Here is a 72,089-nt window from a genome sequence, read left to right on the forward strand (position 1 = left end):
GCCTTTCATCCTTTCGGGGTCGATTAAATAAGTACCAGTTATGCACTGGGGTCAATGTAATTGACTTAATCCCTTTCTCTATCCTTGTTTGTCCCTTCTATGCTTAGCTCCTTGTGGGCAATAAAGAAATAATTATAGCAACAAAATTGATGATGAGCAGTATGGAAAAGTGCTCCCTTCATTTCGTGTAGTCAGAGCAAGTTACAATGATGAAGGCTTCAATATATATCAGCTATTGTAGCCATATGTATGTGTATATGCATTTATGAGCTTACATGTATATGCTGTTTGCATAGCTTGTGTGTTTATGTGGATATATATATGTGTGTGTGTGTTTTTGGGTATATATAATTCTATATACATATATAAGTTTATGTGTATATATGTATATTAATATACTTGTATATAAATATATAAACATGAGCACATATTAATTATTTTTATCATAGCCACCAATTTAAAAGATCAATTGTAGCTAAGTTCTTTGTTTATGTTATTTCATTTCATCTTAATTCATTTAGTCAATTTACTTCATTGTATTTATTCATTAAGTTTTTGATGTCTTCTACACAATTTTCTACCTGTTTATCAATTTATTACCACACACACACACACACACACACACACACACACACACACAAGGCATAAATAATCGGATTTTCTTACATATATTTGTTCATTGTAGACTTACAGCTGTTTCTGATATGCATTTTAGGTACGTTCAAAGTTTCATTTACACAACTGGTTCATTGATTGAATAAAAATTTTGAACAGCCTTAAAATATTATCATCTTCAGGGTCTGTATACCAAGCGATAGAGTACCTGGAGGTATCAGGATTCTTTGCAGTTCCATACCAATCAGAAAACCTTTTGTTAGCCTGGTGTATTAGTATTAGCAGAGCACTTAAGAAGTATTTTGTCCAGATTATTAATCCTTTATTGATAATGCTATCTATCTATCTATCTATCTATCTATCTATCTATCTATCTATCTATTTGTCTGTCTGTCTGTCTGTCTGTCTGTCTGTCTGTCTGTCTGTCTGTCTGTCTGTCTTTCTCTCTCTCTCTCTCTCTCTCTCTCTCTATATATATATATATATATATATATATATATATCTAACAACACCATTTACACACACTTATTCTCATACATACATATGCATAAACACACATAACACACACACACACACACACACACACACTTGATGCACAAACACACTCGCACACATAAACACACAGATACTATTTGTACAAAGTACATGCTATCTGTACATGCACACATCAGCTACTACACACATTTCCACACACACACACACCTAATAGCCGCACACATATATATGTTACACAGCCTCACACATTCCCACACATACACATGCACACATAAATACATGGAGCACAGTACACGTACTTGTTTACTTATACACGTACACACACACATGCTCCCATACATGCACACACTCTCACATAGTTTCATGCTGACCCACACATACACACATACACACATACACTTCCACATACATATGCACTCACATATACCGTCCTCATGTACACATGTACTCACACACACATTCTCCAGTTTAACCAGGGCACTGTTATACCCCTGCCCATTGAGCCAATTCCTTCCAGCCACTTCAACATGTAGAACCCTTAATCCAGACATTTTTCCCCCCTTTCCCATTTTCTTTCCTCATTTCTTTCTGTCAAAGAACATAGGCTTGTGTGTATGTGTGTGTGTGTGTGTGTGTGGACAGGTCAACCAGTTTCAAATAATGTTGCCATTGTTCTTCAACTCTTTCTTTCTCTATCTATAAGTCAACCATTGTAGCAGCAGCGTTCCTCTCGTTATCTTCTTCCAAATTCCTTCTCATATCTAAGTATTCTACAGGTTATTGGTCCCCGCTTCCAGTTCCTACTCCAACCATAAACCCTTCAGATGATTTGGAAATTTGGAAGTAATCAATATTGTCAATGTCATCATCTAAATGAAAATGCGTATATGAGTGTGAATGCTCATATAAGTATGTATGTATGTATGTATGTATGTATGTATGTATGTCTATGTATGTATGTATGTATGTATGTATGTATATATATATCTATGTATGTATGTATGCATGTATGTCTGTCTGTATGTATGTATGTATGAATGTATATATGTATGTATGTATATATATATGTCTATGTATGTATGTATGTATGAATGTATATATATATATATATATATATATATATATATATATATATATATATATATATATATATGTATGTATATATGTATGTATGTATATATATATGTCTATGTATGTATGTGTGTATGTATATATATATATATGTGTGTGTGTGTGTGTCTATGTATGTATGTATGTATGTATGTATGTATATATACATATATATATTTATATATATATATATATATATATATATATATATATATATATATATATATATGCGAGTAAAAATAAATACAAAAAAGGTGGCGGTTTTTTGTATGATTGTGTATAGAGGAATATATTATTTTGCTTAAAAGAGTTCCAACACTGTCTGTTTTTTATGTTTTATTTATATTCCTGCAGAACTAATGTGGGGTATAGAATATGGAATATACAATATATAATATGATATACAATATACAATATAAAATAAAATAACATAAAAACGGATGGCACCCTGAAAGAAAGTATTGAATGTAGATGAAATATTGAGTGTTCAATATAAAGGATCAAATATATAAATATATAAATATAAATATATATATATAAAGGCGACTCGAGTTTCAGGGCTATTTCCCTTCGTCATGGCCGGTATGACAGATTTTAACAGACTGTGTATATATATATATATCAGTATTATTTGTGCATCTTTAGAGTTGTGCACCACAGAAACTGCCAAACCAATGCTCAACACTTTACCCTGACCAATATACCTGCTACTTTTGTCTTTTTCTTTCTCTACTCCCACCCCCACCCCCAACTAATTCCGTTGTCTTCACATCTCCTATTATTCTCCTTGCGTGCATTTGCAAATCATGTAATTCGTCATTTCTACCAGACTTTCACAACTCCATGGCACAATTTTTCTCTCTCTGACAAATGACTTGGCCCAAGATGCTAGACTTTTCTTCTTTCGAATGACATACACACTTGAAAAAACTCTTTGTCAATGCACATCAATTCTCCCTTCCTTGGATTCTGTTGGGTTTCTTTGTGTGTGTTTTTTTTAATTTTGTTATATACTTTACAGGAGAAGTAAAATGATTGAGTGAGCTGTAAAGTCAATGGGCTGAGATTAGGTATCAGTGCAAAATTTTAATTAGGTCCCCCAACAATTCTCTACATCTCAATCCTCCTATTTAAAATAAATGGGTTCCAGATTTTCTTGGAATGCTTTTTTTTTACCTTTCTTTAACCTAAAATTCTATTGGTAGCAATGAAAATATTTCTTATTCGTTGAACACTACAGAAGACAAAATTAAGTATCTCCTCAATGGATGTTCATGATTTATGAAAAGGTATATATCTTAATTATGGCTTTCTACTTTAATCGGGAAATTTTAATAAAATGTCTCTCTAAATACAGATTCTTTATAATTAAAACAATTTTCAAAAGGAAATTAAATAAAAATTTCTAATTCATAAAATAATTGTTTACTTCAATAAAATATTATTGACAAGACCATCTTATTCAATTTCTACAAGCTGACTTTATGTTTCTGCAAGAAAAGATAATATTATAATTTATTTAGTTTCTTTCTCTTAACAAATAGACTATAGAAAACATTAAATCCTGTCCAAAACCAAGCAATAAATTATTTTATCAAATTAGAAATTTTACTTTTAATTTTAGAGAATTTTTTTCAGTCTCACTGATTTTCAACAGACAATATTAATTTTTTTCTAATTGCTTTTTTTCTTATATAATAATAAAACATCAGATATATTAAAATAAAACATAAATTCCATTTCTTTCAGAAAATTCATATAATTTCAAAGCCAGCTTATGATAGATTCTTAGAGATTTGACATAGTTTTCAAAGCTTATTAACCCAGAATAATTTCTGTTCCAAGAAACATTGCATTAAGGAATTTATGCTTGTTGTCAACAGTGCTATCTGTGGAATTTGACAACAAAAATTTATATCTAATTTACCAAATTAACCACAGGAACAACAGAACAATAAGTCAATGTTAGTTGAATTAAATTTATTTTCTTATTAAGACTAAGGGTTATTTTTATTTCACCTTCATTAATGGATGAATTATTTTTGCAAAAAAAAACAAACAAAAAAAAAACAATAAAAATGTCTTAATTATTTATCAGTTCTGGGATTTGATGAACCAAGTTTTGATAATGATGTTTCCTCTGAAATAAAATTATTTTGCATTATGAATGTTGAAGAAATGGTAAATGCATGGCAGTCTCCAATAAAAAATGAATAAAGAAATAGTGTTAGTATTACTTTTAACTGAATCAGGGAGCATAAAGGAATAATTACTTAAGGGAGTAATTAATAGACTTGAACTAATTATTATAGAAACAAATATCTAATAAACAAGAGTCTAATTTTTTAAACTAAAAATTCAAGTACAATGGAGGGCATGGGTCAAAATCCAGTTGATTTCAATTTGAATTTTACCATGTAATCGTTCATGTTGATGTTTGATAGGTTAAGAAACATAAGTGCATTGACCAGCACTGAAAGAGAACATTTCAATACATGTGTCATGTATATGGACTGTACATTTTGAAGCCAGCTCATAATCTGCTTTAAGTCATAACAATTGATTGTTATTATCATAGCAGAAAGAGAAATGTAGCTGCATAAATATGATCAATTGAAGATATGGACTTCCATTATAATTTAACAGAAGAGACATAGTGACACAGAGATAAATGATTTTCCGGCCAATAGAGTTCTAGATTGTTGCCAACAATGTCATTGCTACAATAATGACTGTGGACGACTTTGATGAAGATTATGATACTCTAGAAGTACATTGCAGTTATTTATTTAGAATATATTCAATGGTTGGCCTTGAATATAGTATAGCATATAATTCTTGGTCAAACAATACATACAGTCAGTTAACTTGTGGCATTAGAAAGCTATTGTTTACATGGCATAAGACAGGTCCATTTTCAGAGATATCACTACTCTCTATCCTTTGTACCTAAAACTGCATGTTAACATAGGCAAGGCCTCTGCCCACATTGAACCTGGGAATCTCATTGCTATATTACAAATCTATATGATCAGTTTCTCATCTCATAGATTGGGTGCTTCCTATAAAACCGATTCATTGCAATGATATATTTTCCATCAACCAATATTTTTTATCATCTTGGTGTACCTCAAAGTTTAATTATGTTTTCTCACACTCAATCTTTGATACAGTAATTATCTATTTGCTGTTAGCTCTAATCCTGAACCCTATCATGCCTTGTTCCTGGTGCAGCAGGAACAGCCTAAACATAATCTCTACTGGATTCCCATTAAAGAAGTAATGAACCAACACACACAGACAAAAAGAAGATGAAATACAGAAAATAGACAACCAATCATGTTGCAGCTTTGTAGTCACGTATGTTTATGACTCATCCCACATAGATGTTGCTTACTTTTGTTTTTAATTGAAAAAAATGGAATTTGTGATGAAATGAGTATGTGATGAACTCAACACCTCGTCTGGTAAATGAGCAAAGCCTAAACTCTTTGCAGTTGAGGAAATTATTGATGATATTCTTTGGATGAAGAGTTTACCCTTATGCAGGCAATGAGGGTGATTGAGACAATCAAACTAGTGAAAGTGATGAGGGAAATAGTGACTTGGGGGAACAAAAACAGGGGTTGAGAGACAGGGCCATTATTGTTGTTCTCCTGAATGTTTTTGTGATTCTGTCCATTAGTTTTTCCTGCAATTATTACTCTTGAGTTGTATATGCAACTCTTTATTTTCTGCTCAGGAGCCCAGGGGAAGGGTAAAGTTAGACACATGGGCCCAGGTTGAAGAGGGCTCACATTAAAAACAATGCCACCCCACCCCACCTTTCTGAATATAGGTATCATCCATAAGCAACATGACAGCACATGCCAAATTTGGACAGCATCCCAATGGGAAATACTAATAACATGTTTTCATTCAATGGTGCTGCTATCATACAAATATTACACATTCCTAAGGAACAGTATTGTCATATACTCACGCTATGCATGACCAAACACAACCAAGCCCCAACAGAGTTACAATAAATCTGGGCCCCCTAGATTTATGTTGCTACATACTGCTCTGTTTCAATTGATTTTGAAAATACTGAAGAATTTCATAAAATAATCCTCTCACTATGAAGATGGTGTTTGGAACATTAATTAATATGGAATTTTGATGGAAAGTTTTTAATTCGGTCACTTTAAACTATTTGTTACCACATTTTTGGTGAAATCTGCTGCTCTGCCTTAATTCAATTAATTTTGAAAGTAAGGAAGAATTTAATAAAAATAATTTTGTTATCAATTTTGATGAAAAATTTTAATTCAGATCATTTCAAAACAGGTTTGTGTCATAAAACCAAAGGTTTTCTCAGACTTGCAAGTATCAAAAGGGTTAATGGAATGGTGAGAATATAAGATTCTTATCATTGACTTTATAAGTAACTAACTTAAGAATATCACCAGACACCATATGAAAATAAAAGAGAATAATAAAGGATTAAATACACAAAAAAACATTCAGACATTAAGCCAACATAACAATTTTAACTGGCAGAAAGAACTATTCTCATCATTCTGCTCATAGAAAGAACTATTATTTTCGACATCATACACCACAGATCAAAGTCTATGTGGATAAAACAACTAAAGATAACATTATCTTTTTTTCAATTTTTCAAACTTATATTTTGAGGCAATTTCTCAGCTTTATGTCAATGCATCAATTTTTTTGTAACCATTCTCTGTATCCATCTTTTTCTAACCATTCTCTGTATCCATCTTCTGTATAAATAACCTTTTTTTAACAACATAACGCAAGATGGTAAAGCCACAACAACAAAAGCACAAAGATTAATAAACATTTTGTTCTCAGGAAGACTACTATAACTTTCGGTCCCCCTCTCAAAGCATTAAAAAAAAATAAAGTTTAGAAGTAAAAATTCCTTCATCAAATTGAGTCTGATGCTATGTACATCCAGGAATATGAAGACCTCTGATGATGACTGGAACCAAGCCATTCAATAACTTTTTTTCCATGACTCTTTGTATTGGGTGGCATTAAACCAAGAATTGCAAAAATATTGAATTATTTTTCATGAAGTTAATATTCCAATATATATATATATATATATATATATATATATATATATATATATATGTATGTATGTATGTATACATACATACATATATACATACATATATATACACACATATATATTTATATATTTATATATATAGATATATATACACATACATATATATACACATATATACATATACACATATATATGTTTATATATAAATATATGTATACATATATATATGTGTGTGTGTGTGTGTGTGTGTGTGTGTGTGTGTGTGTGTGTGTGTGTGTGTATACACACCCACATATATTCAGACATATATAGTTTTCATATAATATGGTGTTGGTTCATACGTTATGCTTCTATGTGGTCATACAACCTGCTAGAAAAAGCAACCAAACTCCTCTCGAATCATAATTGCCATCTTGAAAAAAGGGAGTGCACATTGGATAATGTATTCCTAGATACACAGTGGTCCCTCTACAGATGAAACTGAAACATCTAAATCTGATGACTCCATGCACATGCCAGGATACACAAATTTGGTGTTTATCAGTTTCATTCCACAAAGTAAGCATACAGCTAAGTCACAGGCAAGACGTTAATGACATATTAAATTAGTATTTATATAAAATTCTGCAGTATTGTCACCATATTGAAAAACCATTCATTGCACACACATGCACGTATGCAAACACACACACATACACACACACACATGCATTCACAAACATACACATAAACATATATTCAAATTAATTTTCTCTCTAAGCAAAGATCCTGTATTGAAGTTTTTCTAAGAGGAAAAAGAGCCGTATCATGCTCAGAACTTCTGAAAATGAGTGTTGTGTCACGGCCAGAACGTTTGAAAAACGTGAGCTGTATCTGACCAGGACCTTTGAAGCTAATGGAAGAAAGAGAGAAAGATATCAATAGTCTGTGTCCTCCACCTCTCTTTCATCATCATCATCATCATCATCATCATCATCATCACCACCACCATCATCATCATCATCATCATCATCATCACCATCATCATTATCATCACCACCACCACCACCACCACCATCATCATCATCATCATCATCATCATCATCATCATCACCACCATAACCACCACCACCACCACCACCACCACCATCATCATGATCATCATCATCATCATCATCATCATCATCATCTTCATCAACCATTTACCATTATTATTCTAAAGAAGTCAAAACCTGAATTCCATGAATAATCTTAAGTATCAAAATTTCAGAACTAAATTTATGTTAACATGAAATTCATTTTGTCTTAATAGAACTACACAGAGAGAGAGAGAGAGAGAGAGAGAGAGAGAGAGAGAGAGAGAGAGAGAGAGAGAGAGAGAGAGAAAACATGGTAAAATATTTGTGACTACATTTGAAAAATAGAAAATGTCAATAAGTTAAATTTTATTGCTGATAATTGTATATGCTAAACTAGGTAATTTAACCACAAGAATTCATGTGTTGTGGGTTAATATCTTTAGAATCATTACTGTTTTTAGTTATATTTTGAAAGTCTTTAATTAGTTTTAAATTGTGTTTGTATTTTGCAATAATTTTAATCATCTTCATAATATTTCCCTATTTTGGCATCCTAATATTGTGTTTGGAAATTTACCATATAATCTCAGTAAATAGAATTAAATCATGTAATATAGAATTTCAATATACGAATTTCAATTAAATAAATTAAATTATATTGAATCCAGCTATATGAGACACATTTTATCTCATAAGCTAGGTGTTATGGACTCTGCTGCTTACACTTGTGATATCTAAATTCTTCCTTCTCCACTATTTATCATCAGCTGTTGCTATAGTTACACAACACACTGGCTGAAATAAGTAGAAAACCTCTTGAAGTAAATTGTAAATCATTGATTTAATGGATATAAAAGCTAATAAGAAAATGAAATCCGTAATTATATGGAAAAATAGTTTCTGGAAGCACAGAGCCAAGTGCCATTGTCTGGCAGAATAATTTTTATGAGTTATAATCTCCTTATAAATGCTGTGTAAGCAAAAAAATGGAAAGGAAATGGTACGGGATTAAATATTCATAGGTTTTGGAATCACCTCCAAGGGAGACTCCTACTTTTTTATTCTTTTATTTGTTTCATTTATTTGACTGCGACCTTGCTGGAGCATCGCCTTTGGTCGAGCAAATCAATCCCAGGACTTATTCTTCGTAAGCCTAGCACTTATTCTATCAGTCTCTTTTTGCCGAACCGCTAAGTTACGGGGATGTAAACACACCAACATCGGTTGTCAAGCAATGTTGGTGGGGACAAACACAGACACACAAGCACACACACGCACACATATGTAACGGGATTCTTTCAGTTTCTGTCTATCAAATCCACTCACAAGGCTTTGGTTGGCCCAAGGCTATAGTAGAAGACATTTGTCCAAGTTGTTATGCAGTGGGACTGAACCTGGAGCCATGTGGTTGGGAAGCAAGCTACTTACCACACAGCCACTCCTGCACCTGTATACCTTTGACCAATGGTCTATAATAATAATAATAATGATAATAATAATAATAATAATAATAATAATAATAATAATAATAATAATAATAATCAAATGCTGTGTGGTAACTGGCATGAATAGACCCATCGTTTCCTCTGTGTGTCCTAAAAAGGGACTAAAAGAGGTTGAGTAGGATTTGAACTCTGACCTCATAAGACCCTCACCAGGAACAACTACCCAAGCAGACTGAGGGGCTGGAGGGTTGTTGCCTGAGTGATGCAAAGGTGTCATCCACCAGGATTTGTAGGGAATCACCAACAAATGCTGGATATACAGCAACCTGCTGCTACAATGCATGGTCCTTACTATTACTACAACTCCAACAAACACAACAAAAACTGGAGTGGTGCAATGGTATTTGCTTGTATATAACCAACACTAATATACATTGGTTGCAATGACAGCTGTTCCAGTTGATCGAATCAAAGGAACAGCCTGGTTGTGAAATTAATATGCAAGTGGCTGAGCACACCACAGACACGTGAATCCTTAACATAGTTCTCAGAGATATTCAGTGTGACACAGAATGCAACAAGGCTGGGCCTTTGAAATACAGGTACAAAGCACTATGCCAGCTAAGGAAACTGGAGGAATGAGAAATAAAGTGTCTTGCTCAAGGACACAATGGGCCACCAAGAATCGAACTCAGAACCTTTTGACTGTGAACCAAATACTCTAACCACAAAGCCATGTGCCTTCATGTATATGTATATAGATGTATATGTATATCACCATTGCAGCCTAAGGTTAATCCCTTTTCTCAATGATGGCACTCAATGTATGTTATTTATAATAAGGAGAAGAAAGTGAGAGAACACGTTTCATGCAGCTGAGTCTCATGTAGCACATGTGGTGATTCTGTCTTGGAGTTCAATATTCGAGCTTCTTATAATCCTCAAGCAAAGTTTCTAGAACCTTCTGAAATTCACCCTGGTAGGCACTTCACACAACTGTCTTTCGAGTCTGTCACCTTGCTGCCAAAATGGATTTTATAATGATACAATTAAGTTCTTAGAGCTGGTCCTGGCTTTCATGGAAATATAATTTGGCAGTGGTTCTAAACTGGGAATCTGAGCAAGATGGTTCAAGTTAAGACAGAAACCTCACCAGACCTTTTCCACACAGCATTGTCTGTTACCTCTTTTACTTGATTTAGTAAGTAGACTGAGGCCATACTGGAGCACCACCTTGAAGAATTTTTAGTTGAATGAATGGACCCCAGTACTTTTTTTTCTTAACCTGGTACTTATTCTATTGATCTCTTTGCCAAACTGCTAGGCTAAAGGATGTAAACACACCAACACCAGTTGTCAAGCAGTTGGTGGGGAGATAAACACAGACATAAAGGCACACACACACACATGCGATGGGCTTCTAATAGTTTCCATCCACCAAATCCACTCACAAGGCTTTGGTCAGCCTGAGGCTATAGTAGAAGACACTTGCCCAAGGGGCTACACAGTGGGACTGAACCTGGAACTGTGCGGTTCGGAAGCAAGCTTTTCACCACACAACCGTGCCTGTTAACCTTATTTTTATTTTTTAAATAATTTTATCGCATTAAGAATGAAAAGAACACAAGTAACAAAGAATTTCTCCAGGTCCCTACATGTATCTATGTGGTGTTGATGCATTAGGCATAGTCTACCTAATGTTTAGAAACAAACTAAAAGTCTCACACCCTGAATATGCAACACTTCAGTTTAGGGGTGTTTACATAATTTATAAATTTTCTTCATGTTCATTTTTTTTCAAATCGAACAACACCAATGTGTTTAAAATTCTGAAAAATTCATAGAATTACTAAGTCAACTTTCAAATGGAATAACACCAAAGTATTAAAAGTTCTGAAAAATTCATAGAATTTGTAAATCAACTACTTTATAGTCATGCATTTAACTAACCATGTGATACATAATTTAACCTGGCACAACGCATAAATATTTATGTTGTAGTAATCGTATATCTAATAATCTCATCTGATATGTATGCTTGCATTTAATATGTTGTCGTAGATATATACATATATATGTATATGTATGTGATTTATTTCATTGGAATATCAAATCTGAATGATATTTTCACTTAAAGCAAAAATGTATAATGTAAATAATGTATTGTGAGAAATATCAGAACTGACCATTCCATTATAAAGATAGATAAATTGTCAGCATCTTTGTCTTGTCTGAAGAATTTCGAAGTCAAACCTAACATTTTACATACAACTTTTAAAATGTGCTAAGATTGTTGATTAAAATTGAAGTTTGGAAATAATGATTTCTCACATTGGCACAAAGCCATAAATTTATATTGAAGAATTTAGAGTTGATTGAATTGATTACGGTACATGGTGGATTGATGTTTACTAAACCAGCTGAGTGAATAAAAGACAAACACACTATACCAGGAACTGAACTATACAGAATCAGCGGCAAATAAAGAAAGACAAAAAATAAAATGGAAAATATGAAAATGCAAGTGAAACCACAGACTAAGATTATGTAAAATTTTAATTGTGGCAGCATCTTGTCTTTATTTGCCCTGCTTTTTAAATACAAAGAAAAATAGAAGTTGTGATGTTCATGCAATCTTAAGGATATTAATGACAAAACTGAAAATAAATCAGAATTGAAATATAGGTGCATGGATGGGCTTAGGTTCTTACGATATGTACGACTTTGGGTAACTGTCTTCTACTATAATCTCAGGCTGACTTGCTGAGTGGATTTGGATAGTGGAAACAGAAAGAAACCCATCATCTGCTCATATATTTGTATGCATCTGTGTGTGTGTGTATGAGAGAGAGAAGGAGAGAGAGAGAGTGTGTGTGCTGGAGGGGGGTAGTCAGCAAAGAAGGCTCTGAGGTATGGCTGTGTGGTTAAGAGGCTTGCTTTGCAACTGCATGATTTCAGGTTCAGTCCCACTGGGCTGCACTGAGGGCAAGTGTTTTTTTCTATGGCTCTGGGTTGAACAATACTCTGCGAGTGAATTTGCTGGAAGAAAACTGTTTGGAAGCCCGTCACACACACACACACACACACACACACGGATGCATGTATATTTGGCTAAAAATTGCACAGAAAGATGACAAAGGAACACAGAAAACATGGAAGTGTTCATTCCCTCATCAGTTATCAGCCAAAAATCATCACAATTTTGTGCCTTTATAATGAAGATTTTTTTTAATGTTTGTGGCGTCAACGGTAAGTGCTGCTGGGATAAGTGAATTGGTGTAACGGATGGTGACAAAAACAGAAATGATAAACAATGACAGAATAAGAACAAGACTTAACAGAAAATTTACACATAATTGGTATATAGATAAATATATGAATACATATAAGGGTCTTTCAGCTTTGAGACAACATAGGACAAAATATACACCAAAGTGATGCTAATGGAAAATGTCATATATGTGTGAGTGTGTGTGTGTGTGTGTGTGTGTGTGCGTGTATATATCATCATCATCATCATCATCGTTTAATGTCCGCTTTCCATGCTAGCATAGGTTGGACGATTTGACTGAGGACTGGTGAAACCGGATGGCAACACCAGGCTCCAATCTAATTTGGCAGAGTTTCTACAGCTAGATGCCCTTCCTAACGCCAAATGCATGTATGTATTGTCTTCTTTTATCTTTTACTTCTTTCAACCATTTTGACTATGGCCATGCTGAAGCACTGCTTTGAAATTTTAGTCATATGAATCAGCCCCAGGACTTATTTTTTTAAAGCCTGGTACTCACTCTATTGGTCTCTTGTGCCAAACCGCTGAGATCCGGGGACATAAACACACCAACACTGGTTGTCAAGCAGTGGTGGGGGACAAACACAGATACAAAGTAACACACACATATATATATACATATATATATATTTTTATATATATATATATATATATATATATATGTGTGTGTGTGTGTGTGTGTGTGTTGTATATATATATATATATATATATATATATATATATATATATGTTGTATATATATATATATATATATATATATATATATATGTTGTATATATATATATATATATATATATATATATATATACAACAGGCCTCTTTCAGTTTCCATCTACTAAATCCAGTCATAAGGTTTTGGTTGGCCTGAGGCTATAGTAGAAGACAGTAGCCCAAGGTGCCATGCAGTGGGACTGAACCCAGAACCATATGGTTGGGAAGCAAGTTTTTTACCACATGGCCACTACCATATAAACATATATATATATATATATACCATCATTATCATTTAATGTCTGCCTTCCATACTGGCATAGGTGGGACGGTCTGTCAGGAAATGTGTCAAGTCCAACAGGAAACAGTGTTTCCTAGGGCTAAATAACAGTAGCATTCGTCCCTTTTATGGGACTGTCACATTTAGTTGACAACATGCTGTCACTTTATATCTTTATTTATTTGTTATTAATTCGTCCGCCTTTGTCACTGAGGACCAAGGCCATCACAGAGGAGAAGTAAATGGGACAGAGTGTATCTTGCTGTGGCCAATCAGTCTGATGTGTGTTTAGAAGGCTCTACCACAGGTCAGACACTGGTGACCTGTTGGGACCAAAGGCAAGGAGTTGGCTCTAGACTTGTGCAGTCTGCATTCACTTTGAATTTTGAGGTAATTAGAGGTAGGCTTCAAGTTTTCTACCCCTAAATTCAAATATATCATGAGTACACTCAATTCCAAGGAAACTTTCATTCCTCGACACAAAGAAGCACAACAGTTCTCATCAATATTTTTGGCACTTTCCTTATTGATGTATTAACCATTCAATGTTATCACTATAGCACCAGTATTTCTCTCTTCTTCTTCATTATTTTTAAATCCCATAGTTCTATCTTAGCCATGCAGCAACTGTCATACTGTTAAAACTCCAATCTAAATCATATTATGCAAAATATCAAGAAAAGAGAAAAGGTGGGTTAGGAAGAAAATGTAAAATTCGAATTTCAGAAAAATATAGAAAACTGTCAATTACCAGTTTTGTGGTAATATATGCATACATACACAATTATATATAAGTGTGTATATATATACACACACATAAACATACATGTATATAGATATATTACATATGTATATATGTATGTATTTGTGTGTGTATATGTATGTATATAAGTATATATATGAATGTGTGTGTGTGTGTCTTAGTTGCCTAACTATATATGTTTAATAATTCAAATATTTGACGGATTTTTATTTTAGAAATTCTTCTTCGATATAATATAAATAAAATTGAGAACAAACTCAAAACAATTAAAAAAGAACCAAATAGCAAGCTTATCGAAGCATTATTGAAGTTCTTGGGTAATTTCTTCACTAATTAAGTTTTGGAAATATTGGAAGGCAAAAGCATAAAGATGTAGTTATGCAAATTATGAAGAGAAAAAAATAATTCAGAAATATTGAATATATTTCTTGGTTCTCATCTGTTGTGTAAGATAGAAAGGAGTAAATTTTATTTTCATCAAAGGAAGCACACACATGTTACATATATACATACTTACATACATGCACACACACACACACAAACACACACACAAACACACACACAAATATACATATGTACACATAAATGTATATATGTATATTTGTGTGTATATTATATATACATAATTATTATATTTCTCTGTGTGTGTGTGTATATATATATATATATATATATATATATATATATATGTATGTGTATATATATATATATATATATATATATATATATATATATATATATATATATATATATATATATGTATGTGTATATATATATATATATATATATATATATATATATATATATGTTTGAAGTTATATACTCATATATATTTTATATATATGCATATATGTATATATATATATATATACATATATATATATATATATATATATATATATATATATATATATATATATATATATATACATATTAGATATATATATATATTAGATATGTTTATGTGTGTGTGCGTTTGTATACATATATATCATATATATGTCTGTGTGTGTGTTTATGTGTGTGTATATATATATATGCACACACATATAATATGTAATATTTATAATATATTTTTATATGGGGAAAAGGAAATATATCATTCATTATCAAAATAAAGAAAAACCTTTTTGGTTAAAGAGATTTCAAAATGTTGCTATGTTCTTTTCATCATGAAAAGAATTTCAAGAAAATTTGAAAGGCGGGTCTATGAATCATAGCCTGGGAGAAGTTGTGTGGTAGATTAAAAGTTAGGGAATATCCTTTTAATGGGAATGTCGTGAAGGGGTAGGAAGAGGGACTGAGAAAGAGAGAGAGAGAGAGAGACAGAGAGGTATGTGGAAGTAAGTAAAACTTGAAATGTGAGACAGAGAAATATCAGATTGTAAAGAAGAGAGAAAGATATATGAAAAGATAGATACAGAGTGAAATAAACATAACAGATTGTTCATTTGAAATGATCGTATCGATATAATCTTGTTTTGCTTACTGTCGAGGGTTTTAGGTTTCTAGTCAGTATCCATGTAAAAATTCATTTATTAGGCCTTCTGAGATGGCTCAGGGCTATTGCAAAGGACACTTGTTGAAAGCACTATGTAGGAAAACTGAACCAGATAAAAATGGTTGTGAAGTGAACCCTTTTTTTTCACACAGGTATGGCTATGTGGTAAGAAGTTTGCTTCCCAACCACATGGTTCCAGGTTCAGTCCCACTGTGTGGAACCTTGGGCAAGTGTTTTCTATTGTAGCTTCAGTTTGACCAAAGCCTTGTGAGTGGATTTAATGGAGAGAAACTAAAAGAATGTACATTTTTATGTTTGTCTATGTTTGTTCCTACCACTGTTTGACAACTGGTGATGTGTTTATGTCCTTATATCTTAGCAGTTCAGCAAAAGAGACCAATAAAATAAGTACCAGGCTGCAAAAAGAGATGATAATAATAAGCACAGAGTTTGAGTCATTTGACCAAAATTCTTGAAGGCTGTGCCCCAGTATGGCTGCAGTCCAATGACTGAAGCAAGTAACAGATAAAGGATAAAAGATTAAGAAATGGATGAATGTCACAAATTACCTTTAATTAATTCAAACAATTGGCTACACAGGATAAACTGGAGAATTCTTCACAGGAGTGGCTGTATGGTAAGTAGCTTGCTTACCAGCCACATGGTTTTGGGTTCAGTCCAACTGCATGGCACCTTGGACAAATGTCTTCTGCTATAGCCTTGGGCTGACCAAAGCCTTGTGAGTGGATTTGGTAGACACAAACTGAAAGAAGCCCATCGTATATGTGTGTGCGTATGTGTATATCTGTGTGTGTTTGTGTGTCTGTGTTTGTCCCCCCCCCCATCACTTGACAACTGATGCTGGTGTGTTTATGTCACCATAACTTAGCAGTTCAGCAAAAGAGACTGATAGAATAAGTACTAGGCTTACAAAGACTAAGTCCTGGAATTGATTTGTTCGACTAAAGGTGGTGCTCCAGCATGGCTGCTGTCAAATGACCGAAACAAAGAATAAAAGAGTAAAAGGAGTAAAGAGTAGTTCCTGCACAGTATATATAATTACACATGGTGAGGAAGAAATGGAAAATCCAAGAACAGGAACCACCCTAATGTGATGGAGATTACTGATTAGTTTACTTGCTGAAGGGTTTAATTTTAGAGCTAAACACGAGAGCTAAAGTTCAAGGAAGATGACTTAGTCTAGATAATTCCTAATCGAGTTGACAACAATAAAGTTAGTGATATCTTAGAAAGGTGCAATGAATTCAGAGGATCTGCCATGAGGTGTAATATTTGGCAGCAGTTATTGAACGTGAGTGAATAAATAATTGGTGAAATGAGTTTGGTATCGAAGGCAGTGGCCAATGTATTTTGTTATATTTAATTTCGTATGTAATATAGATGTATAATGAATGCAGGGCTGAAAATAAATGCTTTGAGTTAGTGATGAAAATGAACTAGATTAGTGTGGGGGTGAGAGTGGTAGTGGTAGTGGAATTGGTGGTGATGGTGGTAGTTGGAAAGTTACAGATAAGGTGGTTACCTTAGACTTCTAAACAAGAGACCTCATTCGCACATGAGCTGACAGAAGATGAAGGAAACTACTTCACTGTACATTTCCAGCTCAAGGCAGCCTGGGGCAACAGTTATTGTAACAATGACCATAATGATGAAATGTACTTAGGGATAAATATGCAAATGCATGTACACACACACACAGGGAGAAATTAGGTAACTCTTAAGAGCTGATGAGGTTGCTTGACCTACTAGAAATAGTAATCAAATTTCACTCAAATAGCAATCAAATTTCACTCAAATAGCAATCAAATTTCACTCAAATAGCAATCAAATTTCACCCCCAACAGCTTAAAAAAGGAAAAGGTATATTTGAGAATATAGTCCTAGATAGACTTTGTTAAAACAGGGAAGGGAGAGTCAAGGGTGGATGGCGATGGTGTGTGGCTTGGTGATCAAGGTATTTGGCACATGGGTGTTAGGTTGTGAGTTCAATTCCTAGCATCTTGAGTAAGATGCGCTATTTCAAATTGCTGGCAAAAATGCGTTGTACCTGTAATTCGAAGGACCAGCCGTGTCACAATCTGTATCATGCTGAATCTCCCTGAGAAGTACAGTAAGGGTACATGTGTGGTCTGTGGAGTGCTCAGCCACTTACACATTAAATTAATGAGCAGGCTGTTGGTTGAATCAACTGGAACCCTTGTCATCATAATCAATGACATGCCAGTTTTTTTGATCAGGGTTATCCTGGTGTTGTATAAAAACATGACCATAATAATATTTTCTCTGCAAGACACGTAAGGAAAAATATTTCATTAAATTAAAATCTAAGTAAATTATAACTTCAATTCTTATTTTATTCATTAATTTCAAAAAAAAAAAAAGTTTTATTTAGTAGAATACATTAAAAATTGAATGAAATGTTAATTCTGTATCAGACTATCTTCAAAGTACATGAACGCAAACAGTTTCATAGTTAAGATTTAACACAAAAAAGAACTGAACTTTGGTAAAGTTTTTGTACAGAGTAATACAAAATATCATAAAACTTATTTTTCTGATATAATAACCATCAACTAATATAAAATAGAACTCTTCAATCAAAGAAACAACAAATATTTTCATTTTTGTTCTTCATTTTTGTGTCTCTGTGTTTTTCTTTCTTAGAGCTAAGCTTCGCTGTTTAATCCATTTTCCTAACTTAGACTGACTCAGGGGAAATTCAAACTAATAGTAATGTTAGGAAGTAACTACAAAAAGTGGGTTTGCTTCTATTTTGCTTTGTTATTTATTGTTTGTTTTGAATTTTGTTGAGTCCGAATATTCACAGAAGCTAACAATCCAATCGGCGAAAAGTCAAAGCAATCCCAATAATGGTCTAAGAATAACAGCACTCTGAATCTCTGAAATTTACGTAAAATGAAGGAAATAGCTTACATCTGCTGCTGCTGCAGTGAATTTCTGCTACTAAAAGGAAGAATGGAAAGATTCCTCCTCTAACAACAGTGACAGCTTTAAGAACAAAAATATTCAGTGAGAACAACAATGTTTAATATGCAGCAGTTTCTCTCTGCTCCGACAGAGCAACTCTCTCTGCTTACTTTTATAATGTAATAGAATAGAAAGATTGAAAAAATACATGTCAGAACTCATTTGCAGCAGTAAAATAAAACTTGTTTTGCAAAGTAAACAGCAATATGTCACACCATTTCATGCAATTCTATATTAATGCATTAAATCCTCCTTTGTTTTGATTTTGTGGTAGTCATAATAGTAGTAGTAGTAGTAGTAGTAGTAGTAGCTGAAGGTGTTAGTGGTGCTGACGATGTTGATGGGAACGAGGATCAGTGCACCGCCAACAAATCGTGAATCTCTCCTCCTGTCTGCAACCCATGCTTTTGCAATCTAGCAGCAGACATTATATAATTGTTGATGTGTTTTACTACAGAATTAATGGTCTGAAGTCCTGATAAAAATTATTTTAAGTTTATTAACCAACTACTGTACTATTGTGGAAAACAACTGAATGGAACCCGTTGTAGATCTAACAGTTCTGGGTTCAAATTTTATCAGAAATGATATAAAGTGTTTTCATAAGCAAACAGCCAATTAATGTGAAGAATCGATATAGTGAGAGTATATTGATCTCGTTATATGTTTTGCCGTTATCTTACTGAGCTCAAAATAATTAAAGCTAATAATCTTTTCTACTATAAACACAAGGCCTTAAATTTGGTGGGGGGAGGGTGCCAATTTGATTAAATCGACCCCAGTGTTTCACTGGTATTTAATTTATCGACCCTTAAAGGTTGAAAGGCAAAGTTGACCACCTCAACAGAATTTGAACTTAGAATGTAGTGACAGGAGAAATACCACTTTTCATCCAGCGTGCTAATAGCTCTGCTGGCTTGCCACCTTAGTTAAAGCCACTAATAAAAATAAATAAAGTTTTCTAAAATTGATACAAGAACAACTTTGTGAGAAATATTTCAGTCTAGTCTTGTTAACTAAATTCCTTCCTCTTGTTGAATGTATTATAGAAATCAACCCCCACCATACTTGGCTGGTCCTTAATTTATTGACTCCAGAAGAAGGAACAGCAAAGTTGATTACAGCAGGAACTCAGAACATAAAGCGCTGTAATGAAAGACTGTAAAGATTTTGGTTAAACCTAATGCTTCTACTGACTCACTCCTTAGATAGCACTTAAAAAATGGTAGATCTTGACAAAGGCACATGACCAGGGGGAGCAGGAGGCTATATTGTCTGTATTGACCCTGGCTGTGAAGGCAGATATCTTCATGGTTAGCATATTCTGTTCGTGACCATAAGGTCATGAGTTCAATTCCTGACACTCTATTCAGTCCACTCAGCTGGCAAAAGTGAGTTGTACCTGTAATTCAAAAGGGGCCAACCTTGTCACACTCTGTGTCACGGTGAATCTCCTTGACAACTGCATTAACAGTATGCTTATTTGTGGAATACTCAGCCATTTGCATGCTAATATCACGAGCAGGCTGTTCCACTGATTGGATCAACTGGAACATTCCTCATCACAACTAATGAAGGGCCAATTAATTAATCCTATTTCATCAATCCTGGAAAGATGACAAAGTTGATTATGGCTGAATTTGAACTCAGAATGTATAGAGCTATGATAAAGTTCCATCAGCATTTTTCTCAGTTCTGCTAATAGTACTGCCTGCCCAGTACTCCATAAATCATTATTTCTGTGCAGGCATGGCTGTGTCGATAGGCACCGGCGTGTCTGTGTGGTAAGAAGCTTGCTTCCTAACCACATGGTTCCAGGTTCAGTCCCACTGCATGACACCTTGGGCAGGTGTCTTCTACTATAGTTGAGATTTATAGAAAAACAAAAGGTGAAGACAGGTGTATGAACAACAAGCAGGTGTATTAGTTTGATGCTCAGGAAGGTGAGAAAGTATTTTATGTTTCGAGCCTACGCTCTTCAACAGAATGGAAAAAGAGAAAATAAACAGAGAGAGAATGCAAAAAACTTGTAAATTTCAGCAGTCCAGCATGGTGAATGAATTAATCTTCTACTATAGCCTCAGGCTGACCACTTGTGAGTGGATTTGGTAGACAGAAACTGAAAGAAGCCCATCATTTATATATATATATATATATATATATATATATATATATGTATGCATGTATGTATATTTATATATATATATATATATATATATATATATATATATATATATATATATATATGTATATATGTATGTATGTATGTATGTATATGTATGTATATGCTTGGGTGTCTGCGTTTGTCCATTGCTTGACAGCCATTGCTTGACAACCAATGTTGGTGTGTTTACGTACCTGTAACGTAGCAGTTTGGCAAAAGAGACTGATAAAATAAGTACTAGGCTTACAAAGAATATGTCCTGGGGTCAATTTGTTCGACGAAAGGTGGTGCTGCAGCATGGCCACAGTCAAATGACTGAAACAAGTAAAAGAATTAAAAAATAAGTTATATTAATAAGCCTGAAATTTTAGAAAGGGAGATAATCAATACAACTGACCCCTAGTATCTGACTTTAGAAGGGTTAAAGGCATAGTTTACCTCACTAGGATTTGAACTCAGAATGTAACAAGCCAGAACAAATTAAATTTTCTATTGTATATTGTTTACCAAAAACATTTTGTTGTCAAATTGAGAATTTTTGTTGTTGATGGTATTTATTTAGTTGTTTAGTCTTCTGCAAATGTGTACACAATAAACTGCATAAAGCTCATAATTTCTTCAAGTTTTAATTCAATGCTTTTGGATGTTTGTCTGGATTTTACTAACAATCATTTTTGTAATTTTATGGTAAATTCTTTAGTGGTGAAAAGTATAGAGTCGTTAATGTTGAACATTTACGTATGTTATAATTAAAATTACAACAACAGCAATACCAAGCAGTGGCTCTCATGGCTTCTGTTCTTAACTGATTGGAAGTGTTAGCATGTATATGTTTTGTCTTGGTGTAAAAGATGGGCTACAGCAAATATTCTGCTCAATACTCGTCAGTTACTGCTTGACTTTAACCAGTTGGGCATGTCCCTTAGCAATTGATGATATGAGCAGGAGTAATAAGGGAACAAACTCTATAATCATGTGTTGAGGAAAATACTTTGAGGTTTAAATAATTCACCTTTGGGTGATTTGTTCATCATCCTTAAACAACTACTGGGTACATCTTGTAGAGTTTCTACCTATGCCTTTTCTACAGATTGAGCAGGGCCATCTACCTGAAGGGATTTGTGGTTTGTCTGCCTTCCTACTTATTAGGACTTTGGTTTTAGCTAGGTTGACTCTAAGGCCCTTCAATTCTAATCCTTGCTTCCGCACCTGAAACTTCTCCTCTAGTTCTGATAGTGATTCAGCTATTTGAGCAAGGTCATCAGAATAGAGGAGCTCCCAGGGGCATCCTGTCTTGAATTCCTGTATTATTGCCTGGAGGACTATGATAAATAGGAGGGAGCTGAGGACTGAACCTTGGTGGACCCCTACCTCTACCCAGAATTCTTCACTGTACTCGTTGCCAAACTTCAACTTACTGACAGCATCCCTGTACATGGCTTGCACAGATCTCACTAACTATTCTTCTATCCCTAGTTTCCTCATTGACCATCAGATAAGGGATCGGGGGACCCTGTCAAAAGCTTTCTCCATGTCAAAGAAAGCCAGGTACAGCGGTTTATCTTTGGTTAGGTATTTCTCCTGCAGCTGTCTTACCAAAAATATAGCATCAGTGGTGCTTTTACCTGGCACAAACCCAAACTGCATCTCATCTAAACTGACTCTCTCCCTAATTAGTTGGGCTTTGACCCTCTCCATGACCTTCATTACCTGATCCAATAACTTGATACCTCTGTAATTATTTGTATCTAAAGTGTCACCTTTACCTTTGTAGCAGTTGACTATGGTGCTGCTACACCAGTCATTGGGTATGACTCCTTCATGTATCACCTGGTTGACTATACAGGTGACTAAGCTATAGCCAACACCACCAGATATTTTAAGCATCTCTGTGGTGATTCCTGATGGGCTGGGGGTTTTCCCTGTCTTCATACCCTTAATTGCTTTATCTACCAAGGTACTGTCAATTCGGATAGCTGGTTCCTCTCTTGGGTCAATATTCGGTGGACTCTCTTTCTCCCATTCATTCTTTTCATTTAGCAATCTTTCATGGTGGTGTCTCCAAGTTTCTCTCTTTGCAGCCTCTCACACACTGTCTTGCAGCATGAAATACCTCAAGTCTTTGGTCCTCACAGCGCAGAACATTGGCAATTTTTTTCTTATCTGCTTCCCCTCTGGCTAAATAAACCAGTTTTCCAGTAGTAGTGGTGGTGGTGGTGGGGCAAACATAAAGACACACACACACAATGGGCTTCTTTCATTTTCCTTCTGCCAAATGCGTTCACAAGGCTTTGGTCAGCCCAGCGCTATTATGGATGACACTTGAGTAATGTGCCACACAGTGGGACTGAACCAAAGACTACATGATTGGGAAACAAGCTTCGTAACCACACAGCCACACACACACATACCTAAAGTCATATCTGTACAAATATATATTTCAGTGATGTCTTTGAGAACAACATGATTGTCACCTAGTAATTCCCTAATTGAGTAAATTAATAGCCTTTATTAAGAAATCCCTTTTTGCAGCTCACCTAGATAAGATATGTATGTGAGGAGATGCAAATATCTTTAAGGGAAATCATCCTGTGTCAATCGTCGTTATAATTATGTTATTGTTAGATAACAGAGTCACAGGTAGAATATCTTCTGTTTTCATCATTGGGATTCAACAGGCCAGATTAATCTTACATCAAGCAAACTGATATTTTATTCTCCAGCCACAGGAGAAAACTCTATTTTCTACCTCATATTACACTTAACAGAATCAATTTCTTCCACACGTATTACACAAATCCTTCACAACACCAGCAATATGTCAGTGAGGTTGGTGTTGTCAACGTTGTCAGTAAATAGACGATGGGCAATCAAGAGAAAATAAATAACTAAAATCAGCATGGGCATTCATAGAAACAACAGTAGCATCACTCTAAGAAGGCCGCAATATTAATATAGAATGTATTAGTCTAATATTCATGGTATCTGATATAAAAGTTGTTCCTGTGTGTTGCATCAAGAACAGAGTTTTGATTAAGTAGAGTTGAATGGGGTTACTCAGTAATCAAAAGCAAGTATCAGTGTTTCTAGTGATATGAAAGCCATTGAAATTTTAAGTATTTTTAACAAGGAAGCACTTCAATATAACACAAAGTAGAATATATTACATGTATGTGTATATATATATATAAACACACATATACATACATCTATCTATTTATCTATCTATCGATCTATCTATTCATCTATCTAAATATATATTTATACATACATACGTATACACATACAATTTATATTATATTATATATCAAAATATTCATTACTGTATTTTCCTGTTCTTTTCATCAGGGTTGTTTTGTTATTCTTCTTCACTAAAAACATTGCTGTTATTTCATTTTTCCTTCCATCCTGTTCACCGATTCCTGTTTTGCTTGTCACTGTGAAAACACTTTGCTTGATTCTTGGCTTTTAAGAAATTTTTATTGTTGATAAATTCAAAACAATACAATCGCTATCAACAACAAATCATTTATTTACAATTATTGCAAAATATTTGGAAGTTTTTCTCACTTCAAAAGGTTTGATGAATCATAAATATCATTTTTATCTAATATCTAAACATATTCAAATTTTTCACTTAATATCGAAATTGTAAACAATTTTCTATTCTATATGTTCACCAAGTTTATTTTATTATCAAATTGAGAATTTTTGTTGTTGATGTTGTTTATGTCGTTGTTGTTTAGTCTTCTGTAAATGTGTACACAATAAACTGCATAAAGTTCATTACAGTTATTAATTTCTTCAAGTTTTAATTCATTGCTTCTGGATGTTTATCTGGATTTTACTAACAATCATTTTTGTAATTTTATAGTAAATTCTTTAAAGGTGGAAGTATAGAAACATTAACGTGAAGCATTTACTTACGTCATAATTAAAAATAATTATGGTTTCAAATTTTGGCACAAGTCCAGGAATTCTGGTACTTATTTTATTGACCCCCAAAAGGATGAAAATCAAAGTTGACCTCAGCAGGATTTGAACTCAGGTCTTAAAGATGAATGAAATGCTGCTAAGCATTTGCCCTGGCATGCTAACACATCTGTCAGTTCTCCAGCCTACAATTAAAAATAATAATAATAATAATAACAAAGAAACCTTGATTTGCTTCAGGTGCAGGTGTGGCTGTGTGGTAAGAAGCTTGCTTCCCAATTACATGGTTCTGGTTTCAGTCCCACTGCATAGCACCTTGGGAAAGTGTCCTCTACTATAGCCTCGGGCCGACCAAAGCCTTGTGAGTGGATTTAATAGACAGAAAAGGAAAGAGGCCTGTCGTATATATATATATATATATATATATATATATATATATATATGTATATATTTTCGTATATATATATATATATGTATATATATATATATATGTATATATTTGTGTGTCTGTATTTGTCCCCCCGCTATCTCTTGATATCCGACGTTGGCGTGTTTATGTCTCCATAACTTAGTGGTTCAGCAAAAGAGCCCGATATAATAAGTACTAGGCATTCAAAGTATAAGTCCTGGAGTCAATTTGTTCGACTAAAGGCAGTGCTCCAGCATGGCCACAGTCAAATGACTGAATCAAATAAAAAAAATAAAATCTCCAATCTAAGAAATTAATCATATTTCCCGGTAAAGACAAAACAAAAAGGCAACCATATTCTCTTGAGGAGAATGAAGATGAGTTGCAGTGGTTGAGATAAACGATGGGCTAAGATCATGCTCCAGTTGCTACCAAAAGTATTTTTCTATTGTAGATTATTTCAGTAAGAAATAGATGCTCAGTGTTCTGCAGGTCTGTGGAAAATGAACATCATTCTATGGCTGTGTGCAGAGTAACAGCCGAAGACTTCCAGTGGCATTTGCTACTCGTCCATATTGCCTCTTCCCCAGCACCATTGGACTTATGAAAGAAGTAAGATGGTGTTGGTGCTGGTGTCTTGGTTTGCTAAACAACCACCATGGTGAATATTGTCATAGGAGGCATGGTCCATGCAGAGCCCGTCTCACTTTCTCATCCTTAGAGCTTGTATTGATCTGGTGTAACAAGTGCATCATGGATCAGGAAACGGGATTTGTATGGAATTATCTTCTCTTAGATGAGCAGCTAAAGAGCTGAAAGGCCTCACCTGCCCTTCATCCATTCTCAGATCTGTTCTGACCAGACCTGTGATAGTTTTATATTATAGGGTCACATAAGATACTTCATCTGTTTTCTTACTTCAGTTTAATATAGAGCTCAGTTCATGCCTGACCCCTAATTGACTGTTTCTTCTCATCAGCTGAGGTCAGTGTGGATGTATAGGTTGTGGTCAGGCTTAAGTGAGAGAACGATTGGAAGAGAGTGGTAATGAAATGGTGATAGGATGAGACTGAAGGTGTCAGAAGAAGTGGAAGCTGGTGCATTGGAGAGAGAGAGAGAGAGAGCTTGGTGGAATGGTGTCGAGGGAAAAGAGGATGCAGTGTGTTGGATTTCAGATGCAGGGTGTAAAGGATGAAGAGTAGCTTGACAATGAAACCAACTTGATAAACATATACAATTGATAAGGGTGGGGGACAGGGTGGATAACAGCATTGAATAAAAAGACTGGCCATGTGTTGGGTCTGAGTCTCAAAGTCATGACTATGGCTACAGAGAAAGAGGAGAGAGAGGAACTTAGAGTAGGGTGTGCTAGGTGTAGGCGTGGTGGGAGGAGGGAAAAAAACCAAGGTAGGGGTGGGAGTGAAGAGAAGTAGGGAGGGTGGAGATGGAATGGTGGACAGAGAGGATAAAGTGAAGAAAAGTGAAGGAATTATCAGAGATGAATGAAATGAAATGGAGAGATGAGTGATAAGACGACAAAGGAGACGAAAGAGTTTATGTCTCCATTGCAGAAAGAAATGGTTCAGATAGAATCAATAATATAATGATTGTATAATGCTGGGGTGCCACAGTATAACACTGGGGTGGAGCCAGTGTCACACTATTGGTATAGTTCATTAACGAAAATGAGGAACAAAATTATACAAATTGCAATAAATTTCAACTTATTTACTCTTACTTCCACTAATAAAAAAATTAGTTTCTGCTCATTAGACATAAAGCCCTATATCTGCAATAGAAAACTAGGATTTTGGGATATTAAGTCTTTCTTCAAAAGATTTTGTAATGAAAGGGAAATGAATTGGCTTCAGGTTCTAACCAAGAATTTTAACTGGGTTACAAACTCCATTTACTGACAATGTAATTCCAGTCAAGAATTTCTTTGTTTAATCAAAGAAACCATAAAATATGACAATTCCATTGCTATTGCTTTGTTATTCCTTGTTTCTGTGAATATATTTGTACTATAGTGCTTACTGTAATTTCACCATTTTCGAATATCAAGTGGACATTACGGCAAGTCTTTACACATCAAGTTTCTCTGCTTTGTCTTCTGCACTGAGTTCATCATTTTGTTCAAGGCAATTTGACTGTTGCTAAGTCTCCTTATGCTGAATAATAAAAACAACAACAACAACAACAACAACAACAACAACGACGACGACGACGACGATGATGATGATGATGATGATGATGATGATAATAAAGATAATAATACAAAACACAATGCGAATACAAAAGACACCATGACAATGTGACATAAATGATCCATTAGAAGCTCTGTGGAAATCATGGCCTACAAAGAGCAAAGACATGATATGAGCAAACCCCAGAAGAAGTCACCAAAAATGAGAACTGCAAAATCCTGTGTGATGCAATAATCCAGTATGATCACCTGACCATACATGATAAACCTAGTGTTGCTGTGGTGAATAAAAAAGAAAGAACATTTATGATAATCGACATAGCATGCCCCGGTGACAACAGGATCAATGTGAAAGAAGAAGAAGAAATAAACAACTATGATGATTTGAAGTGGGAAATACGAAAGTTGTGGTCAAAAAAGAGAGTAGATGTGATTCCAATAATAATTGGTTCTCTTGGAAGTATCAACACTCAACTACTAACTTGGCGGGAAAAGATTGGTGCAACTGTGAAGGTAGAACACCTACAAAAATCAGCATTGCTTGGAACTGCAAGAATTCTTCAGAGGGTTCTTGAAGGATGACAACTAAACAAGTGTTTCTTTAGTCTGCTGGCACTTTTCATCATACCAAGCAAAATAAGCTGTGAGTTTTTATATAATAATAATCATAATAATAATAATAATAATAATAATAATAACTTTAGCTGTCCCAGTTATAAGCTACAGCTACAACATCCTTAACTGGACACTAAACGAACTATGTAAAATAGACAGGAAAACAAGAAAAATAATGACAGGATATAGGATGCACCACCCAAAATCTGACAAAGAAAGGCTATATATACAACGCACAGAAGGTGGCAGGGGTCTTATACAGCTAGAAAACTATTATAAAATAACCACCATAGGACTGCAAAAATACCTACTCCAGAAGCAAGGGAAACTAATACAAATAGCCACAAAACACGAGCAAAACAAAAAACTGTTTTCAGTATTTAAGGAAGCTGACAAATACAAACAAGAAATCAATCTACCTAACAAATACGAAGAAGAAGAAGAAGAAACAACAAAAGCTATAAAACAAATGAAATCCAAACTAAAACTAGAACAGCAACGGACCATGATAAAACGATGGCAAGAAAAGCCCCTACATGGTAAATACTGGGCTAAACTAAATGCGAAAGAAATAGACAGAGAAAAATCCCAGCAATGGCTGAGAAGCTCAGGACTCAAAGCAGAGACTGAAGGATTTTTAATTGCTGCACAAGACCAAAGCCTCCCCACCAGAAATTACCAAAAACACATAATGAAAAGAAATATAACAAGTAACTGTAGAATATGTGGAGATCGACAAGAAACAATAAATCATATTATCTCTGGCTGCCCAGTCCTGGCTAAGAAGGAATATATTCACAGACACGACAGAGCTGGGACCTATATACACTGGAAGCTATGCCAACATTATGGAATAGCAACAGAAAAAAGATGGTATAAACACACGCCAGAAAAGGTCACAGAAAACGAGAAAGCAACCATACTCTGGGATATGCCAATACACACAGATAGAGAAATTAAGGCGAATAGACCAGATATAGTTGTCAAAGATCATGAAGGAAAAAAATGCCTTCTAATTGATGTTTCAATACCAGCAGATGACAACGTTTCTCTAAAAGAAATGGAAAAACTTTCAAAATACAAAGACCTGGAAATAGAGATAACTCGAATGTGGAATCTAAAAACAGAAACAATTCCTATCATAGTAGGTGCCTTAGGTATAATAAAAAAATATTCAGACAAATACATAACAAAAACACCAGGACTTACAAATATATATAACATACAGAAAATTGCACTACTGGGTACTGCACACATTCTACGCAAAACACTTTCAATACAGTAAACATAAGAGCACCACAGCAAACCACAGCACATACCCAAGGCGCACAGAGCTGCGCTCGGTAGTGAAGTGAAAGCACATTATAAAAATAAAACTACTGAATAATAATAATAATAATAATAATAATACAGAAAATAGCACTACTTGGCACTGCACACATCCTATGTAAAACACTTTTAATACAGTCAAAATAAGATCATCACAACAAATCACAGCACATATCCAAGGCACACAGAGCTGCGCTCGGTAGTGAAGTGAAAACATGTTATAAAAGTTAGACTACTGAATAAGCAAAAAAAAAGTGGTATGAACATAAACCCATATGCATCATCGAAAATGAAAATGCAAAGATCCTATGAGATTTTATGATTTAGTGGAAACATGAGATAGAGAATAGGAAGCTGGACATAGTCTTAATTGAGAAAGAAAGCAAGAACTGTATTTTCATTGTTTCCTCTACTGTTGTTTTCCAATACCCATCTTTTGATAACTTTGAACTCTACTTCTGTGAACCAGCGATTTTTCTTATTGCTCCAGCTTGATCACACAGTCTCTGTTCTGTGAGTTGAAACAATCCTCTCCATTGATCATACATACGTTTTTGGTATCCCCCAAGATGAACACCATTTTCGTCTATGGGGTTGCTCAGGCAGTAACACTCCATGACCACAGCATTGATTTGTTTGTTCTATCTACGCTGTGTGTGCTGGTCCCTTGCTGGATAAGGACAGGCTGGAGTCGGACCAGAATCTCTGAGCCTACCAGGGGCAACACTGTCACTATTAAGGGCTTCAGTTTCATTCCCACCATTATTCACAATATCTTGTTTTTTCATTGTCATTCATATGAGGTAGCAATTATCAGGTTGCGCAATTACCAGTGTTTTTATTGTGACGCCATCACTAGATGTATCATCAGTGGGAGCATAGGGAGATTCCAACTGGTTCCTTTCATTATTATTATTAACATCACTGATATTATTCTTTTCATTTTCTTTTCTACTATTTGTCATTGTTAATATTTCCTCTGATCTGACATGAGTTTCAGCTAAATTATCATCATCATCATCATCATCATCATCATCATCATCATCATCATCATCATCATTATTATTTTATTTTGTTATATTTTACCATCCCTATTTGTCAAATCACCATTTATTTTACATTGCAAATCTTAAGTTAGTATTCTTGAATTTGATGTTGTTGCTATGGTGATTTTCTTAAATTTGTTTCTTTTTGTAATATACAATTTACCAGATGTATTCTGGTTCAAGAATACGAACTCCATATACATCCCTGTATGTCACTGGAAATGATTGATAGGGTGAGTGACATGGAGTGTATTCAACCGTAAAACACTCCCTTAGAAGAAAAAAGCAAGAAACATCCAACCCATGCCAGCTACAAAAACTGGATGTAAAGCACATGATGATGATGATGCTTGTTTATCAATTTTGGATAGGTTTGCTTCAGCGATTCTATAACGTAGATAACTGGTCACTGATGGAATGAAACATCCAATTGGAGTTTATAGCTAGTATGATACCCTCTTACTACCCACAGTAAGGATTTTGTTTAGAGATATTCAGATGTTATTCTGAGCCTGTCCACTTAATTCTGGTTTATGTTACATCACAATTTATTGCCAATGGATCTGAGATAATGCATCTCAAGCAAGCTGGCTTTTATATTTTCCCAGTGAAACTAAAAGTCAAGATTATAAATATGATATTTATGACAAATATTAAACTACAAACATGAACTTTGACAAAAGATATTGGACAGAAAATCAGCTTTGCTTTCACTTATAAATAAGAACAGTGTTAATTTTTAATGAGAATTTATTCAATGTCTCACTTTGGACAAAAATGTCTTTGATAGAAATGTAAACATATTTATAAGTTAACTCAGTTAGTTGTAAATGAAAGAACATTATATATCATATACATATAGTTATATGTGTGTGTGTGTGTGTGTGTGTGTGTGTGCGTGTGTGTGTGTGTGCACACAAGCTATGCAACAGATATACAAAAAAGCAAAATTAACTAATTCTCCAAAGACTGTAAAAGATACCAAACAGCCTTAATTGATTCCTGGCCCTTATTGGGTTCTCATCAAAAGTGTCTTGACCAATCCCAGAAACATGATCAGCCAGTCTGTTTGTGTACTCAGCAAACCCAGTAGCTACAGAGAACTGGAAGGTCTAATTCGTATACTACCAGTGTTTAACATTTTATCTAATACCAATGGCCCACCAACGACTGTCTCAGCACACTGAATATTAAGCTCTTATATGCAGTAGATATGTTAACAGGGAAAATTTAATCATTTCTCTTCAACTAAATATTTATAAGCTATATAGCAAGTTATAAAATCTCAAGAAGAGATAGAGCAATAATGTATACTAAACTTGCTACTCTGCTTGTTGCAAATCAGTTACCAACGGTCACTTTGTTTATAATATATCGCTGCGAGAAGTGGATCTAAGCTATCATTCCATTGTGCAGATGAACACAGCCGATGAAGAGCCAACTAGCTTGAAACTGGGCCAGTCCTGCGATTCTGCTCGCTGGTGGGATTTAGTAAGGGTCCGCTCTCCCTGCTAGTGATATATTGCATATAAAGTATGGAGCTCATTGCATCAAAGACCAGCTGGTGGAAAATCTGTCTGGGGTTAAACTTCTACTGGAATTTCAACAACATCGACAAGATATTTTTGTATGTCGGACTCTGACACTCGTTGATACTGCATCGAAGAGGCCAGGGAATAGAAGAAAGAAGACATGCACCCAACACCAGAGCTGAAGACACCTCCGAAAGGAGGGGCCCCGCCACGTCAAAACGGTAGAGGAGTAGGGGCCGAAACCGGACGTGGTTCCTCCTGATGATGTCTTGAACTAACTGGATCATATAAAGGAGCTGTTGTGGTAGCAGACCATGAAACATGGTTGAAATTCCTCTACAGATTTGTATGTTTTGTTTTGTGTTTGTCTTCTCATGCATATAGTTACATATCCAGACATGCTCATATATATTTAAATGATAAACCTCTGGAAAGTTTTACAAATTCTTACAGTTCCAGTGAGGGATTGGATCTGTAACCTTCAAATCAACTTTCTCCTTTCTGGTTTTGAGAAGCCTAATTTCTCGAGATAGGTATTTAGGCATTGTGTTACATATCCCAGGGCCCCAATAATTACTGATATAAACCTGGACTTGGAATATGGATTGAGGAACTACAGATTCTTCAATAGTTCAGTGTAGGTATTTATTTTCTTGCTAATCTTTAGCTCCATGTTAACATCCGTTGGGCAACTGATTTCCAGTTTGTATATTTTCTAAGTTGCGAAAAATATGACAATGTAGAAAGAATTTGCTATTAAATGCTGCAATAAATTGTCATTAAGACATCTCTAGCTTTCTTATGCTGACCAGACTGCAGAAGGTGAGACCCTGCCAAGGGCTTTTTCTAGCTTGATAAACGCCTAGTGTATAGAATTACATCTAGCTCAATAATCCGCCTGCAGATGTGTCAATAGGAAGATGACATCAGTAGTAGCTCTTCTTGGCTCAGAGAGCCAAACTGCATTTCATCCTGAATAACCCTCTTCTTAATCAATTGTCCAGCAATCCACCAGTTTGACACCTCCCTAACTACCTCTCCTTTGCCCTTGTAGTGGTTGACAACGATGCTGCTACATTAGTCATTGAGTAAAACCTCTTTCTAATTGACATTTTAAGCATCTTAATACAATCCTTGATCCCTGATAAATCGGCTACTTGCCCTGCCTTACAGTTGTCAACTACAATGGCTGGAATCTTTGTAGGGTCAACTTGGAGAGCACTCATTTTATTTCATTTAGCTTTTGTAAAAGCGTTTCTTGGCCTCTTTGTCTTTTGATCTCAGAAACACCAGATGTCCCATTATCTTTCTGTCCAAAATTTACTTTAAAGATGTCTCATTTTCACTCACATATACTTCTTCAGTCTTAAATACTTTATGCTCCTGACGCCCGTGTGACAGAAAATCAGAAAACCCCTAACTTTTGGTGTCTTCCTTTGTTAAGTAAACCTGATGTTGATTTTTTCTGATGTTAATCTTTACTTCTACTTTTTGTCCAGTCTTCTCAGGCACTTTACTTCCTCTTTATTTCAGTCTACATCACAATGTCCCCTTTTTCTTGAATGGGACCTTGCACCAGCCACAGAGCTTATCTCTCACCCTCAGCAGGTTGTACTCTACGAACTCCAAGTTGCTCTCTAAATCACAATTTCCTGTTTTCTCCTCTTTCTTTAACCCCACATTCGATTTACTGGTGTGATTCTTGAACTTTCTACACCAGTAGAATTTTGATTTTCTTTGAGACTCAAATTCAAGAGAGTAGATAGCCTCAAGCTTGGGTTTACTGCATTGGGAATAATCTGATTTTCTTCCCTATCAGGACCATAACACAGGATGGACAGCTGTGTGAAAAAGTGTCACACTCTAGCAGTTGAGGGAACTTGTGGAAGTGGTAGACCCAGGAAAATCTGGGATGAGGTGGTGAAGCATGACCTTTAAACATTGGGTCTCACAGAGGCAATGACCAATGATTGAGACCTTTGGAAATATGTTGTGCTTGAGAAGACCCAGCAAGCCAAGTGAGACCATAACCCGTGGCTTATGCAAAGTTTTCAGCAAATTTTTTTTTATGTAATCTGAATGTTAATGTTGAAGACTATCACTTGTTCGCTTGTTTATCCTTTTTCATAAACAATGACAAAAATTTAACATTATTTCATGACCAAAAACAGGAAGCTACCAAAACTCAAAAGGCAGACAAATTTACCAAATAATTTCCCAGCTGGACATGGTCAAGAGCTTTACTCATGTTTAGGACAATAGCAAAATTTTCAGCATATGTCAGGAGCTTCAGAATTCCTTGCTGAGTGACATAAAAGAGAATATTTCAAGTAGATCTGACTTTAGATGGTTAAAAAAATAGAAAAAGTAATTCAAAGGTGTCAGAAAAGGTGGTAGTTCTTAGTAGTTGCCTCAAGTCCCTTTGGAATGATAGAAGTGATTGTGATGGTCTGCTGGTCAGTAAGGTCAGAGGGGTTGTTCTTGGAAATAGAATAGACATACTGCAACAAATTTAAGCATAGAAAGAAAGGAATAAAAGTTATTGTTCAAACATTTAGCAATTTTATAAGTAACAAACTGAAGTAATTTTCTGGTTCAGATTAGAGATTAAGTCAGGTCGTTAATATATGATTTGTAACAAAACTGTTGCTATAATCTCTCATTAAATAAATAATTGGAGATATTTGATTTACAAATTGATATAAAGAAATATTATAAACTAAAATCTGTTCTGTAGAGCAAGTAAGTGTATCTTAAAATAACAGCAACCATTTTTAAAGAAGAAAATAATCAATTTGTTTCTTTTATCTCCAGAAAGAAGTATGCTTAGAAATTTGAAATTAATGAGAGGCTTATTTCAAAGAAGTTTGATGAGATCAGAATACACATTAAAGGCTTAAGATCTTAGCTTCTTATTGAAGTGTATTTTGAGAATGATCAACTGAGGAAAAAGACAAGAATAGTAAGAACAACAATGACTATAATGATCTTCTTTGACACACGGCGCAAGATAAGGTGAGAGAGATGTTGCAGACAGCTGGAGTGATTTTAGTGTTTTGAGGATATTTTACTTTAGGTGAAAGGTTAAAAGACATTAGCCTGTCAGGAATGGCGGCCAGAAGACTTAAATAGCTCACGAAATTTAGTTATGTCTTGTGATTTCTGAGTTCTAATTCCAATGAAATCAGCAATACTTTTGATTTCTCTGAGACTGATAAGAATATAAGAGGCATATACTCTGTTGTCTGTTCAACCAATTACAGTGCTTCCCTCCAAAACTAAGTTGGGAGTCACTTTGGTAAGGGATCGGATAGGATCAAATACTGTAACCTTGTCTATTCTTCATTGGTACCTCATTGTCTAGTTGTTGTTCTTTAGCTTCATGTTGATCTTGATTGAGAAAATCTATGACTGTAGCCATTCTAACCATGACCATTTGGTTATTTTTCAGGACTAAAACAATGTTAGCCAATGCAATGTCCTTGCCTTGACCTATTATTATTTAAGCTTACGTTGATTCCTTTGTGGCGTTGTGTTACATTTATTATCAATTAAATATACATATACAGTACTATTTCTACTTTTCAGATTTCCCCCTATCGCTGGGGTGTTTTGGAATGTAACACCAGCGATAGATGAAGGATTACTGTATATGTATATGCATGTGTGTGTGTGTGTGTGTGTGTGTGTGTGTGTGTGTGTGTGCGTGCGTGTGCGCGTGTGTCTTTGTCTCTCACTACTGCTTGATAACCAGTGTTAGTGCGTTTACATCCCTGTGACTTAGTGGTTTGGCAACAAGGACCAATAGAATAATCACCAAGTTTAAAAATGAGAGAGAGAGAGAGTAAGTACCAGGGTTAATTCAATGAACTAAGAATTCTTCAAGGCGGTGCCCCAGCATGGCTGCAGTCTTGTAACTGAAACAAGTGAAAGACAGAAGACAAATGATGTCAAGCAGCCGCTTAGGCAGAAGGACCGAATTAGATTCTGTTGTTACGTTTTGCTCTGTGCCTTGTCATCAGCATAAAACAGACTGACATTGTCGATGGTGCCACCTAAATGCTTGTCGAAGCAGCAGTGCCACTGGTTTTGGTGCCTGGACTGACTAAAATTGGAATGGAATGGACAGACAAAGGCTTTGCAGCAGAGGCACAAATACAGCAACTCTCACTACCACTCTACTAACAATGGTTTGTAATTTAGATACAAGGTCAACAACTTTGTGGGGAGGGGGTCACTCCATGTCATCAAATCCAGAACTTGATGGTTGTTTTATCATATTGACACCTGAAAGGATGGATGATGGAGATAGCCTTGATGAGATTTGATTTCGGAATATAAAGAGCTGGAACAAATACCAGGAAGTAAGTCTCTAACAACTCTGCAATTCGCTGCCTTTTGCAGCATAATAACAGCGGTTAGATAATGGTCAAATTCTAATTATGATTAGATACTAATAAGGGTCAGGTAATGGTCAAAGAAATTTCGTTCTCATACAAAGAGCGAGTCTAAAGGGAAACCGTATCAGTTACATTACATGACACAATTGCATTCTACTACAAAATATTATTTTCTTTTACACATGTAGGAATGAGTGTTGTTGTTCCTATATTCCAGTTCTGTTTAATTTCTATTTATTTTATCAACCAAAAAAGGTTTGCTTTTCTTTTAGGGAAATCTGAATGAAGAATTTGTGGAATTTACTTTTACTCTGTTTCTTTACCATTTTAGATAGTGGTTTGATTTTGTATAATAACCCCAAACAATGTTGTTCTTTGTTATAATTAATTCATATCAGGATGACTTGATTAGGACAATGATAGAACTGATTAAACAATATGAGTGCTTCTATTAATGATTAAAAAGAAGATTGAAACACAACCCAGCAAATGAAAAAAGCATTAATGATTATAAGATTCTCCTACTGTGTCCACCCATAATCACTATTTACTGCCAGAGCCAGAATATCTGCGAGAGGTATGTGCTCCCAGTAACTGACAGTAAACTGTTAGTTATGAGATACAAACCTTGAAAGTTTTGTAGAGATATCCTATCAATTTGGTCAACCGAGAATCTATATTGGCATATTTGTTATTTACTCTCTCCTTCCTACCAGCTTTCTTACCGTTCTCTTCATTATCTTTGTTGTTGTCGTCGCCATTGTTGTTGTTATGATTGTCGTCATCGTCATCATCATCATTATCATCTTCATCACCACACCCAGCGCTATCAATGGATTAATATCTGTTCTACCCTGCTGACATATGTGAGGTTGTTCTGATCGGCTCCATCTGATATCACACCAACTTCTCAAAGCAGTCTAAATCATACGTCACTTGCAGTACAATACTGTGTAATAGAGCATTAACTTTACAGATAAGTGCTTTTCCATTGATATATTGACAGCTATTCACCCATCTCTATTGCTAATAATAGCAATAACAACAACAACAATAATAATAATAATAATCACAATAATAATAATTCTACATCGTTATTGCAGATAATTTGAACAGTTTCTTGTAATCACCATTGTGTATAACCATAGATAAATATTGATATTTAGTTAAATATCCTGAGCAACTTAAACTCTCTTCCAGCACCAACTTATATTTCATTAGCTCTAAAGTATTTGCAACTCACAATTTTGTTTAAGCTGCTCATGTCAAATATTATTTTGATGGAATTATTAATCTTTATATATATATATATTTTTTAAATATAACAATGAGAGGTGTCATGGCAATCTCTATCAATAATCTCCATTTAAACTAAATTGATATATCTGCTTAGATATTACAGTGAATAGATCTAAGGATAATCAATATGATAACAATGAACCAGTTAAAAATCAATGATTTGCATTCCATCTTCGTATCACATATCCATGCCAAAGCTACTTAACTTCTGCTGGCATCGTCCACCTTGTTGTAAACAGATACGATATACAAGTTTAGCTTACTGCTATACACATCAAGATTACTGCACAATTAATGAATAATTCATTGATCTGCTGTGTTGAACTAAAATACTATCATAGCTATGGCTTAGAAAGACCTTTCTTTAGAATCAATCAGATTAATCACATATTGCTGGATACATCTGATTAGGAAAAGTTGAACAATTGATTATCTCACTTTTGCATGATATAAGTATGATAAATTATGTTATTTATCCGTATGGCTACAAAAAAAAAAAAAAAAAATCCTAGTTGCTTTAATGAGCTTCGAGTAGCTGGCAACAAAGCATTCTTGTTTGTGATGGCAGCAGCACTTGAAGACAAGTTATTTCCAATGGAAATACGTTACAAAAGCTTCTAACGGCGAACATTTTCAAGTCATTTAAAGGTGTTCTTCTCCTAAAATATAATAATGGAAAACTATTCAATAAGATATCTACCTTAAAGGAATTCCACACCATCTGACTATTTATAGTCTGTTGCTGAAGAAGTTGAAAAGGATTCCAGATCCAAAATGTAAAAAGACACAGTGCAAAGGAAATAACAGGTTTTCAATTGATCCTATTTTTAAAATAGTTTTCGATAAGAATAGAATCAAGGGGATGTTATGACCTTCATACTTTTCCAAACAGTATTAGTGATAACAAGTTGTCTCATATTGAGAGTCAAAACCTGGTATCAGATCCTGCTGGCCAAAAATTTTTCACTTACTACAATCTGGATTTCCAGATTAACACAAACTGTTCTTTGACAAATTTTGATAAGTCAACAAGGATTTCCCTTCCTGTTTACTCAACCTGCTGGAAATAACAACCAAATATCTCCTTGAATCATCTTCTACCACCTTAAAAAACCCCCAAAAGGATGTATTAGTAGTCCTGAAATGAAGACAGAATGGTCACAACTAGAACGACTTTGATCAAACAGATGCTTGATTGCAATTAACCCAGATATGAAAAACAACAACAAATCTCAGTCAAAGCGGTGGGCCTAACTGGACTGCACTGGTCCCAATCATTATCTACTATGTCATTTCACTGACTCTAGAGAAATATAAAACAAAAACAGCTCTGTCAGGATTTGATCTCAGAATGTAGATGGACCTTTGTAAATAGTATCAGACATTCAGTCAGTCTGGTAATTTACCGTTTCCTGTTTACCATTGTGTGTGGAATTTGTTTATTGCTTTTAAAACTTTAAGTGATGCATTTTTCAATCAAATTTGTTTCCTTGACCAACTATTAGTACAAACAGTAAAGGAATTACAAATAGATGTTTAAAAAATAACATCAAGAAAACAAATTTAAACAAATAATTATTCAGATACTCCAAAAAGATTAATTAGTGAAAATAATTGAAGTTTGAAGAAAATAGTAAAAGCGATTCTCATTTTGACTTATCTATTCTAAACCAACAGTAAAAAGTAGGAGGACATTTTTTTTTTTTGTTAAAACTATTGAAGAAATAAAACACATTTGAAGCAAAATTGTTGCATAACTGTTATGCTAATTCAAAACATGAATGCTATTTTCTTTAGTGGCTGATACCAGGAAAATTACATTTAAATTGCAAATCCTACCAACCTGTGAAGTAACATATTAAAAACATTTTGATTTGTCTATTTTTCTTTTCTTTAAATTCAATTACACTCTTGACTTTAAAGTATTGATGCACATTTAATTTTGAGTTAGAAATATTAGCAATACTAGTATCTACTGTAACATCACTGATAATATCTGCAGTTATGTTAACAACATCTACAAACTGTTTTCTGGTGTTGTTGATAAGAAGGAAGACAGTGGATTTGGTAGGTGTTGCTTTAAATCTATCAGTGCCAAACCAGATTTCTTGGTGATGTAAGTAGAGTTGCATCAGTTGAACTGTAGCATCTGAAGAATGGCAGCTGTGAATGTATGATGTCTGTTTGCTTTGCGAAAGTATATTAAAAACACAGAGAAGCGAGATAAAACTGGTCTCAGTTGATCGAATCAGCAGAACAGTGTGCTCATGTGCAAGTAGCTGAGCCCTCTACAAAGACAAATACTTTCAATGTAGTTCTCAGGGAGATTAAGAGTGTGACATGGCTGACCTTTTGAATTGCAGGTTACAATTTATTTTTGTTAGCTTAGTGGACTGGAGCAGCATGAAATAGAGTGTCTTGCTCAAGGACACAGTGCATTGTCAGGAATCGAACTCATACATTATTTACATTTGATGGATATTTGTCCTCATCTTGTTTGTTGTTAACACAACATTTCAGCTGATATACCCTCCAGCCTTCATCAGGTGTCTTGGGGAACCTGGATTCTCATTCCTAAGGTATTTTTCAATGTTGTTGTTGTTGTTAGACAATAATAGACAGAGAACACCACTGGAAAATAGGAAAACTAAAAGAAGCAGCACTCCACAAATATGTGGACCCTTAACGTAGTTCTTGGGGAATGATAACAACTATGACAATGATGATGGTGATGATGATGATGATGATGACAATGATGATGATGATGACGATGATGATGATGATGACAATGATGATGATGATGATGACGATGACAACAACAATGACAACAACAACGGCAATGACAATGACAACAAGAATGACAATGACAACAACAGTGACAAAACGACGACGACGATGACAATGATGATGATGATGATCTTGATGACCATTTAATAGTGTTTCCCTGCTTGATTTATGGTTTATGTTGGATACAAATATTGGCCCAGTTTCTGCTCTTCTGTAACTTATTTCTTTCTTATTTCTCTGTGTGTTACCTGCTGATGCTTAGTTTTAATTTCTCTTGTAGAATATACATTTTTAAAAAATATGTCTATAATTACTTTATTGAACGTATATACTGCACTGGATGTGTTGGTGAGTGTGATAAGATGGTATTTTGTAAACCTCGATTTTCTCTCTTTATGGAACTCATTCGACTGGGAGTTTTTTTGAAGCTTGCAAAAGTATTGCTGCCCTCTTCATTAATCTAATATCATGTTGCCATAGTAATTGTTTGGGATGGAAGGAGAATGTGATAACGAAATGTGAGGGGTGGGAAAAAACGACAGAGAAATGTTGCAGTTGATTTAGTGAGGTGTATGTGTGTGTGTGTAGATTACATAGAATGTAAAGGGCATTCCGCAACAGTGTAATATTCATTCAGTCCTAGGAAAATGAGAACTCAGTGGACGAAACAACTGTTTTTATTGAGGTTCCAAGAATACAAGACCAGAAAGAGTTGAGGATTTTACCGAGAAAATGAATTATGATATATTTTCATTAAACAGCTTGAGTAATAAAAATTGTAAATGGCAGTGTCATCATCATCATTTAATGTTAATGGGGGGAAAACAAGCACAAACACACACACACATGATTGGTTCCTTTCAGTTTCTGTCTACCAAACCCACTCACAGGGTTTGGTCAGCCTGAGGCTACAGTAGGGGACACAAGCTCAAGATACCATGCAGTGGGACTGAACTTGGAGCCATGCGGTTGGGAAGCAAACTTCTTACGACACAGCCATGGCTACGCCTATATGACTACTTTATCATATTTTTATATCATCAAAATATCGAATACTACAACGCTGTTAATATGTCACAAAAGTTGAAAGCAACCTGTTCTTCAAAAACCCAGACATGATCTTCTGTCTGCTGTGCTTCCACTGGAGCCACTCCTGCCTGTCTGCAGTACACCTGACTGTTATCAAAGCAACAGATTTACAAATAAAAACAGATGCTGTTGTGTCGGCCGCTCATTGTTCTCTAAGTCAATGTATCCTGTATAATGTGGCATCTATGCTATAATGTGTGCGCTGCCTAGATGGAGTCTACACCATTTAAAATGGCTGTGATTGAATATGATTTCAAGGAGTGGTACAAATAGATTTGTTCTGAGGCTTATACTGCTCTCTCACACATAATGCATATACACATGTACATACACACATGGTCAAAGAGAGAGAGAGAGAGAGAGAGAGAGAGAGAGAGAGAGAGAGAGACGCAAATACTCAGAAATATACATCATAATTATACCTATATATACATTCATTCATATAGACACATGCATACATGCATACATATACTCATAATACATACATACACTCATATACACGTATATAAATACATACATATATGCATGCATGCATACATACATACATACACACATACATATATGCATACATACATACTTACATACATACATACATACATACAAGACTACCCTGTTTGATGCTGTTTGATGTTGTTTAACTTCCAATGAAAGAATCTTGTTTCCAGGCAAGAAACTGCCTCTTTCAATATTGGTGAGAAATTCGGAAACAAAAAAGCAGGAATACACATAAACGTACACACACACACACACACACAATGCATGTATATATACATGCATGCATGCATGTATACAGCACACATAATATACAGATACATATGTATATACATATATATATATATATATATATATATATATATATATATATATATATATATATATATAGTTATTAATATTTCTAAGTCTCTCTAAAGGACACAGGTTTCGTGTGTCACATAGCTAGCTAGAGGTGATGGCTTCTTGGAGCTAATTCACGGCAGCTTTCGTCCTAATTTTGGGACTGCCATGTTGGCTTGGCGATAACTATTAATTTATATATATATATATATATATATATATATATATATATATATATATTCATGCATGCACACAAATATATATACACACACACATGCAGCCATGCAAGCCTAATACATATATATACAAATATACAAGCAAATAAAAGCGATAAGTATATTGTTTGGGCCATATATCTGTGCAAAATGCAGTACTCAGACCCTCAGTAGCTGCCACCAAGATGTTTATAAGACCCTACCCTTTCATGAGATGGGACATAGTCGCCAAACCTATTTACAATACTATTCACAGGAAGGATTGTTCTGACAGACATCTAAAATCCACACTAAAACCAAAATGTACAGATGTATTTAACAGTAAAATATTCCACTAAAATTCCATGCAGTTAAGGAATTCTGGTGGAAATTTTCAATCATCAGATAATGATGGAGCAGACGTAACCGACTGACTAAATTCCATCATCACTTCTTTGTCCCGTATTCTTGGAACATCAATAAAAATGGTTGTCTTTAATCAGTGAGTTCTTGTTCTTCAAGAATTAAATAAATATTATACTGTTGCTCAACTCCCTTTGCATTCTATATAATCTACACTATTGTGCACACACACACCTCACCAAATCAACTGCAACTCTTCTCTGTCGTTTTTTCCCACCCCTCACACTCCATTATCACATTCTCCTTCCACCCCAAACAATTACTATGGCAACATGATACTAGACCAACGAAGAGGGCAGCAATGCTTTTGCAAGCTTCAAAAACCTCCCAGTCAAATGAGTTCCATAAAGAGAGAAAATCGAGGTTTACAAAATACCATCTTATCACACTCGCCAACACATCCAGTGCAGTATATACGTTCAATAAAGTAATTATAGACATATTTTAAAAGATGTATGTTCTACAAGGCAAGCTAAAAGGTACAACTCCCAATTACACAGCAGAAATGTAAATGTTACAGATTTCAGTTACACAGAAGATATGAATGGCTTTTCTTGAATTCTAGTAAAAGGGAACATCTACTATGAAGCTGCAGTTTTTGTAGCAAAGCAACAAATTCATCACGTCCACATGACCATTTAACTGAATAACTTAGACGGAATCCCTAATAAACTACAGACTCTGGTTGATTGTTCTCTTTGCTTCACTATTATAACAATAGCTTTTGATCTGGACTCAGAAGTAGCATTCTTGGGCTCATCTGACGTGCCCCAGCCTCAGCATCATTCTTTGATCACTTGCTCACACCTCAAAATACCAATCAATGTAAAAGTGGTGTGTTTGGATGCATCTTTACTGTCTAAACTATATCTTTAACTGTCACAAACTTTTCTCAACATTTTTATTCTTAATATTCTCCAATCTGTAATTGGCCAACGTCTCACATCTCTAAGACTTAGTTCCTTTAATATTTAAAGATATTTATATTGATTTTCATTAAAACATCTTTTTCATGTCTAAAGCTTTAACTATACAAAATTCGTAATAATAGTTGAAATATTATCATTAAAGAGGGTTTCAGGTTCACTGATATCTACTGTTTAAGCCTGCATCTTGTATGTTCATCCACATAAATAGAGTAAGAAATTGCTTTCACAGTCAAATCTTCTTGTCAGATACACATAATATATGTATATAGCATGTGTTTGTGTGCACAGTTATATTATATAAGTATGTATAGGCATATATGTATATATATATATATATATATATATATATATATATATATATATATATATATCCACACACACACATATGTATACATACATACATATATATATATATTTTTTTATATACATATATACATGCATATGTTATATATATGTGTGTATTTATCTGTACATATGTAAATATGTATGTATGTATGTATCTACCTATATATATATATATACATACACCCCCACATATATATATATGTGTATGTATATATATATATATATATATATATATATATTAAAATTGATTTACAGATTTTATACCAACATGGAACTGGCATTAAACAATTATGGTACACATACACGTGTGCATACACATGCACCCCCCCCCACACACATTATCTCTAACTCTATGTATATATGGGCTTATGTACAGGAGTGAGTAGTTTCCTAAATTCTCCACATCTACTATCGACTTCCACTTCCTCCCCTCCTCTTCTTCCTCCTCCCCTCCCCTTCCTCCTCCTCCAAAATGTCATCGTCCTCAGTCAAATACCACATTTTTCATGTGACTGGGACTCATCCAGGGCAATAAAACCATAAAGCATCTTGATTTAATATTCAGCTCCAACTCCAGCAACTCCAGTGCATAATCATACTTGCCCCCAAAGGTCTGAAGCAGCTGCTTCATCATAAACTCATGACCTGATGAGGAGACCTCTAAAAGTCACATGGTCTGCTGAAAATAGCTGCCAAATGTCCCTCAAAGCACATGGCATAACAGGAATGTTAGACATTTTTTGATTTGCAGAATGGACTGAAGCATAAAGTGAATACTGTGGCCTATAAGAAGACAGTTATTGTCCAGAGGGAACGGAATAAAGGGTCAATATACAATACAACAGCATTAGAATCTGTGTGCCAACATGTGTGAGGAAAATGCTCACCCACATGGTGCATAAACACGTGTGTGTGTGTGGGGGGGGGGGTATGTGCAAGCCATGTTAGAGTCACGAAAAATGCACTTGCATATTTGTCAGTAGAGTCATCATCAATCATCATCATCATCATCGTTGTTTAACGTCTGCTTTCCATGCTGGCATGGGTTGGACAGATGGATGGACAGAAAGAGCAAAAGAGAGAAAAACAGAAGAGAGATTGTTGATTGTGGTGGTTTGCTGTGCTTGAGAAGACATATCAAACTAATTAAAATCATGGCTATCCATACATAGAGGCATGTCCTTTACAACCATGCTACCCATTCCCTCTCTCAGCTGAGAGGTCCTTGTCTTGTGGGCTTGTGGGCGCTGGTGACATATAAAATCACCCAGTACACTCTGCAACGTGGTTGACATTAAGAAGGACATCCAGCTGTTGAAGCCATGCCAAAACAGACATTTACAACCTGTCCAACCCATGCCAGCATTGAAAATGGATGTTAAATGATAATGATGAGGATGCTGATGAGGATGCTGATGATGACGACGATGATGATGATGGTGGTGGTTGTGGTGGTGGTGAGTAATCCAACTGATAAATCTAATTTCTAAGATAAGCCAATGAAGGAGTATCTATTCATTTGCTTGACTTGCTAGAAACCATCCCTCAGGTCACCTGGGATGGTCATGGCTTAAATGATCAGTTAAGACTGACCAGAAACTAAACAACTACAAGAGCAACAACAACTTCAATTTATTGATTAATAAGACTTGTTGATGCTTGAGTTGATTTGTTTCCTGGTATTATTAATGATTAATTGTTCAGGTGGTGTTCTGGAAGAATCCTTAGCATGCTGGACAAAATGCTTAGCAGCATTTGGACCCCAGTCTTTACATTCTGAGATCAAATTCTGCCAAGGCTGACTTTGCCTTTCGTTCTTTCGGGGTCAATTAGATAAGTACCAGTTGTGTATTGAGGTTGATATAATCAACTTATCCCTCCCTCAAAATTCCAAGCCTTGTGTCTATAGTAGAAAGGATCATCATCATTATTATTATTATTATTATTATTATTATTATTATTATTATTATTATTATTATTATTATTATTATTATTATAATTGAGTGAGAGAGCAGTGCATGCCATCAAAGTGACACTGGGGTACAAATATACAAAGCCCAATATACCCATCATGACTACCCGTCTGATAAGGGTACACCAGGCACATGCATCACAACCATATGTGCATGACATGGTGATCTCATATCAAAATAAACAGCGTATGACCTTGCAGGTGGGGCCCAATTAGAATTTTCTTCAGGTCAAGTAGCCCATCCCGCTCAAAAGGTCCCTGAATAAGGCTTGTTTAAGAATGTTGAATGAAACACCCATGTTCCCAGAGGTGAATTGTCCAAACTCTAAAGAATTCCTCTCAACACATGGTTATGATACTCCCCTACTACTTCTGCTCATTATCAGAGATGCACATATCGTCAGCCACCAAGGGACATGCTCAACTGGTTAAGGTCAAACAACTGACAAGCAAATCTGTGGTATTGAGCAGAATATTTGCTGTAGCCCATCTTTTATACAAAAACAAATTATTATTATTATTATTATTATTATTATTATTATTATTATTATTATTATTATTATCATTATTATTATTATTATTATTATTATTATTATTATTATTATCATAATTATTAAGGCAGTAAGCTGGCAGAATCATTAGCACATGGGGCAAAATGCTTCATGACATTTCATCTGTCTTTATTTTATGTTCTGAGTTCAAATTCTACAGAGGTTGACTTTGCCTTTCACTTTTTTGGGGTCAGTGAATTAAATACCAATCAAGCACTGGGTCAGTGTAATCAGCTAAGCCCCTGTACCAACATTTTAGGTCTTATGCCTAGAGTAGAAAGGATCATCATCATCATCATCATCATCATCATCATTATTATTTCTAAGGCGGGGAGCTGGCAGAATTAACATGCTGGATGAAATGCTTAGGTAAAATGCTTTGTGGCATTTTGTCCATCTTCACATTATGTGTTCAAATTCCACTGAGGTTGATTTTGCCTTTCATGCTTTCAGGGTTGATAAAATAAATACCAGTTGAGCTCTGGTGGGGATCAATGTAATTGACTGACCCCCTGCCCTGAACTTGCTGGGTTAGGACCAAAATTTGAAACCATGATTAATAATTAATAGTACCAGGATAAGGATTATTCTGATGTGAATCCAAGGGAGATAATCAATAATGAACCTTACCCATGAACAGAATTAAGCATAAAATATTTGGCATTAATGCATTATGTGGCTTTAAGCCATCAATTGAATGGTTAATGATCAAAGAAAATAAAGTAATGAGCACTTTATAAATTGGTCAAAATTGATTTGCATATTTGATATGAAGATGAAGTTGGCATTAAACAATTATGATATGATGAAATAAAATCAAATATTTCATTGAAATTGGTGGAAATCCAATCATAATTTCAAAAGAGTGAATTTATTTTATGACAAAATTTAGCATATTTTTTGTTACTAATTTTCTTTTCTTCTTTTCTGTTTTTTTTTCTTCTGTTTTACCCAGCGCAAAATATTTAAAATTAATTAGTTGTGAATTTAGTTTATTGTATCGCATAAAAAATTAATTTCATTTCATCACATGCGATTAATTTTATTCCATCGTATGAAATTACAATAATCCAACCAGACAACATTTAATTGGACCTCAATTAATTCCTCAAAGTGTAAAAACCAGCATACATTTACCATATTCCATTTTATTCAGCCACTGATATGGGCCGCTGTCATACTAGACTTAATAAAATCATTTCATGTCCACGTTTCCTACATACATTGAATAGGTACAACTGGATACAGTATCACTTATCTCAGTCTTATATCATCAGACCTGTTAGCTGAAAATTCTTAGGTTGGTCTTCACCACTTCTCACATCTTCTTTGGACATCTTAAGCCATGAGAACCTTTTCATCAAACTTTTGCACATTTTTCCCTGGCAGGACTTTTCCGTTTTTCATTGTTTTGACTTTTTACACTCCCTTTTCCCATTCCAGTATGGGCAATAACGATAATAATAATAATAATAATAATAATAATAATAATAATAATAATAATAATAATAATAATAATAATAATAATGATAATAATAATAATAATAATGATAATAATAATAATCAATTCCTATCATAGTAGGTGCATTAGGTAAAATAAAAAACTATTCAGACAAATACATAACAAAAACACCAGGACTTACAAATATATATAACATACAAAAAATTGCACTACTGGGCACTGCACACATCCTACGCAAAACACTTTCAATACAGTAACCATAAGAGCATCACAGCAAACCACAGCACATACCCAAGGCGCACAGAGCTGCGCTCGGTAGTGAAGTGAAAGCACGTTATAAAAATAAAACTACTGAATAATAATAATGATAATAATAATAATAATAATAATAATAATAATAATAATATGTTCTTTACAACTGCTTGAACATCTTTGATTCTATGTCTGTTTTGTCAGGGTTGACCTTTGATTAAACAACAACACCAAAAATGTTTGTAATTAACATGGTAATAAGATTATATATATATATATTTATGTACACACATACATATATATGTATATATACAGGGTGCATAAGATATTTTAGGACAGATTTATGTTTATAAAAAACAGATATATAATAACAGATAATAACTTTATTTATCAAAAGGATAAAAATAGACCTTCTTTTCTGTAATGCTATTCCATAAAGCCACCTTCAGCTTCTAAATGACAACTGCTTCTATATGAGATCTAAATCATCTACAAGCGCGAATCAAGTGGTCCTGGTTCATTTTGGACATTACTCTCACTATAGCAGCATTCATAGAATCTTTGGTGCTATGGGCGTGTTCATTGACCTCTCTCTCTCAACAATGCTCTACATGTAATATACCAATAGATTGAGATCTGGGGAATTAGGAGGCCAAATGTTAGGGGTTATGTGATCATGAAAATTTTCAGCCATCTATTCCTGTGTCACTAGAGCCATGTGTTATAGTGCAGAGTCTTACTGAAACACATGTGGCCTTCCATTGCATACACTGTCTAACCAATGCTTAACAATTATTTCCAGGACCTCAATGTAGGCGGCAAAGTTAACTCTAAGGCCTTGCAGAAAGAAGTAAGGAGGCATCACATGTTCATTGCTGACAACCCCTAAAACCATGACAGTTGCAGGAAATTTTGTATGCATAACATCTGGAACTTTAGAAGGGTCTGCACATAACCATCTATCATTTCTTCTGTTAACTTTTTGATCTTGGTTGAAGTTTTTCTCTGCTGGATTTTTCAGTTTGTCTAAGAGCCTTTTAGTTCTGATGAATTGATTTTCTTTTGCTTTTTCTGACAAATTGACCTTTCCTTATAAATTCACCTGGATAAATTCAGGTGTTCTGATGGTTTCAGAGCGTTTAGAATACTTTTTATGCTTTGATACTGATGATACATTTCCATCTTCAGTCTCTAACTCATTACAAACTTTGTAGATGAAAGATTTGACAACTTTTAAAAATCGAGATATTTCTAAATCACTAGGTTCAGCCTTTATAACCACAATAACAGCTTGTCTCTTTATTTCTTGAGTAAGCTGAGGGTCTGTCGTTATTATTTTCGGAAACAAAGATTATACAGACTTAGCAAAAATATGCAGCAATGACCTAAAAATGGTATATCCTCAAATACTTTATGTACCCTGCATATGTATATATATCTGTATATATATAGACATGTATGCATGTATGTATATGCCTGTCTATGTATTTGTGTGTGTGTGTGTGTGCGTGCATGCGTGTGTGTGTGTGTGTGTGTGTGTGTGTGTGCTTGCGAAACTTGTAGAAGCATGGAACCAAACCAAACTGTTTCAAATAATGCATGTAACTCCTCCTAAATGTGTTGAGAGTCCTTTTCTTTTGGTTGTCCACTCACTCACACATACATACATACATACATACATACATACATACATACATACATACATACATACATACATACATTTACATATATATATATATATATTCCCTCTCTCTATATATACGTATGTACGTATAGATGTATGTATATATATCATTAGCATTTAAAAGGATATGACCAATGAGATTATAGGTAAGTTTTATATTTACTAAATTTTCTGTTTCACAGGAGTTGAAATTTTCAGTGCAAATAAGATGTGCGTGTGTGTCTTCATATGTGCTTGTTTACATATTTGCGTATGTTCATAGATATTTACACATGTTTGCATACATATGTGAACATACAGTTTTAATTATGCGTATATTCATGTGAATATGAGTGTTTTACATAAATCTGAGTGTGTGTGTGTGTGTGTGTGTGTGTGTGTGTGTGTGTTACAGCATAATTTTGTGTCAAATCTTACAAATAAACACCTTTCTTTGAATTGTGACACAAAAGAAATAGAAAAATATATAAATATAAATGAAGAATTTGTTTGAAAATATTAATATATTTCCTTCTACATTCTCCCACACAGTTTTTGAATGTATTCAACTAAATAATTGGTTCTGTTTGTCAGGAATTAGATTTGGCACATTGTTTATTCTAGTTAAAAACGCAGCTGTTCATTAGAAGAACTTTATATTCTAATTCTAATCTATATTACCATTTAACAATTCCATTGATTGGTCATCATTTAACAATGCTGTGATAGCTTAATCAATATACTCTTAGATGCTATCATAATTTACTCAATAAATTTGTCAGGAACTAAGGCAGAAATATGGAATTTAGTAAACAAACATCTTTAGAGATTTTGTTTAGATGAATTACATTTAAGAGTATGGAAACAAATAGTTAATGATAAAGTATTAGTGTTTGTATTGTTGTTGTTATGGGGATGGGCGTGGTAGTAATCATGGTAATGGTACTGGTGATGTAGTCCTCATTAACATTGTTCAAGAATATCTAGAAAAGGAGAGCAAATGAGAGAGAAAGAGAGAGCGAGAGAGCGAGAGAGAGAAAGAGAGAGAGAGAGAGTGAGTGAGAGAGAGAGATAGACTCAAAATCTCTTTCGATCAGTTCATATTTGTGACCATTTCTGTTTTGTTCCATATTTTTGGTTTAATATCCTAATAACATGGAAACATCTCAGAAATATAGGAATAACATTATTGCAGACTTTTAGCCCTAGGTCAAACAGAGTTGAGAAACCCCTTGATCAAAAGCATTTCTGCCATGACTTTTAATTTGCCTTCTGTTTTTTTAATGTTTTTTCACTGACCGTGTATCCATTTCTATATTATACAGTGTAAACTTAACTTATTTAAGATTTGAGGATCTTTCTAGAAGGTCAAATGGCAATGTAAAGCTTTCTCCTTTACTCATCTATTTACACACACACACACACACACACACACACACACACACACACACGTGACATCACTTGTGTGACAGTAACACTCATTTACAACTATCTAGTGTTGTCAAGACAAAAAGACACAAACATACACACACACACACACACATACATACATACCTTTTCCCCTGACAAACTACTTACTCACAGCCTGTACGTCTAACTCTAGTTCACCATTTGCTGTATATACACATTTCAGGACTTCTTGTTTCTTCTCAGCACCACATCCAACCTATTAACTGGCCACAGATACCTTGCTTGAATAGCCACTAAGATTAGCAGTGAAAAAACCTATTGGAGAGACCAATTAACATACTAAGCACATTCCTGGCAATTGGTATACATTAATTACTGGAAGGGAAACTGTATTTCGTTTTGCAGCCATAATATTCTAACAACTATATTGAAGGTTTATAAGTCAATACCAAGTCCTACTTTGTGTATCGGTAATTCATTATTTTCATCTCGAAGGAAGTTTATCTCTGCAGATTTTCTACAGAATTTGGATCCACCACTGAAAGTTACAACATTTTGTATGTATATATATATATTATCATCATCATCATCATCATCATCATCATCATCATCGTTTAACGTCCGCTTTCCATGCTAGCATGGGTTGGACGATTTGACTGAGGACTGGTGAAACCGGATGGCAACACCAGGCTCCAATCTAAATTTGGCAGAGTTTCTACAGCTGGATGCCCTTCCTAACGCCAACCACTCAGATACATGCATACATATATATATATACATATGTATATATGTATATATATGGTGTTAGGAAGGGCATCCAGCTATAGAAACTCTGCCAGATCAGATTGGAGTCTGGTGCAGCCATCTGGTTCGTCAGTCCTCAGTCGAATCGTCCAACCCATGCTAGCATGGAAAGCGGCCGTTAAACGATGATGATGATGATGATGATGATGATGATGACAGATAGGAATTGAACCTGCATTGCACTTTTGGTGTCATTTTCTTTTTTTTATGCCTGAACCAGAAGTAAAAGGTCAGCCCTTTCACCTTTGTTACAGTCTCCAAGACTTGTGAGAGGTAGAGAATGGAATACTCTTATACCAGCGACCTGATCTAAATGCTTGTAACAGAATGGACTCTGTTAAAGGTAGCCATGGGCCATGTTGTAGCGTGAGAAGCTTGCAATCTCCTTGCAGCTCATCTTCATTCATGAATTCATACAAACACACAGGATTTATTCCGATGAACGTTGACTTATTGTATCAACATCTGTTCTGTTGGCTGTTTCTACCTCTTCCCTTCTATTCCTCCATTCACTTCCAATTTTATCAGCCATGTCTCTCTCTCTCCCTCTCTCTCTCTCTCTCTCTGTCTCTCTCTCTGTCTCTCTCGCTCTCTCTCTCTCTTTCCCTCTCTCTCTCTTCAAGACACAGTTTGTCATTATGTTAAGATATTCATCATATTCCCAACTGAATCACTTGTGAAGATTCTTCAATTTTTTTCTGCCAGGGTTAAAGTACTTGATACAAGGTTGGGTATGATATTAGCTGTGTGTGTGTGTGTGTGTGTGTGTGTGTGTGTGTTATGTATAATTATATGTAAACACATTGTTTTTAAGACAAAGAAATAGATAGATGGATAGATAGGTAGACAGGTGGGTTGATTATATATGTAGAGAGTGAGCGTAAATGGATAGATAAATAGAGAGGTACATAGATAGATTGAGAGAGAAAGAGAGAGAGAGAGAAAGAGAGAGAGAGAGAGAGAGAGGGGGAAAGAGAGAGACTAAATAAGGATTAACAATACCAAATATATGTCTCAGAATATTTTTTATGACTTAAATATCACCTTAGACATGCGTGTATACACACACACACACATACACACTCACATAAACAAGAGCACATGAATACACACACAGACGAACAAAAGCACATGAATACACACACACACACACACACACACACATACAAGCATGCATATACACTCAAACAGTTTTTCACAAATGGATTATTATAATCAAATGTTTGTTTTAAAGTGATATAATATCAACATATATGTTTTCCGTCACTCTGTTTTGATGCCTAAAGAAAACCATTCTCTGTGTTTATTGGCTTTTTTTTTCTCCCTCGATTTGAGCTTACATTATTTGAATCCTCATATTAGCAAATTTATTACTAAGATAATGCATTGAGAATTTCCTGGTATTGTTAAAGGTTTTTGCTTTGAATCTGTCTTTAATTTCTTCTGTTTTTTGTTTTAATGTGCATGTTATGGTTCTATCATGATATGTTTTGTTTTATAATTTCATTTAGCCTTTTGTGTTTGTTTATTTTATAACATCCTTTTCTAGTGATTAAATTTCAGCATGAGATTGCAGAGGTTTTAGTACAAGAAAATCTTTTGCGATTTTCCCCCATCAATTATAAGTGATGGTAAAGAAATAAGAAATAAAGTATGGCAGGAAAAAATAGGTAAAATAATAAAAAACAAAAAAAACAAAAATGATTTTAAAAAAATGTCTATCAGAGTGAAAGATGTGTTCCACCAAAGAGATTAGAAAATAGCATTTAGCAAGCTTTCCTTATACATTAGTGAATGGAAATAAACTAATTCCTAACTGAAAAGTTATCTTGGAAATCCACAAGTGCGGGGTCAGTTGTAATGTTTTGGAATTAATTAAATTTTCAAAGCAATGTCTTATAAAAAAAAAATTTAATAAAATGTCACTTTGCTAATCTCTACAAGAGGCCAAGTTGCTAATGTGTATTTCAGTAGGTGCATACATTCAGTAACACATCGGTCAAAACCAATTCTAATTTAAAGGTGCAACATTAATTTGTTGATATGTGCTGGCGTGTTCTTCTTTATAATCTCATCTTATCTTCCTGCTTCATATTCTTAACTTCTCAGAGCATCTTGGAGTAGTTCTAACTACTTTATTCCAATAAGTAATATTTCATGAGATATACTAGACATATTAAGATACCTAGATACCTGAACTAAAAGTACATGTGTTGTCATTGTCATCATCATCATCATTTAACATTCATTTTCCATTCTGGGATGAGTTGGATTGTTTCACTGGATCCAATGAGCCACTAAATAGTCAGGCCCCATTGTCAGCTTCAGCATAGTTTCTATCATTGGATGCCCCACCTAATGCCAGATACTTTACAGTGTCTCTGGGTACCTTTTTTCCTGACACTAGCGATAGTCAGTTCTGCATAATTATAATAATCTTAGAAAAGCTATTTATTTTTCTACTTTGACCTATCTTATTTGTGGTGTGGTATTTTCTTTCATTACCTAAAAAGAAAATGTTATTTTCTTCATCACTAACCTAATGCTTCATAAGCTTCACATATCACTTCCATTTACCTACATGCAAAAGCCAATATTTATTGTTTTCATGGCCAGAGAAGACCTGTGATGTTCATGCTTTTTCAAGAGGCTTTAGGGGAATATGTGAAGAGAAATTCAAATTAATAACTCTACAGATGGTGCAGGCAAATGCTATACACGTCTGTCTGTCTGTCTATCTATCTATCTATCTATCTATCTATCTATCTATCTATCTATCTATCTACATACTTGCCTACCTACCTACCTACCTACCTACCTACCTACCTACCTACCTAACTACCTACCTACCTACTTACCTACCTACCTACCGACCTACTATATATATATATATATATATATATATGCGAGTAAAAATAAATACAAAAAAGGTGGGGTTTTTTGTATGATTGTGTATAGAGGAATATATTATTTTGCTTAAAGGAGTTCCAACACTGTCTGTTTTTTATGTTTTATTTATATTCCTGCAGAACTCATGTGGAGTATAGAATATGGAATATACAATATATAATATGATATACAATATACAATATAAAATAAAATAAAATAAAAATGGATGGCACCATGAAAGAAAGTATTGAATGTAAATGAAATATTAAGTGTTCAATATAAAGGATCAAATATATAAATATATAAATATAAATATATATATATAAAGGCGACTCGAGTTTCAGGGCTATTTCCCTTCGTCATGGCCGGTATGACAGACTTTAACAGACTTTATCATCATCATCATCATCATCATCATCGTTTAACGTCCGCTTTCCATGCTAGCATGGGTTGGACGATTTGACTGAGGACTGGTGAAACCGGATGGCAACACCAGGCTCCAGTCCGATTTGGCAGAGTTTCTACAGCTGGATGCCCTTCCTAACGCCAACCACTCAGAGAGTGTAGTGGGTGCTTTTACGTGTCACCCGCACGAAAACGGCCACGCTCGAAATGGTGTCTTTTATGTGCCACCCGCACAAGCCAGTCCAGGGGCACTGGCAATGATCCCGCTCGAAAATCCTACAGGAGCCAGTCAGGCGGTACTGGCAACGGCCACGCTCAAAATGGTGCATCTCATGTGCCACCCGCACAAGAACCAGTCCAGGGGCACTGGCAACGATCTTACTTGGCTTGCCGGGTCCTCTCACGCACAGCCCATTTCCAAAGGTCTCGGTCCGTAGTCATCGCCTCGTAGAGGCCCAATGTACGAAGGTCTTGCCTCAGCACCTCAGCCCAGGTCTTCCTGGGCCTACCTCTTCCACGGGCTCCCTCAACTGTTAGGGTGTGGCACTTTTTCACGCAGCTATCCTCCTCCATTCTCACCACATGTCCATACCAGCGCAATCGTCTCTCTTGCACGCCACAACTGATGCTTCTAATGTTCAGCTTTTCTCTCAAGATACTTACACTCTGACGGGTATTCACATTGACATTACACATCCAACGGAGCATACTGGCTTCATTCCTTGCGAGCTTACGTATGTCCTCAGCAGTTACAGCCCATGTTTCACTGCCATGTAGCATGGTTGTTCGTACGCATGCGTCATACAGTCTGCCTTTTACTCTGAGTGAGAGTCCCTTTGTCGCCAGCAGGGGTAAGAGCTCTCTAAACTTTGCCCAGGCTATTCTTATTCTAGCAGCTACACTTTCAGCGCACCCACCCCCACTACTAACTTGGTCGCCCAGATAGCGGAAGCTATCGACTACCTCTAGTTTTTCACCCTGGAATGAGATAGAAGTTGTTTCCTGTTTGTTTGCAGTCTTTATTGCACCTGAACATCTGCCACAAGCAAAAACTAACTTGCTAGTTAACCTGCCTTTGATGTTGCTGCACCTCTTATGTGTCCATAGCTTGCACCGGGTACATCTTATAGAGTTACTACCTACTCCTTTTCTACATACTGAGCAGGGCCATCTACCTGAAGGGGTTTGTGTTTTATCTACCTTCCTACTTATTAGGATTTTGGTTTTAGCTAGGTTGACTCTAAGGCCCTTCAATTCTAGACCTTGCTTCCACACCTGAAACTTCTCCTCTAGTTCTGATAGTGACTCCGCAATTAGGGCAAGGTCATCAGCATAGAGGAGCTCCCAGGGGCAACCTGTCTTGAACTCCTCTGTGATTGCCTGGAGGACTATGGTAAATAATAGGGGGCTGAGGACGGAACCTTGGTGGACCCCTACCTCTACCCGGAATTCATTGCTGTACTCATTTCCAACCCTCACCTTACTGGCAGCATCTCTGTACATGGCTCGCACAGCTCTCACTAACCATTCTTCTATCCCAAGTTTCCTCATTGACCACCAGATAAGGGATCGGGGGACCCTGTCAAAGGCTTTCTCCATGTCAACGAAAGCCAGGTACAGAGGTTTATCCTTAGCTAGGTATTTCTCCTGCAACTGTCTCACTAGAAATAAGGCATCAGTAGTGCTTTTACCTGGCACGAACCCAAACTGCATCTCATCTAAATTGATTCGCTCCCTAATTAGTTGGGCTATGACCCTCTCTGTAACTTTCATAACCTGATCTAACAGCTTGATGCCTCTGTAATTATTTGTATCTAAAGCGTCCCCTTTACCTTTGTAGCAGTTGACTATGATGCTGCTACACCAGTCATAGGGTATGACTCCTTCGTGTATCACCTGGTTCGTAATACGGGTGACTAGGCTATAGCCAACACTGCCAGATATTTTGAGCATCTCTGCAGTGATTCCTGATGGGCCGGGGGCTTTCCCGGTCTTCATACTCTTAATTGCTTTATCTACCCTGGTACTATCAACTCGGATAGCTGGTCCCTCTATTGGGTCGACATAAGGCAGGCTCTCTTTCTCCCATTCATTCTCTTTATTAAGCAATCTATCGTAGTGGCATCTCCAGACCTCTTTCTTTGCATCCTCATTTAATGCAAGCGTACCATCATCCATGCGAACACATTTCTCTCCTACAACATCACTATTCTCTCTCCTACACTGTCTTGCAACACGAAATACCTCGAGTCTTTGGTCCTCACGTCGCAGAACATTGGCAAATCTTTCCTTATCTGCTTCCCCTCTGGCTAAATAAACCTGTCGCCTAGCCTCCCTTCTGGCACATTGGTACAATTCCCTGCTACCACCGTTCTTCCAGTCCTTCCAAGCCTGTTTCTTTTGTCTAATAGCCCTGTCTACCTCCTTGTTCCACCACCACGTTACTCTGGGTTGGGAGGGGACCTTACACCACCCACAAATCTGGTCGGTGGCTTTCAACAGGTTGTCCCGCAGAAATCTCCAATTGTCTTCCACGTTGTATGATGCTATATCCCCTTCTATTTCGTTAAATGCTTCAAGTAACTTGTCTCTAAGTCTCTGTCCGTTTGCAGGGTCTTTAAGAAAATGGAGAGTGTGAACACAGAAAAATCTTTTTATTCCTACAATAGTTAATTTCATGTCACCTATGCATGTTTCAATTCCCACCTTCACTCATATTTTACAATTGAAATTGCATTATAAATTCAAAAGGGAAAAATCTCTGTAGGGCAAAATTGACATATACTCATATATATTCACTTACATTCCAGTGGATAGAAAGCTCCTTACATACTGAACAGCAGCATGTGTATCTTTGGATTTCCTTCTAAAAATAGCTAGAGGCTAAACTACGACCATAGTGGACAATGGCTAGTTGCAATCTTTAAGAACTAGGTCATACTATCATTCACCTTTAATGGAGTTTAGATTGTATTTTTTCTAGAGGCTACCACTCTTCTCCCTACTCACTTGTCAGAAGAATAAAAATAAGAATAAAGATAAAATATATATATTTGTAAGTATCGAAATCTATATAATTATTTAACTTCTACTCTTTTAATTGGGAGAATTTCAATTTTTAATATTATTATAATAATTTTTTATTGATTTAGATATATTAGTCTAATTTGTTGATAGTTTGATTATATATATTTAGAAAAATATATATATTAGATAGATTATATATATCTAGAAAAAAATTTCTATGCATTTTTTAATGGAGGTTCTATTCACTATGTATTACATATATGGAGCTAGATCATTTTCAAATGGTGAGGATGTGTTTCACTTCAAGATTTCTTCCTACATTTATTTTAATTTTATTATTCCTGGAGCGTTTATTTAAATATAATTTATTCTTTTATTCTTTTATTTGTTTTAGTCATTTTGACTGCGGCCATGCTAAGTTCCACCTTTAGCTGAACAAATCGACCCCGGACTTATTGTTTGTAACTTGCCAAACTGCTAAGTTACAGGGACATAAACACATCAACATCAGTTGTCAAGTGATGTTGAGGGTGACAAACACACACACAAATGCACACACAAACACACACACACACATGACAGGCATCCTTCAGTTTCCGTCTACCAGATCCACTCACAACGTTTTGGTCAGCCTGAGGCTATAATAGAAGACAATTGCTCGAGGTACCATGCAGTGGGACTGAACCTGGAACCGTGTGTTTGGAAAGCAAGCTACTTACCACACAGCCACTCCTGCACCTATTATTTAAAATCTATCAAATATAAATATATACATATATACATACAAACACTCACACACACACACACAGACATTCATGTGCACACATACACTCACAGGCACAGATACATACACACATACATTCCTTTTCCTTATGAGTATAATAAGCTCTCTATCCCTCATTTATTTAATATAACTGTTAATTTATATATTTAGATACCTTTTAAATTCATAATGCAATTTTAATTGTAAAATATGAATGAAGGTGGGAATTGAAACGTGCGTAGATGACATGAAATTAACTATTATAGAAATAAATTGATTTTCTGTGTTCACACTCTCCATTTTCTTTGTTATGTCATTAAATTCTGTTCTCCTATATCGGTTAGATGAAAATGTCTATAACGACAACTGGAACTTTATAAGTGTTAAACACTAATGTCAAAGAAGAACCATTAATAAACACTAATATGAACACAAATTAACAAATTCCAGGAAAATTAATCGATATGGTGATAAACCGGTGTACACCCGGATGAAGTAGATCCCTGTGAAAGAGCAGCCTCTTTTCATTCAAAGCTATTCTTTTATTCTTTTATCTGTTTCAGTCATTTGACTGTGGCCATGCTGGAGCACTACCTTTAGCCAAGCAAATGGACCCCAGGACTAGTCTGTCATGGTTAGACTAGCCCAGAAACAAAAAAATCCTTTTGATTCCACATTGCTTTTCCTTCTCCCTCCCCCAACCAACCTCCCACACTGTCCCTTAAAATAGTAAACATTCCTTAGCTACACACAAGACAGAAAATGTCAGAAAGACAGGTCAGTTCCTCGCCAATCTTTTGTAAATTCTTAAATATATTCCTTCTGTGTATATATATATATATACTAACAAACAAACATGATTTTTATTGAACTCATAATACTTTTTGTTGAATACTTTCTTAAATACTTTCTTGTAAATTGTTTTTAACATTCTCTTATTACCAAAGAATGTATAACTGTATTTTAATACAATTATGAAGACCATTTTTTAACACAACAAAGCTCATAAAAAGCTTTACATTTTACTTTTGACAATCTTTTTCTAAAGAAGTGAAACCGGTCAAGTCAATAAACATCTTTAAAATTACATTTTCAAACCTTCCTTCATTATATATATACATGTATATATACATCATCATCATTATCATCATCATCATCATTTAACGTCTGTTGTACATGCTGGCATGGGTTGGATAGTTTGACCAGGGCTGGCATGCTGAAGAGCTGCACCAGACTCCAGATTTGGCATGGTTTTCTACAGCTGGATGCCCTTCCTAATGTCACCCCCGCCCCCAGAGTGTAATCGATTCTTTTACATGCCAATTTGCATGACACTGGTATCTGCCACGACTGCGAATTAGCTCAGCTTGATTGGTCTTCTTCTCAAGCTTCGTCTGCTTCTGTGAGGCAATATACATATATTGATTAGTTGTAGAATTTATTAGAATCTAGGCAGATCAACAGGTAAGGCATCGGAATTGGCTAGATACCACAACATAGGTTCTACAGTGAGGTAAAACAACCATGAGATGTTATGAGTTGGTAGTGTATTGCAGGCATATAGATATGTAGATCTGATTCAGTGTTGGCTCTTGGTATAGCGTTTATATATATATATATATATATATATATATATATATATATATGTATATACATGCTGACTTGCACATTCATAGAAACATGCAATCTTTACATGTACATATAAATACAGAAAGGATATGAGGAAGGAAGAAAACAGAAGGTAAGTGACAGAGGAAAATGATGAATATGAGAAATGGTGTTTGAGAAAGCAGAAAGAAAATGGTGGTTGTAGGTTGTAGGGTGAACTAACTAAAGTATACATACGCCTATATAAATATAGGGGTACATAATGAAATGTACTGGGATTGTAAGCTTAAATGGAAAACCCTATAATGGGGTAAATAAATACATATCAAGTCGCTGCTATAAACAAAATATAAAGAAGTTGAGAAGAAATGGTAGCAAAAGAAGAAAAAAAATTAAGTAATTTCTAAGCATTTGCTGTTACTGGTACCTGATGACATTACAAGGATAAAGATGATGTATTTCTGATTCTGCTGTTTTGTAGGTAGAAGAGAATTGTGGAAATAAGGTGAGATGACAGATAGAGAGAGGTGGTTCATGGGGTGAAGTATTGAAATGTCGGTCAACTGTTTTGAAGGGTTTTGGAGTGTCGAGTAAATTTTCAATGGTTATTCAGTAACGCATAGGCTTGATGTTTTGATTTAGGCAGGCTGTGAGTTGCTGCTACTACCAGATAGATCTTGTTTCTCTCGCTTTCTCTTTCACACACACATGTACACACACACACACACACACACACTCACATGCACACAAACATGCAATATATATGTCTTTGTTTATATATATATACACACGCACATATATATATTATATATATATGATATATATATCATATATATAATATATGTACATATAATATATATATATATTGCATACATACATACATACATATATATATATATATATATATATATATATATATATATATATATATATATATATATATGTATATATACATATATATACTTACATATATATATATATATATATATATATATATATATATATATATAAGTATATAGTATGTGTGTGTATATGTATACATATATATATTATGTATATATGTATATGTATATATATTTATATGTGTGTATATATACATGTGTATGTGTGTGTGTATATATATATATATATATATATATATATATATATATATATAAATGTATATATGTATGCATGTACTTGGGAGGGTAATCTTCTATACATCCAACATTTGTTATTATTTACTCATAAACGAAATTCAGTTGGTGTTTCTTGCAGGTCATATAGAATTCCTGTATTTACCGGAATATAAAAAATACGAGAACATTTCCATCTATAGCAAGGGAAAAAACAAGAGAAAAATGAAAAGAAAGAAAAACTAGAAAAGATAAAAACCTCCTGCCAGACATTATTGATCTTTTGGAAAGAAATATCTGAATTCCTGACACAAAACGGGATAAAGATTAATATATATTATCCATAACCATTTCAGAGGGATTTTTTTCTTTTCGCAAAAGCCATTCTGGGGTCCAAATTGAATATTTCATTACAGAGAAATCTTTATTTATTTGCCTTTAATTTTTATCAAGGATTCGTGAAAGCTCCACAGGTTTTATTAAATCATATATCCCACTTTGGCTCAGTGGCTTCTTGCACAACAATGTCCACCAAAATCTAATGTCCATAGAGATTTATTCCATTACAGAATATGTTTATTCTGCTGGTTGGCATTCCTTTCATCTTTATTCTTTATTAACCAAGCTTGACAAACAATTATAAAGATGATATATGACAAATATATTGCTACCGGTAGCTGCTTACTCATTACAACAACAGCACTGAGCGTTTCTTAGTTAGAGAATGCAAGCACTTGGAGAAACTCTATTATGTGACTTGAAAATTTATTGCCCTCGACATATCAGGGCTAGAGGATTGGAAGGAAATATTCTAGAAAATTCCGATAATATTTAGAATCACAATATAATGGAGAACTGCAGAATGACAAATAACTCGTATATTAAGTCGATAACAGGTTGCTTCATTAAACAAAGCATATACTAAAGAAGATTTAATTTAAAAGAGTTTCACCTTAATTTGAAGGAGTTTCACCTCAAAATATCCTCAAACATTAAATATATTTAAGATTGGAAAGTCTATTTAACAATAATTATTGGATTAAAACAGCTGTTATCTAAAATTACTTTCACTTAAATTATATACATGTATGTGTCTGTGTTGTGTGCATGTGTGTGTGTATGTGTGTGTGTGTGTATGTATGTGTGTGTGAGTGTTTGCGTGTGCGTGTGTTGCCAACACATGCCTGTGGTGTGTTAAGTAATTTATCAAGTTTATTAATATAAAATATATTTAAAGTGTTAACTGATCAGATAAGCAGAAGAAGCAAAATTATGCCGTTTCAGATAAATGCACGTAATACAGAGAATATAATTCTTCTTTTGGTAAATCTATTTTCCTCAACGAAATATGTAAGAGACTGTTTGAGTAATTAACCAGCAATGGTTCTGGGTTCTGCCAGAGACACACAGCCATTGACTCCTCATAAGATTGTATCATGCTTGAAGAGAGATTAAACCACCACTGCTACTTCTGCTGCCACCACCACCACTGCCACCACTGCTGCTGCCACCACTACTGCCACTACCACTGCCGCTGCCGCTGCAGCGGTTAACGTGACTCCTGCGATTTCATAGGTTTCAGAATTGGTTTGCTGGTGCCGTCTTTTCTGTATTTTACAGGAAGTTAAAGAGCTAACAATAAAAGAAACAGTAAAAGGAGTTCCGTTGTCTGTATCTAGGATCATAAGAATATTTCCCGGCTGAGCTTTCATTGAAGGACCTTAATAATGAAATCAGGTGCCAGTGAAATTGTCAAAACTACCTCTTGTCACTCTTGGAACGAACCAATTAGGATTCACCTGTAATATTTACCAAGAAACAGACAATAGTAGTCTACATGCACATGTTACCAAGCATCAAATAATTCCAGTCAAGGAGTCCATTTCGAAGCAAGATTGAGAATTTTTTTTAGCAAACTGAACACAAACTATGGTAAATTGAATTACACCAGAAATGAGTCGAGGCTATGAAAGAGATAAGCATGTTAATGGGTTTGTCTTTTTGATGTCAATGTGAGATGAATGCAGATCTTATATAATAGCTTTCCTTAGAATAGGAGGAACTGCATTGCAATCACAATAATCAGAATTAAATTAAATGTATTCTTGCATAGAAAAATATTTTTGTTTTGGATGATCTCTGCCAGTGCTACCTGAAGTGTCAAATGATGTCTCTGCAATAACATCAAGTATCAAATATAAAATCACTCCTACTGACAGATCGGGGTTGACTAAAACAGCAATCTTTTGTTGAATTTGGAAGCTTCATGTTAGGCTAACAAAAAAGAAAGTCTACATGTGGCATGTTTTTGCTTTATGATGTTCAATGTTGTGGAAATAACCATTATTATCAATAACTCCAGCACTGGAGCCATTGCAGAAGAACCATTTGAGAGGGGATTTATTAAGACTGAACTGAACTGCTTTATCACCTGTAACAATATTGGTTTCAAATTTTGGCACAAGGCCAGCAGTTTTGGGGAGGAATCAAACAAATTACATTGACCCCACTGTTCAGCTAATACTTATTTTATTGACCCCCACCCACAAAGGATAAAAGGCAAGATCGATCTTGAGAGAATTTGAACTCAGAGCATAAAGATGGATGAAATGCCACTGAGCATTTTGCCGGGCATGCTAACCGTTGTGCCAACTTACTGCCTTATGACTCATCACAATATTGAAATAACTGTTGAAGAGATTCTTGTGTAAAAGTTTAACTGCCCAATAAGTGGCTAAAGATTCTAAGACAGTTTGTGAATAATCTTATTTTGCTTGAGACAAGCATCTAATAATCCACAAGATAGGATAACCAGCATGTTCTTAGAAATGCATCAAGTGCAAGATCGAAAGCATTGGTAATTAAAAATTAATGTCTTTTGCAGGGAATAAATATGGTAACAAGCACCAGTTGAAATGGATTTCAGTCAAACTTGAAGTGAATTGGCCCCTTGGATTTCAATTCAGATTATAATTTGGAAAATGAGTCTGTTGCTAGCTGCAGTGGAATTTGGAATAAATGTTGAACTGTACTGCATTAGCACCTAACATGGAATGTATTCTGTCAAATTTAGTAAAAGATGAAGAATTCCTTACAGCTGAAAGTTGATTGGGATCCGGTTTGGTGCCATTAGAAATGACAATATAATATAGGCAATATAATGCAAATACTTGGAAACATTAATTTTAATATTGCATTTGACCAGCATTTGTAGAAATTGCAGTAAATATTAATCATGTGTTGGCTTATTAATTGCAGGAATAATTATAGCATTTTGATAAGCAGCCACATCAGGCAATTGACCAAAAATGAAATCGATGGTAGATAGGGATATTAGTAGTGAAACATTATCGAAGAAGTTAGACAATTCCAATGGTATATAAATATTGATACACACAGAACTAGATGATATTTGTAAGACAATATTCTGTATATTAATCTGTAAGAAGTGTGTGGAATTATTCAGCTTAGAATATTCTCAGGTTTTTCAATAACACACCTATATTGAGGGCAAACATCTTACTTAATAGTGTGTAATTCTTTTATTTGTTTCAGTCATTTGACTGCAGCCATGCTGGAGCACTGCCTTTTAGTCAAAGAAATCGACCCCAGGACTTATTCTTTGTAAGTCTAGTACTTATTTGATTTGTCTCCTTTGCTGAACAGCTAAGTTATGGGCACAGGAACACATCAACATCAGTTGTCAAGCGATGGTGGTGGGGACAAACTCACACAAAGATACACACATAAATATATATATGTATATATATATATATATATATATATATATATATATATATATATATATATATATATATATATATATATATATATATATATATATATATATATATATATATATATACATATATATATATATATGTATATATATCCATATGTATATATATCCATATGTATATATATCCATATATATGACAGGCTTCTTTCAGTCTCTGTCTACCAAATCCACTCACAAGCTTTTGGTCAGCCTGAGGTTATAGTAGACGACTCTTACCCAAGGTACCATGCAGTGGGACTGAACTCAGAACCATGTAGTTGGGAAGCAAGCTTCTTACCTCACAGCCATACCTGTACAAAAGTTGTTTGAGATGCACAGAATAATAGCCCCAACTCCTTTAAGGCTGTGACAATCAGTGTTACTTGTTTTGATGATTCAACAAGGGTCAAAGTCTTCTTGAACGAAATGATTGGTTATAAATCAGTAAGCAGAAAGGTGACAGCACATAGCCTAGTGGTAGGGTGTTGCACTCACAGTCACAAGATCATGGTTTCGATTCTCAGATCTGACAGTGCATTGTGTTCTTGAGTAAAACATAACATGCCAATTTTTTTCCCCAATCTGCTCTCCTATAAATGAGTTTGATCCTGCGTTAGACTGGGGTACTTTTCAAAGGACTGCTATGATCTCAGTCAGTTGTATGCCATGGAAACTAGGTGACCAGCCCTTTTGGTTCTTGGGCTCAAGACAACAGTGCCCAAAGGATTAGCTTTATCAGATCACCCAGAATCATGAGACATAACCAAGGAATATACATCTCAGTTGAGTGACTTTCTGATTTAAGATTAGTGATATACTCAAGTAAGGAATGTTCCTTCATAACAAAAGACATTGACACATTTGAAGCTCTTGTGTCTTCGAAACTCAATATTGGTATTCCATTTCAAATGACATGAAGCATTCAAGAAACTAATTTTATCCTAGAATTTGGTGAAAGAAAAAATATCAGTGAATCATGAAACCATGTATCAAGACGTTTGTCAGCATAATTTTAACCTTTGGGTAAAATTTTTGTTGCTCTGAATTTATCTTAGATTTGGTACTACCAATGTCTATAATGAATGTAGGAGCATTGCCTGGAACTTATTTGAAGAATTGTTAAATATGTGATGAATGTGGCACTGAATTTAATAATGATTTACCTTTATTGTCTGTTGAACCATTTAGAAACATTGAGAGACAAACCTTGGCAATGTGATCCTTCTTTTGGCACTTATGATAAACAGCATTTCTGAACTTAGAGTGTGCTTGATTATGTTGCTTCCCAAAGACAAGGTCTGAACCTCTGTCAGGGTTCTTGTGAAGTCTTCTTCAAAGGAAGTCTTCATCAAACGAAGTGCTTTAACTGGATTAGATTACTGATAAGCTGCAGGTTGTCTCACAGAAATAGTTTCATAGTTTCATATTCCTCATAAAATGATTTCACTATCAGGAATGTTCCTTACTCTAAAACGTGAACTTTCTCTTGTATGTTGGTGTTATTGATTCTAGCAGTCAAAAAAATCACAAAAACACAATTTCAAACTGTTCGTCAAATGCTAAACTTTCAAATCGATTAGTCATTATTGTGAAAAAGAGAATGTGACTTTGAACATTCAGCCACTTTAGTTTGAAATGGATGGAAGTGCTGAACGATCAGCCACTTTAGTTTCTACATAAGACATGCCTTTGAGCAACATTTTGGATTTGCTAAAGAAATAAACTTTTTCACTAAGTAAAGTACAAAGTACTTTGTCCTTACTGAGTACTTATTTAAAATTATAATACAGGGTATCTAAGAGATACCACCACGCTGAAAAATAGCAGTCAAATCCTGACTCTAAAACCACAATAAATGTCCACATAGCACGAGTAGCTATGTGGACATTTATTGTGGTTTTAGAGTCAGGATTTGACTGCTATTTTTCAGCGTGGTGGTATCTCTTAGATACCCTGTATTATAATTTTATATATATATATATATATATATATATATATATATATAGAGAGAGAGAGAGAGAGAGAGAGGTACTCAGTTGCTGATGAAATAAAAATATGACTAAAATTATTTCAGCTGATAATCGTTTTTGTCTGTCTAAGGTGGGATTGTGTAAAAGCCATGACGCCTGTTCCCAACTGTCCAATGTAATCACCAATCTCAATCACTTTACACATGCAGTGCTGACATTCAACCTATAGGTTTATTCTGTTGCATATTTTACATATATATTCATAGGCAAAAAGATAGATAGACAGACGGACAGACAGACGGGCAGACAGACAGTCAGACAGATAGATAGATAGATAGATAGATAAATAGATAGATAGATAAACAGAGAGACAGAGAGACTGACAGATAGACAGTTAGATAGATAGATAGATAGATAGATAAAAATCACACACACACACACACACACACACACAAATGCACACATCAGGGCCCATGTCACATAAAAAGCATCCAATTCTCTCTGTAAAGTGGTTGATATTAGGAAGGGCATCCGGCCATAGAAGTCATGCCAGAATAGGCAGTGGGGCATTCCTTTGGCTTGACAGCTTCTGTCAACCCATCCAACCTATCTCAGCATGAAGAAAGATGGTAAATGATAATGATGATGATAATGATATACAGATATATATCATCATCATAATTTAATATATGTATATATATATATATATATATATATATATATATATTTAATATTATATAAATATAGAGTAGTGGTACAACAAGGCACCAATATTTACTGGAAATAGCAGTCAATATATTTACAATGCCATAGTAAAGCTTCACTGTTTATATACTGGCAAAGACGTTTGAGTGCAACAAACATGAAAAATTTTGTGTTACCTCTAGGATGAACATTAGATAAATGGACAACCCAGAATTGGATAATCCAGTACCTAGGTTTTGAACTCTTCAAATACATTTATCCACATAAGTTTGATCATTCTTCATCAGCTACATTTACCTGGACAATATTTCAAATGTTGTCACATCAATGCCAGTATACTCGCCTGAACACTTAGCCGTTAACAGACCAAGGACAGCGAAAAAGTTTTCAATGAAAAATAAAATATTGCAACAGTATAAATATAGAGTAGTGGTACAACAAGGCATCAATATATTTATACTTCTACCTTTACGGTGCTTTATTTTACTGGAAAGAAATACATTTGTATTGCAATATTTTATTTAATATTGCATACATACATGTGTAAATATATAGCTAGCATTATATAATATATACATATATATTTCTATATATATCATATATATATATTTATGTGTGCGTGTATGCGTGTGTTTGTGTGTGTGAGTGTGTATACCACGTGAGCAAAACCTATATATGCAATTCTCTGTTGGCCTGTTGTAATCTTAATGCCCATTAGCTACTCCATACTACATTGTCAGTCAATAAGGAGTGGTGATTTGAAAGCACCAGTTAATCTGTTTGTTCCGTGTGTAGACCATAAAACCACATTGCTATATCTATGGTGCCAGGACTTTGCTAGACTCTATTGCCCATGATTGGCATCATTTCAGCTAAATGATTATTTATTCATTTAAATGCACATGCAACAGCAAAGATGCAAAGAATGTTTACAAATAGCAACTTGTGATTTATGTAAGCATCAATGACTGAAACCAAAATATTAAAACTACAGAAGAGATGTGACTTATATACGAGTATACACGATGCATCCTATCACACACAATAGGTACACATAGACACTTACTCCCCCCCGCCGCCCCACAAACATCATGAATTTTACATACCTACACACACACATCATGAAATTTACATATATATGCTTATATATATATATATGCTGTGTGTATGTATACATATATCGTTGGTATAATGTTAAACTGTTGTATGTCCAGGTTTTGCCGAAAGTGATTTTTTTTGCAATATTTATTTTTGCTTGCAATAGCCGGTTCTTTTGGTGAAACTATCGTATCTCCAGCTGCTTCAGATGCCAAGATATCAAAAATTGTGAAAGTGTAGTACAACAGTTTTGCTATGGAATGGTGAAACTACATATTTTCTGAAAAAGCAACATTTTGGACTTATGATGCTTTTGCATAATACCAACAATATCTATCTATCTATATATATATACATATATAATATATATGCGCATGCATGTATATATATAGTGTGTGTGTGTATATATATATATATATATATATATATATATATCTGTCTGTTTGTCTGTCTGTCTGCTTGTCTGTATGTATATATATATATATATATATATATATATACACACATAGATAGATAGATAGATAGATGGATATTGATATATTGCCATCTGTGCACCAAACTACATATATAAATGCCATTAAAAGTCATGAAGCCGTAGAATTGTTGGAAACAATATATTTTCATAGATTTGTTGGGTTAAAAAATGCTATACATGTTGCAGTGAAATGAACAACATCATTGCAATCTCTCACAAGAACAACAAATGCATTTTGCCTTTTTCTGAGCTTTATCAATACTCTGCACTCGATTGTCACCTGCTTAAATGAGATTCATGCTTCAATATATAGGAAATAATGAATAAAGCATTCACTAACAATCCAGAAGCTTGCTGAGTTGTACAAAAATTCAGTATACATAAGGGAAACAACATTGAATTAAAATCACCATCTGTATGTCATACTAAATACATTGACATTGAGAGAAGACATCTATCTATTAATCATTCTATCTATCTACCTATCTACCTACCTATCTATCTATCTATCTATCTATCTATCTATCTATCTATCTATCTATCTACATGTGTTCACACACACACACACACACACACACACACACACACACACACACACACACACACACACACACACACACACACATATATATATATATATATATATATATATATATATATATATATATGTACACATATATATCATCATCATCATTGTTTAACGTCTGCTTTCCATGCTGGCATGGGTTGGACGGTTTGACTGAAGTCTGGAAAGTCAAGAGGCTGCACCAGGCTCCAATCTGATTTGGCATGGTTTTCTACTGCTTGATGCCTTTCACAACACCAACCACTCCGAGAGTGTAGTGGGTGCTTTTTACGTGCCACCAGCATAGGAACCAGTCAGGCGGCACTGGCATTAGCCACGTTCGGATGGTGCTTTTTACGTTCCACCAGCAGGGGAGCCAGTTGGGGGGGGGGCGGTCTTTCTCCAAGTCCACAAAGCCAAATATAGGGGTTTATCTTTGGCTAGGTATTTCTCCTGCAGTTACCGAAGCAGGAATATAGCATCAGTGGTTCTTCTACCTGGCACAAAACTGAACTGCATCTCATCTAAGCAGACTCTCTCCCTAATTAGTTGGACTATGACCCTCTCTGTGACCATCATCACCTGAATATATTTATAAATATGGGTGTGTATGAGAATTTTTGCATAAGGTAATTAAGGAATTCATTAACCTATGGCGAATGCAATTTCTTGAAAAAATCC

This window comes from Octopus bimaculoides, chromosome 8 (genome assembly GCF_046866305.1).
Source record: "Octopus bimaculoides isolate indiv1 chromosome 8, ASM4686630v1, whole genome shotgun sequence".
Lineage (NCBI taxonomy): Eukaryota > Metazoa > Mollusca > Cephalopoda > Octopoda > Octopodidae > Octopus > Octopus bimaculoides.